At 51.3% G+C, this 72,089-nt stretch overlaps 1 protein-coding gene across 1 annotated transcript; it reads right to left on the reverse strand.

Moving 5' to 3' along the window:
- Positions 1-1,842: 1,842 nt before the first annotated feature.
- Positions 1,843-35,625, reverse strand: nipal3 (NIPA like domain containing 3; the record flags this gene model as incomplete). The annotated part of the gene is made up of 10 exons (XM_067978056.1): positions 35,530-35,625; positions 34,643-34,711; positions 28,547-28,718; positions 28,154-28,213; positions 27,825-27,970; positions 25,797-25,893; positions 14,282-14,417; positions 10,865-10,953; positions 9,502-9,565; positions 1,843-1,934 (listed from the first exon to the last, which is right to left on the reverse strand). Coding segments are annotated over exons 1-10 (973 nt in total), but the record flags the coding sequence as incomplete, so codon positions are not given.
- Between the last annotated feature and the right edge of the window lie 36,464 nt (positions 35,626-72,089).

A 72,089-nucleotide genomic window follows, 5' to 3' on the forward strand; every position in this document is an offset into this window, starting at 1 on the left:
TGGGGGGGGAGTCAGGGGCCGGGGGGGGGGAGTCAGGGGCCGGGGGGGGGGGGGGGGGGGGGGGGAAGAGGGGTGGAGTCAGGGGCCGGGGGGGGGGGGGAGGGGGGGGAGGGGTGGAGTCAGGGGCCGGGGGGGGGGGGAGGGGTGGAGTCAGGGGCTGGGTGAAAGAATTTGTGGCGGTGACCAAAGACAATGTATCACAGTAAATACAGCACAGGAGGAGGCCATTCGGCCCATCGTGCCTATGCCGGCTATTTGAAGGAGCTGTCCAATTAGTCCCACTCCCTGCTCTTGCCTCACAGACCTGCAAATTTTTTCCTTTCCCTTCAATTTATTTAATTCCCTTTTGAAAGTTATTATTGAATCTGCTTCCACCGCCCTTTCAGGCAGCGCATTCCAGATCAGAACAACTCAGTGTGTAAAAAAAAATGTTTCATCAGGCCCCCTCCCCCTCTCTCACATGGCCCCTCTCTCTCACTCCCTCCCTCACACGGTCGGCCCACCCCTCCTCTCTCTCCCTCTCATGCGGTCCCACCTCCCTCTCTCTCTCACGGCCCCCTCTCCCCCTCCCTCTCATGCAGTTCTCCCCCTCTCCCTCCCTCCCTCCCTCCAGCCATCCATCCCTCACCCACACGGCCGCCCCTTTCTCTCTCCCTCCTGCCCGCATGGCCATTTGTCTCTCTCTCTTGCGGCCCCCCCCGCACCCCTCGCCCTCCCTCGCACGTGGCCCCGACCCCCTCCATCCCTTGCTCGCGCCCCCCCCCCCTAACTCACGCGCGCCCCCTCCCCCCCACCCCCACTGCCTCGCGCGCTCCCCCCACCCCCACCGCCTCGCGCGCTCCCCCCCACCCCCACCGCCTCGCGCGCTCCCCCCACCCCCACCGCCTCGCGCGCGCCCCCCCACCCCCACCGCCTCGCGCGCTCCCCCCACCCCCACCGCCTCGCGCGCTCCCCCCACCCCCACCGCCTCGCGCGCTCCCCCCACCCCCACCGCCTCGCGCGCGCCCCCCACCCCCACCGCCTCGCGCGCGCAGCCGCTGCCGCCTCCCCCTTGCCTTGCGCGCGCACCCCCGGCTCCCTCGCTCGCTCGAACACACGCACCCCTTCCCTCCCTCGCACGCACGTGGCCCCCCCACCATGGCACCACCCCCCCCCGAACCTCCCCCCCTCTCCCCTTCCTGCGGCCCCCCCGTTCCCCCCACCTTTCCCCCTCCCGGGAGGGAGTGCAATGAAGGTTTACCAGACTGATCCCTGGGATGGCAGGACTGACGTATGAGGAGAGATTGGGTCGACTAGGCCTATATTCACGAGAGTTTAGAAGAATGAGAGGGGATCTCATTGAAACATATAAAATTCTAACAGGACTAGACAGACTGGATGCAGGGAGGATGTTCCCGATGGCTGGGGAGTCCAGAACCAGGGGTCACAGTCTCAGGATACGGGGTATGCCATTTAGAACCGAGATGAGGAGAAATTTCTTCACTCAGAGGGTGGTGAACCTGTGGAATTCTCTACCACAGAAGGCAGTGGAGGCCAAGTCATTAGATGTATTCAAGAAGGAGATCGATATATTTCTTAATGCTAAAGGGATCAAGGGATATGGGGAAAAAGTGGGAACAGGGTACTGAGTTAGACGATCAGCCATGATCATTTTGAATGGCGGAGCAGGCCCGAAGGGTCGAATGGCCTACTCTTGCTCCTATTTTCTATGTTTCCCCCGCGGCCCCCGCCTCCCGCGGCCCCCACAACTCTCACGCTTCTCTCTCTCGGCCCCCTCTTTCCCTCCTCCGACACGCACATACAACACGCTTCTCCCAGGCTCCACTCTGCCCAGTCACTGACCTGGAATCACATCCATCGCGACATACGGTTCAAAGACCTTCTTCCTCTTACTCTGTGTAATCAAGACTACGCCTAGGAAAGCGATACAGGAGCTGGGAAAACGAAGATTAAATGATAAGCACTGGGAACATGGGGACTGCTCTTACCACTAACTTATTCACAAACTATTAGCAGAGACCAGGGTAGGAATCAGCACCCCAGGCACAGAAATAAAACAAAGTATGGGCAGAAAGACTGGGGAACGGAGCAGGGCCAAGGCAATGAGGAGCAGAGATCAGAGGGCTGGAAGCTTATGAGACGCTATAAAGCAGCACAAGAGTGGGGCCTGAGAGAAACCATAAAGCGATGAGGGCTGCCTCTGCCGCTTCCCTCCCCAGCCCACCAAGCCAAGCCCTAAGGATCGCCCCTGCCCTAGCACTGAACTCACATCTTTCTCTCGTTTCTCTCCTATCTCCCCTCATGCTCTCTCCGAGCTCATCTTGACCATGAGACCCACCTCCTGCTCCCACCAAACTGCTGACCACTCAACTTCCCTTCCTGGCCCCCATGTTAGCTGATATTGTTAACAGTTCCCTCTCCTCAGGTACTGTCCCCTCCCCTTCAAATCTGTTGTCATCACCCCCTCCTCAAGAAACCCACCCTTGACCCCTCTGTCCTTGTAAACTCCCGCCCCATCTCCACCCTCCCTTTCCGCTCCAAAGTCCTTGAACGTTTTGTCATCTCCCAAATCTGTGCCCATCTTTCCCACAACTCCATGTTTGAATCCCTCCAATCAGGTTTCTGTTCCTGCCACAGTGCTGAAACGGCCCTTATCAAAGTCACAAATTACATCCTCTGCGACAGTGACCGTGGTAAACTATCCCTCCTCATCCTTCTCCACCTGTCTGCAGCCTTTGACACATTGACCACTCCATCCTCCTCCACCGCCTCTCCTCCATCGTCCAGCTGGGTGGGACTGCCCTCGCCTGGTTCCATTCTTATCTATCCAGTCGTTCTCTTCCCGCTCCCACACCGTTACCTCTGGAATCCCCCGAGGATCTATCCTTGGCCCCCCTATTTCTAATCTACATGGTGACATCATCCGAAAACACCACGTCAGGTTCCACATGTACACTGATGATACCCAGCTCTACCTCACAAACGCCTCCCTCGACCCCTCCACTGTCTCTCATTTGTCACATTGCTTGTCCGATGTCCAGTACCGGATGAGCAAAAATTTCCTCCAACTAAATATTGGGAAGCCAGAAGCCATTGTCTTCAGTCCCCGCCGCAAATTCTGTTCCCCACCCACCGACTCCATCCCTCTCCCCGGCCACTGTCTGAGGCTGAACCAGACTGTTCGCAACCTCGTCATCCTATTTGATCCTGGGATGAGCTTCTGACCCCATATCCGCTCCATCATCAAGACCGCCTACTTCCACCTCCATAACATCACCTGTCTCTGACCCTGCCTCAGCTCATCTGCTGCTGAAACCCTCATCCAGGCCTTTGTTACCTCCAGACTCAACTATTCCAATGCTCTCCTATCCGGCCTCCCATCTTCAACCTCCATAAACTTGAGCTCATCCAAAACTCTGCTGCCCGTATCCTAACTCGCACCAAGTCCCGTTCACCCATCACCCCTGTGATCGCTGACCTACATTGGCTCCCGGTCCGGGAATGCCTCGATTTTAAAATTCTCATTATTGTTTTCAAATCCCTCCATGGCCTCATCCCTCCCTATCTCTGTAACCTCCTCCAGCCCTACAACCCTCCATGATCTCTGCATTCCTCCAATTCTGGCCTCTTGTGCATCCACGATTTTCTTCACTCCACCATTGGCGGCCGTGCCTTCAGCTGCCTCGGCCCTAAGCTCTGGAATTCCCTCCCTAAACCTCTCCACCTCTCTCTCCTCTTTTAAGATGCTCCTTAAAACCTACCTCTTTGACTAAGTTTTATTCTCCTCTCCTAATATCTCCCTATGTGGCTCAGTGTGAAATTTTGTTTGATAATTGCTCCTGTGAAGCGCCTTGGAACGTTTTACTACGTTGAAAGCGCTAAATAAATGCAAGTTGTTGTTGTTGAAAGCGGGACGTGAGAGAGATCAGAAAGTGGTGACAGAGTGGGACGTGAGAGAGATCAGAAAGTGGTGACAGAGCGGGACGTGAGAGAGATCAGAAAGTGTTGACAGAGCGGGACCTGAGAGAGATCAGAAAGTGGTGACAGAGCGGGACCTGAGAGAGATCAGAAAGTGGTGACAGAGCGGGACCTGAGGGAGATCAGAAAGTGGTGACAGAGCGGGACGTGAGAGAGATCAGAAAGTGGTGACAGAGCGGGACGTGAGAGAGATCAGAAAGTGGTGACAGAGCGGGACGTGAGAGAGATCAGAAAGTGGTGACAGAGCGGGACGTGAGAGAGATCAGAAAGTGGTGACAGAGCGGGACGTGAGAGAGATCGGAAAGTGGTGACAGAGCGGGACGTGAGAGAGATCGGAAAGTGGTGACAGAGCGGGACGTGAGAGAGATCAGAAAGTGGTGACAGAGCGGGACGTGAGAGAGATCAGAAAGTGGTGACAGAGCGGGACGTGAGAGAGATCAGAAAGTGGTGACAGAGCGGGACGTGAGAGAGATCAGAAAGTGGTGACAGAGCGGGACGTGAGAGAGATCAGAAAGTGGTGACAGAGCGGGACGTGAGAGAGATCAGAAAGTGGTGACAGAGCGGGACCTGAGAGAGATCAGAAAGTGGTGACAGAGCGGGACCTGAGAGAGATCAGAAAGTGGTGACAGAGCGGGACCTGAGGGAGATCAGAAAGTGGTGACAGAGCGGGACGTGAGAGAGATCAGAAAGTGGTGACAGAGCGGGACGTGAGAGAGATCAGAAAGTGGTGACAGAGCAGGACGTGAGAGAGATCAGAAAGTGGTGACAGAGCGGGATGTGAGAGAGATCAGAAAGTGGTGACAGAGCGGGACCTGAGAGAGATCGGAAAGTGGTGACAGAGCGGGACGTGAGAGAGATCGGAAAGTGGTGACAGAGCGGGACGTGAGAGAGATCGGAAAGTGGTGACAGAGCGGGACCTGAGAGAGATCAGAAAGTGGTGACAGAGCGGGACCTGAGAGAGATCGGAAAGTGGTGACAGAGCGGGACCTGAGAGAGATCAGAAAGTGGTGACAGAGCGGGACGTGAGAGAGATCGGAAAGTGGTGACAGAGCGGGACGTGAGAGAGATCGGAAAGTGGTGACAGAGCGGGACGTGAGAGAGATCAGAAAGTGGTGACAGAGCGGGACCTGAGGGAGATCAGAAAGTGGTGACAGAGCGGGACGTGAGAGAGATCGGAAAGTGGTGACAGAGCGGGACGTGAGAGAGATCGGAAAGTGGTGACAGAGCGGGACGTGAGAGAGATCGGAAAGTGGTGACAGAGCGGGACCTGAGAGAGATCAGAAAGTGGTGACAGAGCGGGACGTGAGAGAGATCAGAAAGTGGTGACAGAGCGGGACGTGAGAGAGATCAGAAAGTGGTGACAGAGCGGGACGTGAGAGAGATCAGAAAGTGGTGACAGAGCGGGACCTGACAGCGCATAAAACAGAGCATGCGCGAGTCTGAAACAGACAGAAAAATTCAAAAAGTGACATCACGACACAAGCAGGAAGGGCAGGGTGAGTTACAGATAAGTATTTAGTTTATTGGTTAGTGTTTTTGGTGGTTAGTGTTGTTAGTGTAAGGGTATAGTTCATTGGTTAGTGTTTGTAGTAGCGGTATTTTTTAGTGGTTAGACTTTCAATGTTTTAGTGTTAGCCCTATAACTAAACAAACAATTAAGGAACAATCGAGGAGATATTACACTACTGGGTGTACACTACCGGGACACCAAATAGTGGGAAGGAGATAGAGGAGCAAATTTGCAGGCAAATTACAGAAAGATGCAAGAACTATGGAGTAGTGATAATGGGGAACTTCAATTATCCCAATATAGACTGGGATAGTAACAGTGTAAAGGGCAAAGAGGGGGAGGAATTCCTGAACTGTGTACAAGAGAACTTTCTTGATCTGTGTGATTCCAGCCCAATGAGGAAGAAAGCAGTGCTGGATCTGGTTGTGGGGAATGGTGTGGGGCAGGTGGAGCATGTTTCAGTGGGGGAGCATTTGGGGAACAGTGATCATAATATCATTAGGTTTAGAATAGTTATGGAAAAGGACAAGGAACAAGCAAATGTGAAAATACTTAACTGGAGGAGGGCTAATTTCAGTGAGTTAAAAAGGGATCTTGCCCAGGGTGACTGGAATCAAAAATTGGTGGGAAAACAGTAATTGAACAATGGGAGGCCTTCAAGGAGGAGATGGTTCGGGTACAGAGTAGACACATCCCTACAAGGGGGAAAGGAGGGGCATCCAAAGATAGAGCTCCCTGGATGACTAAAGATAGAAATTAAAACAGAAAAAGAAGGCTTATGACAAGTGTAAGGTTCATCATTCAGTAGAGAACCAGGCTGAATACAGAAAGTACAGAGGAGATCTGAAAAAGGGAATAAGAGGGGCAAAGAGAGAGTCTGAGAATAGATTAACAGCTAACGAAAAAGGGAACCCAGAAGTCTTATATAAACATATAAATAGTAAAAGGATAGTCAAAGGAAGGGTGGGACCGATTAGGGACAAAAAGTGAGATCTTCTTGTGGAGGCAGAGGGCCTGACTGAGATACTAAATGAATACTTCACATCAGTCTCCACTAGAGAAGAGGATGCTGCCATTGGAGCAGCAAAGGAGGAGCTAGGAGTGATATTGGAGAGGATAAAAATAGATAAAGAGGAGGTACTTAAAAGATTGGCAGCACTCAAAGTAGAAAAGTTACCCGGTCCGGATGGGATGCATCCTGGGTTACTGAGGGAAGTGAGGGGGGAAATTGCAGAGACTCTGTCCACAATCTTCCAATCCTCCTTAGATATGGGAGCGGTGCCAGAGGACTGGAGGATTGTAAATATTACATCCCTGTTCAAAAAAAGGGAGAGGGATAAACCCGGTAATTACAGGCCAGTCAGCCTAACGTCGGTGGTGGGGAAACTTCCAGAGACAATAATCCGGGACAAAATTAATTGGCACTTGGAAAAGTCTGGGCCAATAAATGAAGTCAGCACGGATTTGTTAAAGGAAAATTGTGTTTGACCAACTTGATGGAGTTCTTTGATGAAATAATGGAGAGGGTCGATGAGGGGAGTGCAGTTGATGTTGCATAAATGGACTTTGTTAACAAAATTAAAGGCCATGGGATTAAAGGGACAGTGGCAGCGTGGATACAAAATTGGCAAATGGTGAACGGTTGTTTTTCAGACTGGAGGGAAGTTTACAGTGGTGTCCCCCAGGGGTCAGTATTGGGACCACTGCTCTTTTTGATATATATTAATTACTTGGACTTGGGTATAGAGGGTATAATTTCAAAGTTTGCAGATGACACAAAACTCGGAAATGTAGTAAACAATGTGGAGGATAGTAACAGACTTCAGGAGGACAGAGACAGGCTGGTGAAATGGGCAGACACATGGCAGATGAAATTTAACGCAGAGAAGTGTGAAGTGATGCATTTTGGTCGGAAGAATGAGGAGAGGCAATATAAACTAAATGGTACAATTTTAAAGGGGGTGCAGATGCACAAATCTTTGTAAGTGTCGGGACAAGTTGAGAAGGCTGTTAAAAAAGCAAATGTTTTATTAATAGAGGCATAGAGTACAAAAGCAAGGAAGTTATGCTAAACCTTTATAAACACTGGTTAGGCCACAGCTGGGATATTGTGTTCAATTCTGGGCACCACACTTTAGGAAGGATGTCAAGGCCATAGGGAGGATGTAGAGGAGATTTACTAGAATGGTACCAGGGATGAGGGACTTCAGTTATGTGGATTGACTGGAGAAGCTGGGATTATTCTCCTCACAGCAGAGAAGGTTAAGGGGAGATTTAATAGAGGCATTCAAAATCACGAAGTGTTTTGACAGAGTAAATAAGGAGAAACTGTTTCCAGTGGCAGGAGGGTTGGTATTTAGAGGACACAGATTTAAGGTGATTGGCAAAAGAACCAGAGGTGACATGAGGAAATATTTTTTTTTATGCAGCAAGTTGTTATGAATGCGCTGCCTGAAAGGGCGGTGGAAGCAGATTCGATAATAACTTTCAAAAGAGAATTGGATAAATACTTGAAGAGAAAAAATTTACAGGGCAATGAGGAAAGAGCAAGGGAATTGGACTAATAGGACAGCTCTTTCAACAAGTCGGCAGAGGCACGATGGGCGAGAGAGAAGAGAGTCACAAACCAAGGTATTAAATTTAAGTGAAGCAAACTTCGAAGGGATGAGAAATAAAATGAGCACAGTAAACTGGGCTGAGCTGTTAACGGGTTACAGACAAACAGTGGGAAGTATTCAAAGAAGTTTTTGGTACAATACAAAACCAGTAAAAACCCCAGGTTACACTTCTCCACAGGTGCCTGCCGTGGCTCAGTGGGTGGCACTCCTGCCTCCGAGTCAGAAGGTCGTGGGTTCTAAGCCCCACTCCAGGGATTTGAGCACGTAATCCAGGCCGACTCTTCAGTGCAGTACCGAGAGAGCTCTGCATTGTTGGAAGTGCTGTCTTTCAGATGAGACGTTAAACCGAGGCCCAGTCTGCCCTTTCCTGTGGATGTAAAAGGTCCCACGGACACTATTCGAACAGCAGGGGAGTGCTCCCTAGTGTCCTGCCCAACAATTATCCCTCAATCAATATCCCTAAAACAGATGATCTGGTCATTTATCACATTGCTGTTTGTGGGATCTTGCTGTGTGCAAATTAGCTGCTGCATTTCCTACATTACAACAGTGACTACACTTCAAAAATACTTCATTAGCTGTAAAGCGCTCTGGGATTTCTGAGGTCATGGAAGGCGCTAATGAAATGCAAGTCTTGCTTTGTTTCTGAACAACCATCAACAAATGAGGAAAGAGAGAGTAACAAGCCAAAAAAAAAGGGCTCACTCAAATGGGAGGAAAAGTGGAAATCCAGCCAACTGGAAGAGCTGTAAAAAGCAACAAAATGATTCAAAGAAAGTAATAACTGGAGCAGAAAGGGAATATTAAAAAAAACTGGCAAGGAATATGAAAGCTAAGAGCAAAAGTTTTTATAAATATATTGAGAGTGATAAAGGGATAATGTGACCCATTAATGACAGATGCAGGTGAGACTAGAATGGACAATAAGAAAATGTCAGACTTGTTAAATGGGGTCTTTGTATCCGCTTCCACAGTAGAGGAAGAGGACAAATGCCTCGCTAGTACAGGACTGAGCTCATACTGGGTTATTTATAGGGGACAGGTAAAAGATGCCAGCGTGTCACATGGTACCAATGGTCAGAGGAAGTCCCTGACTCAATGTGAGCCCCATCATTGTGCGCAGGGGAACGGGTTCTACTTTCGGTTTGCCCAGGGGTGGCAGCATTAGGCTCGGGTCAGGTGCTGGCACAGACCCGGTGTTACTGACGGGTTGTGCTGGCACAGCACGTAACAAGTAGAGGGGTGAAGGTCAAGGTCAAAGGGCGAGTGTAACATACGGGCATCTGTCATTACTTTGTCAGAAATAAAACTGAAAATCAGCAAGTGTTTCTGGTCTCTGTTCCCAGGGTCAGGGGTTAATCGCACAGGTGGCCTGCACCTCAGCATCAAACCTACCCAAAGGTGAACAAGCAGATGTGAAGAGCATCGACACCACTGAACTCTAAATAAAACGTGGCCCCTAGAAAGTAAAAGAAATAAATCAGAACAGGTCAAACGGCCTTCACCTCACCACTCCCCGCTGACCCTTCACCTCGCCACTCCCCTCCGACCCTTCACCTCGCCACTCCCCGCCGACCCTTCACCTCGCCACTCCCCGCTGACCCTTCACCTCGCCACTCCCCTCCGACCCTTCACCTCGCCACTCCCCTCCGACCCTTCACCTCACCACTCCCCGCTGACCCTTCACCTCGCCACTCCTCGCCGACCCTTCACCTCGCCACCCCTCCGACCCTTCACCTCACCACTCCCCGCCGACCCTTCACCTCGCCACTCCCCGCCGACCCTTCACCTCGCCACTCCCCTCCGACCCTTCACCTCACCACTCCCCGCCGACCCTTCACCTCGCCACTCCCCGCCGACCCTTCACCTCACCACTCCCCGCCGACCCTTCACCTCGCCACTCCCCTCCGACCCTTCACCTCGCCACTCCTCGCCGACCCTTCACCTCGCCACCCCTCCGACCCTTCACCTCGCCACTCCCCTCCGACCCTTCACCTCGCCAATCCCCGCCAACCCTTCACCTCGCCACTCCCCTCCGACCCTTCACCTTGCCACTCCCCGCCGACCCTTCACCTCGCCACTCCCCTCCGACCCTTCACCTCGCCACTCCCCGCCGACCCTTCACCTCGCCACTCCCCTCCGACCCTTCACCTCGCCACTCCCCTCCGACCCTTCACCTCGCCACTCCCCTCCGACCCTTCACCTCGCCACTCCCTGCCGACCCTTCACCTCGCCGCTCCCCTCCGACCCTTCACCTCGCCACTCCCCGCCGACCCTTCACCTCGCCACTCCCCTCCGACCCTTCACCTCGCCACTCCCCTCCGACCCTTCACCGCGCCACTCCCCTCCGACCCTTCACCTCGCCACTCCCCCGACCCTTCACCTCGCCACCCCGACCCTTCACCTCGCCACTCCCCGCCGACCCTTCACCTCACCACCCCCGACCCTTCACCGCGCCACTCCCCCGACCCTTCACCTCGCCACCCCGACCCTTCACCTCGCCACTCCCCGCCGACCCTTCACCTCACCACTCCCCTCCGACCCTTCACCTCGCCACTCCCCTCCGACCCTTCACCTCACCACCCCCGACCCTTCACCTCGCCACCCCCCCGACCCTTCACCTCGCCTCACCACCCCCGACCCTTCACCTCGCCACCCCCCCCACTCCCGACCCGAGAGGCTGTTACCCCCCCTCGCAGGCTCCTCACTAACCCCAGGGGGTGTTACATCAAATGCTGATTGGACTGCTGATACTGACCGGCAATGATGGCGGTGGTTGTGGAGAGAATGTAACTGAGGCTGGCAATCTGAGAGGCATCGTACAACTCATAGACCTCACGCAAAAACCTTCAATAAAACAAAAACAGCTTCAGTCTGAGGCTCTGCAAATCCCTTCTCACAGCACAAACATGGTGTCCTGAGTTTAACACTCAGTGCCCCCCACCCCTTACTGCTGACTCACTGCCCCAGAGAGAGAGGGGACAGTGTCTGCCCCAGAGAGAGAGGGGACAGTGTCTGACCCAGAGAGAGAGGGGACAGTGTCTGACCCAGAGAGAGAGGGGACAGTGTCTGACCCAGAGAGAGAGGGGACAGTGTCTGACCCAGAGAGAGAGGGGACAGTGTCTGACCCGCTGCCCCAGAGAGAGAGGGGACAGTGTCTGACCCAGAGAGAGAGGGGACAGTGTCTGACCCGCTGCCCCAGAGAGAGAGGGGACAGTGTCTGACCCAGAGAGAGAGGGGACAGTGTCTGCCCCAGAGAGAGAGGGGACAGTGTCTGCCCCAGAGAGAGAGGGGACAGTGTCTGACCCAGAGAGAGAGGGGACAGTGTCTGACCCGCTGCCCCAGAGAGAGAGGGGACAGTGTCTGCCCCAGAGAGAGAGGGGACAGTGTCTGCCCCAGAGAGAGAGGGGACAGTGTCTGACCCGCTGCCCCAGAGAGAGAGGGGACAGTGTCTGCCCCAGAGAGAGAGGGGACAGTGTCTGACCCAGAGAGAGAGGGGACAGTGTCTGACCCAGAGAGAGAGGGGACAGTGTCTGACCCAGAGAGAGAGGGGACAGTGTCTGACCCAGAGAGAGAGGGGACAGTGTCTGACCCAGAGAGAGAGGGGACAGTGTCTGACCCAGAGAGAGAGGGGACAGTGTCTGACCCAGAGAGAGAGGGGACAGTGTCTGACCCAGAGAGAGAGGGGACAGTGTCTGACCCAGAGAGAGAGGGGACAGTGTCTGCCCCAGAGAGAGAGGGGACAGTGTCTGACCCGCTGCCCCAGAGAGAGAGGGGACAGTGTCTGACCCAGAGAGAGAGGGGACAGTGTCTGACCCAGAGAGAGAGGGGACAGTGTCTGACCCGCTGCCCCAGAGAGAGAGGGGACAGTGTCTGCCCCAGAGAGAGAGGGGACAGTGTCTGACCCAGAGAGAGGGGACAGTGTCTGACCCAGAGAGAGAGGGGACAGTGTCTGACCCAGAGAGAGAGGGGACAGTGTCTGACCCAGAGAGAGGGGACAGTGTCTGACCCAGAGAGAGGGGACAGTGTCTGACCCAGAGAGAGAGGGGACAGTGTCTGACCCAGAGAGAGAGGGGACAGTGTCTGACCCAGAGAGAGAGGGGACAGTGTCTGACCCGCTGCCCCAGAGAGAGAGGGGACAGTGTCTGCCCCAGAGAGAGAGGGGACAGTGTCTGACCCGCTGCCCCAGAGAGAGAGGGGACAGTGTCTGACCCAGAGAGAGAGGGGACAGTGTCTGACCCAGAGAGAGAGGGGACAGTGTCTGACCCAGAGAGAGAGGGGACAGTGTCTGCCCCAGAGAGAGAGGGGACAGTGTCTGACCCGCTGCCCCAGAGAGAGAGGGGACAGTGTCTGACCCAGAGAGAGAGGGGACAGTGTCTGACCCAGAGAGAGAGGGGACAGTGTCTGACCCGCTGCCCCAGAGAGAGAGGGGACAGTGTCTGACCCAGAGAGAGAGGGGACAGTGTCTGACCCAGAGAGAGAGGGGACAGTGTCTGACCCGCTGCCCCAGAGAGAGAGGGGACAGTGTCTGACCCAGAGAGAGAGGGGACAGTGTCTGCCCCAGAGAGAGAGGGGACAGTGTCTGACCCAGAGAGAGGGGACAGTGTCTGACCCAGAGAGAGAGGGGACAGTGTCTGACCCAGAGAGAGAGGGGACAGTGTCTGCCCCAGAGAGAGAGGGGACAGTGTCTGACCCAGAGAGAGGGGACAGTGTCTGACCCAGAGAGAGAGGGGACAGTGTCTGACCCAGAGAGAGAGGGGACAGTGTCTGACCCAGAGAGAGAGGGGACAGTGTCTGACCCAGAGAGAGGGGACAGTGTCTGACCCAGAGAGAGAGGGGACAGTGTCTGACCCAGAGAGAGAGGGGACAGTGTCTGACCCAGAGAGAGGGGACAGTGTCTGACCCAGAGAGAGAGGGGACAGTGTCTGACCCAGAGAGAGAGGGGACAGTGTCTGACCCGCTGCCCCACCCAGCTCATTCCTGTGTTGTCATCAGTGAAAGTTTTGTACAAAAGCGAGGAAAAAAGTTATTTAATAAAAGCAAATGTGATCCTGCGTTTTCTAAATGGGGGCACAGAGCAGAAAAGCAAAGGGGTAACACTAAGCCTGTACAATTCACTTAGAATAGTGTGTCTAGTTTGGGTACCCCCCTGTAGGAAAGAGAGGATGCTAAAGAGATTGACTAAGATGGTCCCAGGGATGAGAGGATTTAGTTATGAGGACAGACTAGAGAAACAGGGGCTCTTTTCATTGGAAGAGAAGATATCATCAGTTCAAAATTCTGAGGGATTTGATAAAGTAAATCATGAAAAACTATTTCCATTGGTCAATGAGTCGCTAACTAGAGGGAATACATTGAATATTAGCACTGAAAGGGACCAAGGGATCGGTTAGAATTATTACTACACAGAGGGTTTTTAGGATCTCGACTATCCGACCAGAAACCGGCGGGAGCAGAATCCAGAAAAGCTTTTAAGAGGGAAGTGGATAAATATCTGAAGTAGTTGTTTAAAAGGGAAGGGGAAAGCTCTTTGAGGCCAGCAGTGGCATGGTGGGATGAATGGCCTCCTTCTGTGCTGTAAAATTATATGGTTCTATCATTTTTAACTCTGCAGCTTCAAGCAGGCTTTAACAGTTTTGTGATTCAATGACTCATCTTTCTGCCCTGGATAAGCCTGGCTGTCGGCACACTACAGTCGGCCCTGGCTGTTGCTATAGCAACAGGCCACGGTGCAGCACTGAGGGAGTGAGATTGTGTCAGACAATCCACTGGGACTTTACAAGGAGCAAACTATAACATGGACCTTCACTGCACCACATGGTAATTTAAGTCCAACCAGTTTCCCAAGTTAGCAAATCTCAGCCAGAAGTGAAACCCCTTGGGAGGGGGAACAGGACCTTTCAACCCCAAAAATTGGTTATCTCCCCCTGCCCCCAAAAAATAAGAATGATAGGAATCACTTAGCACTGCTTCATTCGTCACTCCCGGTTATTGTCCGGGGGGGGGGCTCCTGTCCCAATCACAGGACTGGGCTCGGCTGTGATGTCCTCCATGGTGGAATAGCTTGGCAAGGCTCACACACTTAGGTGGGGTGCAGGGGAGTGTCCAGTACTCAAGGAACCGAACCCCAGTGACAAATCAACATCCGATTAAAGCCAAGGAGTCACTGACTCACGCTGCTTGATAAACTGCGGTTGCGACCATACACACAAACATCACGTAGAATATGGGATAGGCCAGCTGTAGGTTCCCCTGGATCGAAAGAGCCATCATTCCCGACACACCCTTTGCTGCAACAACACTCACTGATCCTGGAGGAGCAAATAACACAATATCAGTGAGAGTAATAATTCCGCATAGTTACACAGCCAGTACACAGGAACAGGAGTAGGCCATTCAGCCCCTCATGCCTGCTCCGCATTTGATAAGATCATGGCTGATCTGTGATCTAACTCCATATACCTGCCTTTGGCCCATATCCCTTAATACCTTTGGTTGCCAAAAAGCTATCTATCTCAGATTTAAATTTAGCAATTGAGCTAGTATCAATTGCCGTTTGCGGAAGAGAGTTCCAAACTTCTACCACCCTTTGTGTGTAGAAATGTTTTCTAATCTCACTCCTGAAAGGTCTGGCTCTAATTTTTAGACTGTGCCCCCAACTCCTAGAATCCCCAACCAGCGGAAATAGTTTCTCTCTATCCACCCTATCCGTTCCCCTTAATATCTTATAAACTTTGATCAGATCACCCCTTAACCTTCGAAACTCTAGAGAATACAACCCCAATTTGTGTAATCTCTCCTCGTAACTTAACCCTTGAAGTCCGGGTATCATTCTAGTAAACCTACGCTGCACTCCCTCCAAGGCCAATATGTCCTTCCGAAGGTGCGGTGCCCAGAACTGCTCACAGTACTCCAGGTGCGGTCTAACCAGGGTTTTGTATAGCTGCAGCATAACTTCTGCCCCCTTGTACTCCAGTCCTCCAGATATAAAGGCCAGCATTCCATTAGCCTTATTGATTATTTTCTGCAACTGTTCATGACACTTCAATGATCGATGTACCTGAACCCCTAAGTCCCTTTGGACATCCACTGTTTTTAACTTTTTACCATTTAGAAAGTACCCTGTTCTATCCTTTTTTGATCCAAAGTGGGTGACCTCACATTTGTCTACATTGAATTCCATTTGCCACAGTTTTGCCCATTCACCTAATCTATCAATATCGCTTTGTAATTTTATGTTTTCATCTACACTGCTTACAATGCCACCAATCTTTGTGTCATCGGCAAACTTAGATATGAGACTTTCGATGCCTTCATCTAAGTCGTTAATAAATATTGTGAATAATTGAGGCCCCAAGACAGATCCCTGCGGGACTCCACTAGTCACATCCTGCCAATGTGAGCACCTACCCATTATCCCTACTCTCTGTCGCCTTTCGCTCAGCCAACTTCCTAACCAAGTCCGTACTTTTCCCTCGATTCCATGGGCTTCTATCTTAGCTAACAGTCTCTTATGTGGGACCTTATCAAATGCCTTCTGGAAGTCCATATAAATAATATCCATTGACATTCCCCTGTCCACTACTTTAGTCACCTCTTCAAAAAATTCAATCAGGTTTGTCAGGCACGACCTACCTTTCACAAATCCATGCTGGCTCTCTCTGATTAACTGAAAATTCTCGAGGTGTTCAGTCACCCTATCCTTAATTATAGACTCCAGCATTTTCCCCACAACAGATGTTAGGCTAACTGGTCTATAATTCCCTGTTTTCCCTCTCCCTCCTTTCTTAAAAAGCGGAGTGACGTGTGCAATTTTCCAATCTAGAGGGACAGTTCTGAATCTAGAGAACTTTGAAAGATTATAGTTAGTAATCCTTAATCTGCACAATTAACACTGACTCCACACAGGTATCATCAACACCATGGTTACATGAGCAGGTCAGAGGCTAGGTAACTGCGATGAGTGACTCTACCTCAACGCACAAAACCTCTTCACCATCTACAAGGTTAAGAACATAAGAAATAGGAGCAGGCCATACGGACCCTCAAGCCTGCTCCGCCATTCAATCAGATCATGGCTGATCTTCTACCTCAATGCCATTTTCCCGCCCTATCCCCATTTCCCTTGATTCCCTTAGTGTCCAAATATTCATGAATATATTCAATGACTGAGCATCCATAGCGCTCTGGGGTAGAGAATTCCAAAGATTCACAGCCCTGAGTGAAGAAATTCCTCCTCATCTCAGTCCTAAATCGCCCACCCCTTATCCTAAGACTATGACCCTTAGTTCTAAACTCTCCAGCCAGGGGAAACAGCCTCTCGGCATCTACCCTGTCAAGCCCTCTAGAATTTTATACATTTCAATGAGATCACCTCTCATTCTTCTAAACTCCAGAGAATACAGGCCCATTCTACTCAATCTCTCCTCAAAGGACAACCCTCTCATCCCAGGAATCAATCTAGTGAACCTTTGTTGCACCCCCTCTAAGGCAAGTATACACTTCCTTATATAAGACCAAAACTGTACACAGTATTCCAGGTGTCGTCTCATCAGACACCCATATAATTGCAGCAAGACCTCCTTTCTCTTGTACTCCAACCCCCTTGCAATAAAGACCAACATACCAACATGGGTGAAACTAGAACTAGGGGGCATAATCTTAGAATAAGGGGCTGCTCTTTCAAAACTGAGATGAGGAGAAACTTCTTCACTCAGAGGGTGGTAGGTCTGTGGAATTTGCTGCCCCAGGAAGCTGTGGAAGCTACATCATTAGATAAATTTAAAACAGAAATAGACAGTTTCCTAGAAGTAAAGGGAATTAGGGGTTATGGGGAGCGGGCAGGAAATTGGACATGAAGCTGAGTTCGGATCGGTCAATGCCCTGTGGGTGGCGGAGAGGGCCCAGGGGCTATGTGGCCGGGTCCTGCTCCGACTTCTTGTGTTCTTTAGATTTGTGGTTGGGATCAGATCAGCCATGATCTTATTGAATGGCGGAGCAGGCTCGAGGGGCCGATTGGCCTACTCCTGCTCCAATTTCTTATGTTCTTATGTTCTTATACCATTTGCCTTCCTAATTGCTTGCTTTACGTTAACTTTCTGTGATTCACGTACAAGGACACCCAAATCCCTCTGAATACAAACATTTCTTCGTCTCTCATCTTTTAAAAAATATTCTGCTTTTTAATTCTTCCTTTCAAAGTAAATAACCTCATTTCTCCACATTATATTCCATCTGCCACCTCCTCGCCCACTCACTTAACCTGTCTCTATCCCTTTGTAGCCTGTGTCCTCCTCACAGCTTACTTTCCCACCTAGCTTTGTATCATCAGCAAACTTGGATACATTACACTCGGTCCCCTCATCTAAGTCATTAATATAGATTGTGAACAGCTGAGGCCCAAGCACCGATCCTTGTGGCACCCCACTAGTTACAGCCTGCCAACCTGAAAATGGCCCATTTATCCGTACTCTCTGTTTTCTGTCCGTTAACCAATCCTCTCTCCATGCTAATATATTACCCGCAATCCCATGAGCCCTAATCTTGTGTAACAACCTTTTGTGTGTCACCTTATCGAATGCCTTTTGAAAATCCAAATATACTACATCCACTGGTTCCCCTTTATCTAGCCTGCTCGTTACATCCTCAAAAAATTCTAATTTCCCTTTCATAAAACCGTGTTGACTCTGTCTAATCATATTATGATTTTCTAAATGTTTGTTACCACTTCCTTTATGATGGATTCCAGCATTTTCCCTACTACTGATGTCAGGCTAACTGGCCCGTAGTTCCCTGTTTTCTCTCTCCCTCGTTTCTTGAATAGCAGTGTTACATTTGCTACCTTCCAATCCACTGGGACCGTTCTAGAATCTAGGGAATTCTGGAAGATTAAAACCAATGCATCCACCTCTTTTAAAAACTCTCCCTGTAGGCCATCAGGTCCAGGGAAACTGTCGGCTTTAATCAAATGAATTTCTCCAGTACTTTTTCTTTTCCTAATCTTAATTACTTTAAGTTCCTCCTTCTCAATAGACCCTTGGTTCCCCACTATTTCTGGTATGTTTTTGTGTCTTCTACCGTGAAGACAGAAACAAAATATTTGTTTAACGTCTCTGCCATTTCCTTATTCCCCATTATAATTTCTCCTGTCTCAGCCTCGAAGGGACCAACGTTTACTTTCGCTAAACTCTTCCCTTTTACATCACCAAGGAAGAGGTAAGTGATTGGTTGGTGAGTATTTTCCTGCTGAATTTGTCTAAGGTTAGAGTTTGTGGATTCTCGGGTCTCTGTTGTGTAGTGGGGGACTGCTGTTCAGCAAGGGCCCTTGAGTATACCTTTTAATTGAAGTGAAATTGGTGGGATTCATTTAATTTGAATTAATTAGTTAAAGGGTAAGTCATGTCAGGACAGCCCAGCCCCGTGTTATGCTCTTCCTGCTCTATGTGGGAAATCAGGGACCCTTCCGGTGTCCCTGACGACCATGTGTGCGGGAAATGTACCCAGCTGCAGCTACTGACAAACCGCATTGCGGCGCTGGAGCTGCGGATGGATTCATTATGGAGCATTCGCGATGCTGAAAACGTCGTGGACAGCACGTTTAGTGAGATGGTCACACTGCAGGTAAAGGTTGTACAGGCAGGAAGTAAGTGGGTGACCTCCAGGCAGAGTAAGAGGAGCAGGCAGGCAGTGCAGGGGTCCTCTGTGGCCGTCCCCCTCTCAAACAAATATACCGCTTTGGATATTGTTGAGGGGGATGACTTATCAGGGGAAGGCAGCAGCAGCCAACTTCCTGGCACCAGGGGTAGCTCTGCTGCACAGGCTGGGAGGAAAAAGAGTGGAAGAGCTATAGTGGTAGGGGATTCTATCGTAAGGGGAACAGACAGGCGTTTCTGTGGCCGTAAACGTGACTACAGGATGGTTTGTTGCCTCCCTGGTGCCAGGGTCATGGATGTCACTGAGCGGCTTCAGGGCATTCTCAAGGGGGAGGGTGAGCAGGCAGAGGTCGTGGTCCACATTGGGACCAACGACATAGGTAGGAAGGGAGATGAGGTCCTGCATCAAGAATTTAGGGAGCTAGGTAGCAGATTAAAGAGCAGGACCTCAAAGGTTGTAATCTCTGGATTACTCCCAGTGCCACGGGCTAGTGAGTATAGAAATAGGAGGATAGAACAGATGAATGCGTGGCTAAAGAGTTGGTGCAGGAGGGAGGGTTTCAGTTTCCTGGATCACTGGGCCTGCTTCTGGGGAAGGTGGGACTTGTACAAGTCGGATGGGTTGCATCTGAACCAGAGCGGGACAAATATCCTTGCGGGGAGGTTTGCTAGCACTGTTGGGGGGGGTTTAAACTAACTTGGCAGGGGGATGGGATACAGAGTGGAGCTACAATAGGGGGTGATGTGCAGCCAAATATTGAGAAAAAAACAAGTCAGCTTGGAAGACAGGGCAAATATGTAAGAGCAAGGCTGGATGGCATCTATTTTAATGCAAGGAGTCTTGCAAATAAGGTGGATGAACTGAAGGTGTTGATAAACACATGGGAGTATGATATTGTTGCTGTCACAGAGACATGGTTGAGGGAGGGGCAAGACTGGCAGCTCAATATTCCGGGGTACAGAATCTTCAGGCGAGACAGAGGGGGAGGTATAAGAGGAGGGGGGGTCGCAATATTAATTAAAGAATCAATTACTGCCATAAGGAGGGATGATATATTAGCAGGTTCCTCAAATGAGGCCATATGGGTGGAGCTTAAAAACAAAAAGGGGGCAAGCACTTTGATGGGAGTGTACTATAGACCCCCAAACAGTCAGGGGGAGATAGAGGAACAGATATGTAGGCAAATCTCAGAAAATTGTGCAAATAATAGGGTAATAATAGTGGGGGATTTCAACTTCCCCAATATTAACTGGGATACTCAGAGTGTAAAAGGCTTAGAGGGTACAAAATTCTTAACGTGCATCCAGGAGAGCTTTTTGAGCCAGCATGTAGAAAGTCCTACAAGAGAGGGGGCGGTACTGGACCTAATTCTAGGGAATGTGGCCGGCCAAGTGGAAGAAGTGCTAGTAGGTGAGCACTTTGGTGACAGTGACCATAATTCAGTGAGATTTAAGGTTGTCATGGAAAAGGACAGGGAGGGGCCGGAAATAAAGGTTCTAAATTGGGGGAAGGCCGATTTTAATAGGATAAGGCAGGATCTGGCCAAAATGGACTGGGATCAGCTGCTTGTAGGAAAATCCGCATCGGAGCAATGGGAGTCTTTCAGAAGGGAGATTGAGACCATACAATGGCAACATGTTCCCGTAAAGGTCAAGGGTGGTTCCAAGAACTCCAGGGAACCTTGGATGTCAGGGGATATACGAGAATGGATTAGGAAAAAAAGGAGGGCTTTTGGCAGATACAAAAGGCTAAGGACGGAGGAAGCCCTAGAGGAGTACAAAAAGTGCAGGGGGATACTTAAAAAGGAAATTAGGAAATCAAGGAGGGGCCATGAAAAAACTCTGGCGAGCAAAATAAAGGAAAATCCTAAGATGTTTTATAAGTATATTAAGGGTAAGAGGATAACTAGGGAAAAAATAGGGCCCATTAGGGACAAAAATGGCAATCTGTGTGTGGAGCCGGCAGATGTAGGAGGGGTTCTAAATGAATTTTTTGCATCTGTTTTCACTGTGGAGAAGGACGACGTAGACAGAGAAATACGACAGGGGGACTGTGATATACTCGAACATATTAACATCGAGCGGGAGGAGGTGTTGGCGGTTTTAGTAGGCCCAAAAATGGATAAATCCCCAGGCCCGGACGAAATGTATCCCAGGCTACTGTGTGAGGCAAAGGAGGAGATTGCGGGGGCTCTAACACATATATTCAGAACCTCTCTGGCCACAGGGGATGTGCCAGAGGACTGGAGAACCGCTAATGTAGTACCATTATTCAAGAAGGGGAGTAGGGAAAAACCGGGGAACTACAGGCCAGTGAGCCTAACATCAGTGGTAGGAAAATTATTGGAAAAAATTGTGAAGGACAAAATTAGTCTCCACTTGGAGAAGCAAGGATTAATCAGGGATAGTCAACATGGCTTTGTCAAGGGAAGATCATGTCTGACTAATTTGATTGAATTTTTTGAGGGGGTGACTAGGCGTGTGGATGAGGGTAACGCAGTAGATGTGGTATACATGGATTTCAGTAAGGCCTTCGATAAAGTCCCCCACAGGAGACTGGTCAAGAAGGTACGAGCCCATGGAATCCAGGGTGCCTTGGCACTTTGGATACAAAACTGGCTTAGTGGCAGAAGGCAGAGGGTGATGGTCGAAGGTTGTTTTTGTGACTGGAAGCCTGTGGCCAGTGGGGTACCACAGGGATCTGTGCTGGGGCCCTTGCTGTTTGTGGTCTACATTAATGACTTGGATATGAATGTAAAAGGTATGATCAGTAAGTTCGCTGATGATACAAAAATTGGTAGGGTGGTAAATAGCGAGGAGGATAGCCTCAGTCTGCAGGACGATATAGATGGGTTGGTCAGATGGGCGGAACAGTGGCAAATGGAATTTAACCCGGAAAAGTGCGAGGTGATGCACTTTGGAGGGACTAACAAGGCAAGGGACTACACAATGAATGGGAGGACCCTAGGCAAGACAGAGGGTCAGAGGGATCTTGGTGTGCAAGTTCACAGATCCCTGAAGGCGGCGGAACAGGTAGATAAGGTGGTAAAGAAGGTATATGGGATACTTGCCTTTATTAGCCGAGGCATAGAATATAAGAGCAAGGAGGTTATGATGGAGCTGTATAAAACACTGGTTAGGCCACAGCTGGAGTACTGTGTGCAGTTCTGGTCGCCGCACTACAGGAAGGATGTGATCGCTTTGGAGAGGGTGCAGAGGAGATTCACCAGGATGTTACCAGGGCTGGAGCGCTTCAGCTATGAAGAGAGACTGGGAAGATTGGGTTTGTTTTCCTTGGAGCAGAGGAGGCTGAGGGGGGACATGTTTGAGGTGTACAAAATTATGAGGGGCATAGATAGGATGGATACTAAGGAGCTTTTTCCCTTCGTTGAGGGTTCTATAACAAGGGGGCATAGATTCAAGGTAAAAGGCGGGAGGTTTAGAGGGGATTTGAGAAAGAACTTTTTCACCCAGAGGGTGGTTGGAGTCTGGAACTCACTGCCTGAGAGGGTTGTGGAGGCAGGAACCCTCACAACATTCAAGAAGCATTTGGATGAGCACTTGAAATGCCATAGCATACAAGGCTACGGACCAAATGCTGGAATATGGGATTAGATTAGACTGGGCTTGATGGCCGGCGTGGACACGATGGGCCGAAGGGCCTCTATCCGTGCTGTATAACTCTATGACTCTACATACTTGTAGAAGTTCTTACAATCTGTTTTTATATTTCTTGCCAGTTTGCTCTCGTTCAATTTTCTCCCTCTATCAATTTTTTGGTCATCCTTTGTTGGTTTCTAAAACTCTCCCAATCCTCACGTTTACTACTCTCTTTGACAACACTGTAAGCCTCTTCTTTTAATCTAATACTATCCTTAACTTCTCTAGTTAGCCACAGTTAGATTTTTTTTCCCATGGAGTTTTGTATTCCTCAAGGGAATGTATGTTTGTTGGGAATTATGAATTATTTATTTAAATGTTTTGCCATTGCTTATCTACCATCATAACTTTTAATCTAATTTCCCAATCTACCTTCGCCAACTCGCCCCTCATACCTACAAAATTGTCATTGTTTAAATTTAAGACCCTAGTTTTGGACTTAACTACATCACTCTCAAACTCAAGATGAAATTCTATCATATTATGATCACTCTTTCCCAGAGGATCCTTTACTGTGCGATTACTAATTAACCCTGTCTCATTACACAATACTAGATCTAAAATAGCCTGTTCTCTGGTTGGTTCCTTGATATACTGCTCTAGAAAACTGTCTCAAATGCATTCCATCAACTCCAAACTACTTTTGCCAATTTGGTTTGCCCAGTTTATGTGAAGATTAAATCCCCCATGATTATTGTATTACCCTTGTTACAAGCTCCTCTAATTTCCTGATTTATACTCTGTCCAACACTATAACTACTATTAGGGGGCCTATAAACTACTTCCAACAGTGTTTTCTGCCTCTTGGTATTTCTTAGCTCCACCCATACTGATTCTAAACCTTGATTTTCTGAGCTAAGATCCTTTCTCAAGTCAGGAGCGCGATGAATACTCATTCATCTGGATTGTGCAGCCGCAACAGCACTCAAGAAGCGCAACACCATCCAGGACAGAGTTGTTTGCTTTCTTGACCCCTGTGCTACTGGACTCAGTATCCATCCCTTCAGGCACTGTGACGGCGGCCTGGGGGCGGCCTGCGCAAGCAACTACAAAATTAAATTATCAAGAAACATAAAAAGAAATACAGACACAAATAACAAAAGAAAAATCAGGATAGGGAGAGGGCCACTAAGAGATGCACAAGATAAACTCACAGGTAAAGACAGCGAAATTGCAGAAATATTGAATAATTACTTTTCCTCCGTATTTACCAGGGAGACTAACAGGGTGGACAGGACATTAGAAGAGGAGATCAAAAAGAGATTAAAACCCCTGCCCAAGCCCTGAGCCCACATTACTCTCTTGACCCCTCCACTGTCTGTTATCAGAATGCTCGTCCGACTTCCAGTCTTGGATGAGCCGCAATCTCCTCCATTGGGAAGAATGAAGCCATTGTCTTCAGCCCCTGCCGAAAACATCATCCCACAAGTGCAAGTTGTTGTTGTTGACTCTGTACAATTATCTTACAATTCCTCGTTAGTTAATTCTGTGTCTGGTGTTTAATGGCAATTAAATCAGGGGTGACGCATTCCTGTCTTCAAGGTAAATACTTTAAATTCAAGTACTCTGATGTGTCGCTGCCGTTTCAGATTTGTTGCCGGTCCATGAGGCTGTGACAGACACGGAGGGGCTGACTAACAGTCACCCTGAGGAGGCTGTGACCAGGGACCCGCCATTGATTACTACTCAGACTGTAGTAACTCTCTCTGTGGTTACACTTCTGCCGTTTCCTTCAGGGTAGTTCCCTTGTGCCCAACTGAGACAGGAAGTTGCTCAGTAACTGACGTTAATGCACAGTCACCAAGCTTTCCTCACACCCGTAACAGGAAGTTATAACAAGGCGTGTCCTAGCGACAGCTTTGAACAAAAGCACCACAGGTCCTCCTGAATGGGCCAGTGCCTCGATCCCTGCTGACCATCTCCATCAGGCCAGTGACTGTTAGGATCACAATTAGGGGGTTACCAAGGGATGGACCATCAATGAAAGACTTCCAGTGGCAGTGTAAGTTATGGGCAGGGCTACTGCACTGCTGGGTTTGCTCAGAGCTGTCACTCTCAGGTTCCAAACAGGGTCTTGTTTAAGGGCAATTTGCAGCAAGGGAGGGGTGGAGAAAGCCTGGTCGGTAGGGAGCGGGGGGCGGGGAGGGGGAGAAAGGGGAGAAAGCAGCCTATAAAAGGAACTAGACATACTACAACTTGCATTTATATAGCGCCTTTAACGTAGTAAAATATCCCAAGGGGCTTCACAGGAGCGATTATCAAACATAATTTGACACCGAGCCACATAAGGAGATATAGGACAGGTGACCAAAAGCTTGGTCAAAGAGGTTTTGAGAAGCGTCTTAGGGGAGAGAGGTAGAGATGTGCAGAGGTTTAGGGAGGGAATTCCAGTGCTCAGGGCCTCGGCAGCTGAAGACACGGCCTGAGTGAAGGAAATCAGGGATGTGCAAAAGGCCTGAATTGGAGGAGCGCAGGGATCTCGGAGGGTTGTAGGGCTGGAGGAGGTTACAGAGATAGGGAGGGGCGAGGCCATGGAGGGATTCGAAAACAAGGATGAGAATTTTATAATCGAGGTGTTCCCGGACTGGGAGCCAATGCAAGTCAGTGAGCACAGGGGTGATGGGTGAACGGGACTTGGTGCAAGTTAGGATATGGGCAGCAGAGTTTTGGATGAGCTCAAGTTACAGTGGGTGGAAGATGGGAGGCCAGTCAGGAGAGCATTGGAATAGGAAAGTCTGGAGGTAACAAAGGCATGGATGAGGGTTTCAGCAGCAGATGAGCTGAGGCAGGGGCGGAGACGGGCGATGTTACGGAGGTGGAAGTAGGCGGTCTTGGTGATGGAGCGGATATGGGGTCAGAAGCTCATCTCAGGGTGACGAGGTTGCAAACGGTCTGGTTCAGCCTCAGACAGTGGCCAGGAAGAGGGATGGAGTTTGTGGCGAGGTAACGGAGTTTGAGTCGGGGACCAAAGACAATGGCTTCTGTCTTCCCAATATTTAACTGAATATTTAACAGGGAGCAGCAAGTGCACAGATGCTGGGAGGTGAGCCACGGTCGCTCCTGGGCTGGATGCTGAGTAGCACTGCTCCAAGGCAGTAGCTCATGTGTTGTCTCTCGTAGCGAGTGCCTGACCTCAGCTGGAGACATGCTGGTGAAGCAAGGCAGCGTTCCCTGTGCGTGCCCGCTACCGTCCAACTGAGAGACCATCCAGGTTACCTGGGGGAGGAAGTACAGCATTGAGCAGCTGGAGAACCTCTGGAACTGAGAGGAAATGAAGAAATAATTTGTGAAGACTGAAGACAAGAAGGAACCCGAGAACTGCACCTAATACCCAGTCAGCTTGCACTCTGATCGCAGGCCCGGGAACTCAGCACTTACCCAGCAGGGCCACCAGCAGCAGGATAATGACAAGATAGGACATCCTCCGTCTTTTATAGAAATACAGGAGAAGGCAGAAGATGATGATCACCACAAGCTGGTATACAGAAAGGAACGGGTCAGTGCAATTAAATTGGAGCATTTAAACAAAAACCATTCCTGAAACTCTGTCGAATCAGACCACTGATAACAGCATCACGCACACACACAGGGACACATGCACACCTCATCCTTACCCCATGCCTAGTTCTTGCCCCATGCTCACCACTAACCCCAGGTCCCTGCCCCTTTCCCACCGGTCCCTGCCCCCACCCCCTCGCTCTCCGCCCCCGACCGGTCCCTGCCCCCCTCTCGCTCTCCACCCCCGACCGGTCCCTGCACCCCCCCTCGCTCTCCACCCCCGACCGGTCCCTGCCCCCCTCTCGCTCTCCTCCCCCGACCGGTCCCTGCCCCCCCCCCCTCGCTCTCCACCCCCGACCGGTCCCTGCCCCCCCCCTCGCTCTCCACCCCCGACCGGTCCCTGCCCCCCTCTCGCTCTCCACCCCCCGACCGGTCCCTGCACCCCCTCTCGCTCTTCGCCCGACCGGTCCCTGCCCCCCTCTCGCTCTTCGCCCAACCGGTCCCTGACCCCCTCTCGCTCTCCACCCCCGACCGGTCCCTGCCCCCCTCTCGCTCTCCACCCCCCGACCGGTCCCTGCCCCCCTCTCGCTCTCCTCCCCCGACCGGTCCCTGCCCCCCCCTCGCTCTTCGCCCGACCGGTCCCTGCCCCCCTCTCGCTCTCCTCCCCCGACCGGTCCCTGCCCCCCCCCTCGCTCTCCACCCCCTGACCGGTCCCTGCCCCCCTCTCGCTCTCCACCCGACCGGTCCCTGCCCCCCCCTCGCTCTCCTCCCCCGACCGGTCCCTGCCCCCCTCTCGCTCTCCTCCCCCGACCGGTCCCTGCCCCCCCCTCGCTCTCCTCCCCCGACCGGTCCCTGCCCCCCTCTCGCTCTCCACCCCTGACCGGTCCCTGCCCCCCTCTCGCTCTCCACCCCCGACCGGTCCCTGCCCCCCCCCCTCGCTCTCCTCCCCCGACCGGTCCCTGCCCCCCTCTCGCTCTCCACCCCCGACCGGTCCCTGCCCCCCCCCTCTCGCTCTCCACCCCCGACCGGTCCCTGCACCCCCCTCGCTCTCCACCCCTGACCGGTCCCTGCCCCCCTCTCGCTCTCCACCCCCGACCGGTCCCTGCCCCCCCCCCTCGCTCTCCACCCCCGACCGGTCCCTGCCCCCCTCTCGCTCTCCACCCCCGACCGGTCCCTGCACCCCCCTCGCTCTCCTCCCCTGACCGGTCCCTGCACCCCCCCTCGCTCTCCACCCCTGACCGGTCCCTGCCCCCCTCTCGCTCTCCACCCCCGACCGGTCCCTCCCCCCCCCCTCTCGCTCTCCTCCCCCGACCGGTCCCTGCCCCCCTCTCGCTCTCCACCCCCGACCGGTCCCTGCCCCCCCCTCTCGCTCTCCTCCCCCGACCGGTCCCTGCACCCCCCTCGCTCTCCTCCCCCGACCGGTCCCTGCCCCCCTCTCGCTCTCCACCCCCGACCGGTCCCTGCACCCCCCTCGCTCTCCTCCCCCGACCGGTCCCTGCCCCCCTCTCGCTCTCCACCCCCGACCGGTCCCTGCACCCCCCTCGCTCTCCGCCCGACCGGTCCCTGCCCCCCTCTCGCTCTCCACCCCCGACCGGTCCCTGCACCCCCCTCGCTCTCCGCCCGACCGGTCCCTGCCCCCCTCTCGCTCTCCACCCCTGACCGGTCCCTGCCCCCCCCTCGCTCTCCTCCCCCGACCGGTCCCTGCCCCCCTCTCGCTCTCCTCCCCCGACCGGTCCCTGCCCCCCTCTCGCTCTCCGCCCGACCGGTCCCTGCCCCCTTCTCGCTCTCCTCCCCCGACCGGTCCCTGCCCCCCCCTCGCTCTCCTCCCCCGACCGGTCCCTGCCCCCTTCTCGCTCTCCGCCCGACCGGTCCCTGCCCCCCCCTCGCTCTCCACCCCCTGGTCCTTACCAGGTACAGGAGGAACGGCCAGGCCAGGAGGTGCTGGATCAGGTTCCTCCCAGTGAGTTTCTCGTGAGCATTTGGTCCGAACGTGACCAGCAGATAGATTCCGATCACCGTCAAACCGCAGCCGAGGAACGAGAGCACGTAGCGCCCTGCAGGTAGGACAGAGGGCGGAGCAGGAGAAGCCAGTCAGTCAGCTGCTCAGACACAGTACACGGGTCTTATTAAACAGGCACTACAGTGTGACGGGAAACCACCACAACGACATTTACCGAACAGGAGGAAGGCTCAGCTTCTGAACTATGGAGACATTGTCTCGCTTTATATAAACTTACGTAGAAATTCTTTGGGTTTCCATTTGTCCCTCAGGAATATGATTCCTATGATTGAACTGGCTGTCGAGATAAAAGATACAGATATAAATGTATAATGATCAGCTTCCGTCAACTCACACTGCGCCCCCCCACAAATCCCGGAATCCAGCCCCGCCTCTCCTCCTCCCTGCCCCGGAATCTAGCCCTGCCCCCCCCGGGACCAACCCTACCCCTCCCCTCCCCGGAATCCAGCCACGCCCTGGGACCAACCCTCCTACCCCTCCACCCTCATCTGCGGACCAACCCTCACCCCACCTCCCCGGAACCTCCGTGGGTCTGAGCTGGTGTGGAATGGTTGCTGCGTTTGCCCAGGTACCAAAGACCCAAAGCACGGTCAGAAGGACAGTATCTTACCGACTATGGAGACAGCACTGAGTGGTGTGACGAGCGATAATGGGGCGTAGGCATACGAGGCGAAGACTCCCAGCTCCCCCAGTAACATCAGCACCAAACCCAGCCACCAGGTCTTTGTCCTAAAGTATGATCGAGGGTCTTTGGTGCCTGTTAATCTCACATGGCTGTACTTCTGCAGCAGAAGGTGGAAGAAAGTTACAAGGATGGTATGGTGAAATACGAGGATATATAGGGGCAGAGAGCGAGGGAGAGAGAGAGAGAGGCAGGCGCAGAGAGAAAGGCAGGCGCCGAGAGAGAGAGAGAGAGAGAGAGGCAGGCATAGAGAGAGAGAGAGAGAGACAGGTGCAGGGAGAGAGAGAGAGAGAGAGAGCGAGCGAGGCAGGCACAGAGAGAGAGAGAGAGAGGCAGGCAGGGGCAGAGAGAGAGAGAGAGGCAGGCAGGGGCAGAGAGAGAGAAAGAGAGAAAGAAAGAAAAAAAAAGAGGCAGGCAGGCGCAGAGAGCGTGACAGACGAAGATTGCAGTACAGGTGTGTGGTGCAGCCATGGACACAGTTTAACATTCAGAGATCTGCACTGTCAGTATTCTGGGTTGTTTGTGCAGGCCAGCTCTTGTAGGTAAAGCTCTTTGTACATAGTCCGAGCGGACAGACACCTGCTGGTGAGTTTCTCCCGCACCCCCCTTAACCTCACTAACACTGTTAACAGTCCCTCGAACGTCGAACTGCACAACCACCAGCAACACCAATAGACAGATAGGCACGAAACTACACACCACCTCACAGTAATGGTGTTGGAAAAAGAAGCAAGTAAGGTATTAAATGCTAAGGAGCTCCACACTAATGAGTGAAAACATAAATAGGAGCAGGAGTAGGCCATACGGCCCCTCGAGCCTGCTCCAAGAGTCAACAAGATCATGGCTGATCTTTGACCTCAACTCCACTTTCCCGCCTGATCCATATCCCTTGATTCCCTTAGAGTCCAAAAATCTATCCATCTCAGTCCTGAATATATTCAATGACTGAGCCTCCACAGCCCTCTGGGGTAGAGAATTCCAAAGATTCACCACCCCAAGTGTAGAATACCAGGCACTGCCGAACATTGCAGAAGGAAACATAGTCCCAGAGGATATGTTTACACGATGGGCCGAAGGGCCTCTATCCGTGCTGTATAACTCTATGACTGAGGATAAGGCAGAACGCCAGAGTGTGCAGGCTGGAGCCAGGTTCAGATTGCAGGGGGATTGCAGCTGTGGGTGATTCTTTGCTGAGTAAAGTGTATAGGACAAAACTCACAGGCGGGTGAGCTGCCTCCCTGCAGGTAGAGAAATATATAGTGAGGGATATTGAAGGCTCCCTGTGTTAAGGGTAAAAACAGAAAATGCTGGAAATACTCAGCAAGTCAGGCTGCATCTGAAGGGAAAGAAACAGAGTTAACATTTCAGGTCAAAGACCTTTCGTCAAAAAAGGAAGATTAAAGGTTTAACTGTTTTTGAGCAAGTACAGAGCCAGGGAAAGGTGGGGGGGAGGAGAGGGGAGGGGAGGGGAGGGGAGGGGAGAACAAAAGGGAAGGACTGTGATAGGGTGGAGGGCAGGGGTGATTAAATGATAAAAGGGATGGTGGTGCAAGGTGAGGAGGGTGGGAATGGGACAGGTTAAGAAACAAAAGATGGGTCTAGAGTAGCTGTAAATGGCAACAGCAGAACCATTACCAGCACCTGCTGTCCAAAAAAATGGGAGCAATGATTCTGATCTGAAATTATTGAAATCAACGTCGAGTCCGGAAGGTTGTAAAGTGCCTAAACTTCATTAAGACCATTGAGACGGGCTACACTTAAACCAGGGAGGGTGAGAAAGACCAGTGAGGTGCATTGGTACAGGGGGGGGGCACACATCAGGATCCCAGACAAGACAGACTGTAGGGGAGAAGGCAGCGAACAGGTGGGCACAGACGCAGAAAGTCAGAGAGAGAGAATGAACCAGAGACAGGAACAGGCATACACGGGAGATGTGAGAGGAGGTAAATCTATAAGATGTATAAACATGAAACATAGAAAATAGGAGCAGGAGTAGGCCATTCGGCCCTTCGAGCTGCTCCGCCATTCAATGTGATCATGGCTGATCCTCTATCTCAATACCATATTCCCGCTCTCTCCCCATACCCCTTGATGCCTTTTGTGTCTAGAAATCTATCCAGCTCCTTCTTAGATATATTCAGTGACTTGACCTCCACAGCCTTCTGTGGTAGAGAATTCCACAGGTTCACCACCCTCTGAGTGAAGAAATTTCTCCTCATCTCAGTCCTAAATGTCCTATCCCTTATCCTGAGACTGTGACCCCTCGTTCTGGACCCCCAGCCAGGGGAAACATCCTCCCTGCATCCAGTCTGTCTCGTCCTGTCAGAATTTTATATGTTTCAATGAGAACCCCTCTCATTCTTCTAAACTCGAGTGAATACAGGCCGAGTCGACCCAATCTCTCCTCATACGACAGTCCTGCCATCCCAGGGATCAGTCTGGTGAACCTTCACTGCACTCCCTCTATGGCAAGTATATCCTTTCTTAGGTAAGGAGACCAAATCTGGACACAATACTCCAGGTATGGTCTCACCAAAGCCCTATAATAACTGTAAACAATTTTACAACACCAAGTTATAGTCCAACGATTTTTATTTGAAATCTACAAGCTTTCGGAGGCTTCCTCCTTCCTCAGGTAAATGTAGGAGGAAGCCTCCGAAAGCTTGTAGATTTCAAATAAAAATCGTTGGACTATAACTTGGTGTTGTAAAATTGTTTACAATTGTCAACCCCAGTCCATCACCGGCATCTCCACATCATCACTATAATAACTGCAGTAAGACATCCTTGCTCCTATACTCAAATCCTCTTGCAATGAAAACCAATATACCATTTGCCTTCCTTTCAGTGACTGGTGTACAAAGACACCCAGGTCCCTTTGTACATCAACATTTCCCAATCTATTACCATTTAAATAATACTCTGCCTTTCTGTTTTTCCTTCCAAAGTAGATAACTTCACATTTATCCACATTATACTGCATCTGCCATGTATTTGCCCACTCACTCAACTTGTCTAAATCACCTTGAAGTCTCTTTGCATCCTCCTCACAACTCACAATCCCACCTAGTTTCATGTCGTCAGCAATCTTGGAAATATTACATTTGGTTCCCTCATCCAAATCATTGATATATATTGTGAATAGCTGGGGCCCAAGTACTGATCTCTGTGGTACCCCACTAGTCTCTGCCTGCCACCCTGAAAAAGACCCATTTATTCCTACTCTCTGTTTCCTGTCTGTTAACCAATTTTCAATCCATGTCAGTATATTACCCCCAATCCCATGTGCTTTAATTTTGCACACTAACCTTTTATGTGGGACTTTATCAAAGGCCTTCTGAAAATCCAAATAAACCACATCCACTGGTTCTCCCTTATCTATTCTACCAGTTCCATCCTCAAAAAACTCCAGTAGATTTGTCAAACACGATTTCACTTTCATAGATCCTTGTTGACTTTGTCTAATCCCATTGATATTTTCTAAGTGTCCTGTTATCACATCCTTTATAATAGACTTGAGCATTTTTCCTACTATTGATGTTAGGCTAACCGGTCTGTCGTTCCCTGTTTTCTCTCTCCCTCCTTTTTTAAATAGTGGGGTTACACTAGAAGCTTTAGAAATAAAATGAAGCCCTGGAAAGGGTGCAGAGGAGTTTTACCAGGATGATACCAGGGATGAGGGACTTCAGTTATGTAGAGAGACTGGAGAAGCTGGGGTTGTTCTCCTTAGAGCAGAGAAGGTTAAGGAGAGATTTGATAGAGGTGTTCAAAATCATGAAGACCTTTGATAAAGTAAATATGAAGAAACTCCTTTCTAGTGGCAGAAGGATTGGTAATCAGAGGACACAGATTTAAGGTGATTGGCAAGAGAAGCAGAGGGGAAATGAGGAGAATTTTTTTTTACACAGCGAATTGCCTGAAAGGGCGGTGGAAGCAAATTCAATAGTAACTTTCAAAAGGGAATTGAATAAATACTTAAAAAGTAAAAATTTGCAGACTATGGGGAAAGAGCAGGGAGTGGGACTAATTGGATAGCTCCTTCAAATAGCCGGCATAGGCACGATGGGCCGAATGGCTCCTTCTGTGCTGCATAATTCTAAGATGCCAGAACCAGAGACTGTTGTAGGAGTCGCGAACTACAATGTGATGGGAATATCAGAAACATGGTTAAACCCAGAGGGTGGAAATTTATAGAATGTTCAGGGGTACAGAGTGTTTAGAAAAGACAGAATGGACAGAAGAGGAGGTGGTATCGCCCTGTCTGTCAGGGATACCTGGGGGTTAAAGATCCTGTGGGAGGTAGAAAACTACAGAATGAACCTCTCTGGATCGGAATCTCTAATGCTAACACTGGGGTCTGCAATAGACCACCACGTCAGAGTAAGGAGGACAATTTGCTCCATGGAGAGATAGGGAGAGGATGTGAGAGCAGGGTCAGTGCTTGGGCCTCAGCTATTTACAATCTATATTAATAATTGTGGTAGCCAATCCTCTATCCATGCTAATATATTACCCCCAACCCTATGAGCCCTTATCTTGTGTAACAATCTTTTGTGTGGCACCTTATCGAATGCCTTTTGAAAATCCAAATATACGACATCCACTGATTCCCCCTTATCTATCCTGCTAGTTACATCCTCTAAAAACTCTTAATAGATTTGTGAAACACGATTTCATAGAATGGTTACAGCACAGAAGGAGGTCATTCGGTCCATCGAGCCCGTGCCGGCTCTCTGCAAGAGCAAATCAACTAGTCCCACTCCTCCGCCCTTTCCCCGTAGCCCTGCAAATTGTTTCCCTTCAAGTATTTATCCAATTCCTTTTTGATAAAAGGAATTCCCTCAGGCAGTGCATTCCAGATCATGACCACTCACTGAGTAAAAAATTTTTTTTCTCATGTCACCTTTGGTTCTTTTACCAATCACCTTAAATCTGTGCCCTCTGGTTCTCGACCCTTCCACCAATGGGAACAGTTTCTCTCTATCTACTCTGTCTAGACCCTTCATGATTTGGAATACCTCGATCAAATCTCCTCTTACCTGCTTTGCTCTAAGGAGAACCCCAGCTTCTCCAGTCTATCCATGTAACTAAAGTCCCTCATCCCTGGAACCATTCTGGTAAATCTTTTCTGCATCCTCTCTAAGGCCTTCACATCCTTCCTAAAGTGTGGTGCCCAGAATTGGACACATTACTCTAGTTGTGGCCGAACCAGTGTTTTATAAAGGTTCATCATAACTTGCTTGCTTTTGTACTCTATTCATAAAGTCCAGGATCCCATATGCTTTTTTAACTGCTTTCTCAACCTGCCCTGCCACCTTCAGTGATTTGTGCATAGATACTCTGTTCCTGCACCCCTATAGAATTGTACCCTTTAGTTTATATTGCCTCTCCTCATTCTTCCTACCAAAATGTAACACTTCACACTTCTCTGCATTAAATTCCATCTGCCATGTGTCTGCCCATTTCACCAACCTGTCTATGTTCTCTTCACTGTTCATTGCACTTCCAAGTTTTGTGTCATCTGCAAATTTTGAAATTGTGCCCTGTACAACCAAGTCCAAGTCATTAATATATATCAAGAAAAGCAGTGGTCCCAGCACCGACCCCTGGGGAACACCACTGTACACCTCCCTCCAGTCTGAAAAACAACTGTTCACCTCTACTCCCTTTCCCTTTCATAAAACTATGTTGACTCTGCCTAACCATATTATGATTTTTTTAATTGTCCTGTTACCACTTGCTTAATAATGGATTCCAGCACTTTCCCTACTACTGATGTCAGGCTAACTGACCTGTAGTTCCCTGTTTTCTCTCTCCCTCCTTTCTTGAATAGCGGGGTTACATTTGCTACCTTCCAATCCATGGGGACCGTTCTAGAATCTTGGGAATTTGGACGATTACAACCAATGCATCCACTATCTCTGTGGCGATCAGAGAAGCTTCAAGCTGCTCCTCGCCCCTCAGAACCAGACCCTCGGTCCAGCCCGAGCTGGAACCCCCTCCTCCCGCCAGTTGGAAGCTCACCTGCACATTGAGAGAGATACTGATGACAAGATTCCCAAAGATTGCCAGCAGAGTTCCAATCAGATTCTCCTGTGAGTGAGAAAAAACACAGTCAACAGAACACAAGGGGAAAGCAGACCCAGACCAGATCAGGACCCAGACCCAGACCAGATCAGGACCCAGACCCAGACCAGATCAGGACCCAGACCCAATCAGGACCCAGACCCAGACCAGATCAGGACCCAGACCCAGACCAGATCAGGACCCAGACCCAGACCAGATCAGGACCCAGACCCAGACCAGATCAGGACCCAGACCCAATCAGGACCCAGACCAGATCAGGACCCAGACCCAGACCAGATCAGGACCCAGACCCAGATCAGGACCCAGACCAGATCAGGACCCAGACCCAGATCAGGACCCAGACCCAGATCAGGACCCAGACCCAGATCAGGACCCAGACCAGATCAGGACCCAGATCCAGACCAGATCAGGACCCAGACCCAGACCCAGACCAGGACCCAGACCAGAACCCGGATCAGGTCAGGACCCAGACCACCCCCCACCCCAGTTTCTCCCCGACGGGTGGCGAAGAGCCGGACGGTGTTCAGGGCATCGCCGATTCCCGTGGGCGGTGTCGGTCCGGGTGCCCGATCCTCCTGTCTCCGGGCCCACCCTGTGCCCGATCCCCGGTCCCGGGCCCACCCTGTGCCCGATCCCCGATCCTCCTGTCTCCGGGCCCACCCTGTGCCCGATCCCCGATCCCCGGTCCCGGGCCCACCCTGTGCCCGATCCCCGGTCCCGGGCCCACCCTGTGCCCGATCCCCGGTCCCGGGCCCACCCTGTGCCCGATCCCCGGTCCCGGGCCCACCCTGTGCCCGATCCCCGATCCCCGGTCCCGGGCCCACCCTGTACGAGGTCTCGGCCCTCGGTCCGGGGCCGCTCTCCCGCTCCATGGTCCCGGGCCCGGGGCTCCGCCAATCAGCGCCCGTGTGGAAGGCGATCTGAGTGACAGGGGAACGGACCAATCGACGGGCGCCTGGAACCGCCAATCACAGCGTGCGGGGGCGGGGAATCAGCAGCACCGTATCTCCCTGGTGACCCAGTGGGGGGCGTATCCCCCTCACCCCACCCCCCCCACCGTATCCCCCTCACCCCATCCCCCCACCGTATCCCCCTCACCCCACCCCCCCCCACCGTATCCCCCTCACCCCATCCCCCCCACCGTATCCCCCTCACCCCATCCCCCCACCGTATCCCCCTCACCCCATCCCCCCCACCGTATCCCCCTCACCCCATCCCCCCCCACCGTATCCCCCTCACCCCATCCCCCCCACCGTATCCCCCTCACCCCATCCCCCCCCCACCGTATCCCCCTCACCCCATCCCCCCCACCGTATCCCCCTCACCCCATCCCCCCCACCGTATCCCCCTCACCCCATCCCCCCCCCACCGTATCCCCCTCACCCCATCCCCCCCCCACCGTATCCCCCTCACCCCATCCCCCCCACCGTATCCCCCTCACCCCATCCCCCCCACCGTATCCCCCTCACCCCATCCCCCCCACCGTATCCCCCTCACCCCATCCCCCCCCCACCGTATCCCCCCTCACCCCATCCCCCCCCCACCGTATCCCCCTCACCCCATCCCCCCCCCACCGTATCCCCCCTCACCCCATCCCCCCCCACCCCATCCCCCTCACCCCATCCCCCCCCACCCCATCCCCCTCACCGTATCCCCCCTCACCCCATCCCCCCCACCCCATCCCCCCTCACCCCATCCCCCCCACCCCATCCCCCTCACCCCATCCCCCCCACCCCATCCCCCCTCACCCCATCCCCCCCCACCGTATCCCCCTCACCGTATCCCCCCCCACCGTATCCCCCCTCACCCCATCCCCCCCCACCGTATCCCCCCTCACCCCATCCCCCCCCACCGTATCCCCCCTCACCCCATCCCCCCCCACCGTATCCCCCTCACCCCATCCCCCCCTCACCGTATCCCCCTCACCCCATCCCCCCCCACCGTATCCCCCCTCACCCCATCCCCCCCCACCGTATCCCCCCTCACCCCATCCCCCCCCCACCGTATCCCCCTCACCCCATCCCCCCCCCACCGTATCCCCCTCACCCCATCCCCCCCCACCCCATCCCCCTCACCCCATCCCCCCCCACCCCATCCCCCTCACCGTATCCCCCCTCACCCCATCCCCCCCACCCCATCCCCCTCACCCCATCCCCCCCACCCCATCCCCCCTCACCCCATCCCCCCCCACCGTATCCCCCTCACCGTATCCCCCCCCACCGTATCCCCCCTCACCCCATCCCCCCCCCACCGTATCCCCCTCACCCCATACCCCCCACCGTATCCCCCCCCACCGTATCCCCCCTCACCCCATCCCCCCCCACCGTATCCCCCCTCACCCCATCCCCCCCCACCGTATCCCCCCTCACCCCATCCCCCCCACCGTATCCCCCTCACCCCATCCCCCCCCACTGTATCCCCCCTCACCCCATCCCCCCCCACCGTATCCCCCCCACCCCATCCCCCTCACCCCATCCCCCCCCACCCCATCCCCCTCACCGTATCCCCCCTCACCCCATCCCCCCCACCCCCATCCCCCTCACCCCATCCCCCCCCACCCCATCCCCCCTCACCCCATCCCCCCCCACCGTATCCCCCTCACCGTATCCCCCCCCACCGTATCCCCCCTCACCCCATCCCCCCCCCACCGTATCCCCCTCACCCCATACCCCCCACCGTATCCCCCCCCACCGTATCCCCCCTCACCCCATCCCCCCCCACCGTATCCCCCCTCACCCCATCCCCCCCCACCGTATCCCCCCTCACCCCATCCCCCCCACCGTATCCCCCTCACCCCATCCCCCCCCACTGTATCCCCCCTCACCCCATCCCCCCCCACCGTATCACCCCTCACCCCATCCCCCCCACCGTATCCCCCTCACCCCATCCCCCTCACCCCATCCCCCCCCACCGTATCCCCCTCACCCCATCCCCCTCACCCCATCCCCCCCCACCGTATCCCCCTCACCGTATCCCCCTCACCCCACCCCCCCCACCGTATCCCCCTCACCGTATCCCCCCTCACCCCACCCCCCCCCACCGTATCCCCCTCACCACATCCCCCCCCACCGTATCCCCCTCACCCCATCCCCCTCACCACATCCCCCCCCACCGTATCCCCCTCACCGTATCCCCCTCACCCCATCCCCCCTCACCCCATCCCCCCCCACCGTATCCCCCCTCACCCCATCCCCCCCACCGTATCCCCCTCACCCCATCCCCCTCACCGTATCCCCCTCACCCCATCCCCCTCACCGTATCCCCCTCACCCCATCCCCCCCACCGTATCCCCCCCTCACCCCATCCCCCTCACCGTATCCCCCCTTACCGTATCCCCCTCACCCCATCCCCCCCACCGTATCCCCCTCACCCCATCCCCCCACCGTATCCCCCTCACCCCATCCCCCCCACCGTATCCCCCTCACCCCATCCCCCCCCACCGTATCCCCCTCACCCCATCCCCCCCACCGTATCCCCCTCACCCCATCCCCCCCCCACCGTATCCCCCTCACCCCATCCCCCCCACCGTATCCCCCTCACCCCATCCCCCCCACCGTATCCCCCTCACCCCATCCCCCCCCCACCGTATCCCCCTCACCCCATCCCCCCCCCACCGTATCCCCCTCACCCCATCCCCCCCACCGTATCCCCCTCACCCCATCCCCCCCACCGTATCCCCCTCACCCCATCCCCCCCACCGTATCCCCCTCACCCCATCCCCCCCCCACCGTATCCCCCTCACCCCATCCCCCCCCCACCGTATCCCCCCTCACCCCATCCCCCCCCACCCCATCCCCCTCACCCCATCCCCCCCCACCCCATCCCCCTCACCGTATCCCCCCTCACCCCATCCCCCCCACCCCATCCCCCCTCACCCCATCCCCCCCACCCCATCCCCCTCACCCCATCCCCCCCACCCCATCCCCCCTCACCCCATCCCCCCCCACCGTATCCCCCTCACCGTATCCCCCCCCACCGTATCCCCCCTCACCCCATCCCCCCCCACCGTATCCCCCCTCACCCCATCCCCCCCCACCGTATCCCCCCTCACCCCATCCCCCCCCACCGTATCCCCCTCACCCCATCCCCCCCTCACCGTATCCCCCTCACCCCATCCCCCCCCACCGTATCCCCCCTCACCCCATCCCCCCCCACCGTATCCCCCCTCACCCCATCCCCCCCCCACCGTATCCCCCTCACCCCATCCCCCCCCCACCGTATCCCCCTCACCCCATCCCCCCCCACCCCATCCCCCTCACCCCATCCCCCCCCACCCCATCCCCCTCACCGTATCCCCCCTCACCCCATCCCCCCCACCCCATCCCCCTCACCCCATCCCCCCCACCCCATCCCCCCTCACCCCATCCCCCCCCACCGTATCCCCCTCACCGTATCCCCCCCCACCGTATCCCCCCTCACCCCATCCCCCCCCCACCGTATCCCCCTCACCCCATCCCCCCACCGTATCCCCCCCCACCGTATCCCCCCTCACCCCATCCCCCCCCACCGTATCCCCCCTCACCCCATCCCCCCCCACCGTATCCCCCCTCACCCCATCCCCCCCACCGTATCCCCCTCACCCCATCCCCCCCCACTGTATCCCCCCTCACCCCATCCCCCCCCACCGTATCCCCCCCACCCCATCCCCCTCACCCCATCCCCCCCCACCCCATCCCCCTCACCGTATCCCCCCTCACCCCATCCCCCCCACCCCATCCCCCTCACCCCATCCCCCCCACCCCATCCCCCCTCACCCCATCCCCCCCCACCGTATCCCCCTCACCGTATCCCCCCCCACCGTATCCCCCCTCACCCCATCCCCCCCCCACCGTATCCCCCTCACCCCATACCCCCCACCGTATCCCCCCCCACCGTATCCCCCCTCACCCCATCCCCCCCCACCGTATCCCCCCTCACCCCATCCCCCCCCACCGTATCCCCCCTCACCCCATCCCCCCCACCGTATCCCCCTCACCCCATCCCCCCCCACTGTATCCCCCCTCACCCCATCCCCCCCCACCGTATCACCCCTCACCCCATCCCCCCCACCGTATCCCCCTCACCCCATCCCCCTCACCCCATCCCCCCCCACCGTATCCCCCTCACCCCATCCCCCTCACCCCATCCCCCCCCACCGTATCCCCCTCACCGTATCCCCCTCACCCCACCCCCCCCCACCGTATCCCCCTCACCGTATCCCCCCTCACCCCACCCCCCCCCACCGTATCCCCCTCACCACATCCCCCCCCACCGTATCCCCCTCACCCCATCCCCCTCACCACATCCCCCCCCACCGTATCCCCCTCACCGTATCCCCCTCACCCCATCCCCCCTCACCCCATCCCCCCCCACCGTATCCCCCCTCACCCCATCCCCCCCACCGTATCCCCCTCACCCCATCCCCCTCACCGTATCCCCCTCACCCCATCCCCCTCACCGTATCCCCCTCACCCCATCCCCCCCACCGTATCCCCCCCTCACCCCATCCCCCTCACCGTATCCCCCCTTACCGTATCCCCCCTCACCCCATCCCCCCCCCACCGTATACCCCCACCCATCCCCCACTGTATCCCCCCGTATCCTCCCCTGCACCCCCCATATCCCCCAGTAACCCTTCCACCCGTATCACCCCCTATACTCCAATACCACCCCCCCGTATCCCCCGGTACACACCCCTGTACCCCCTTCCTGTAGCACCCTAACTGATTCCTGCCCCACCTGTCCACCCCCGTATCCCCCCCCACCCGTATCTCCCCAGTAACTCTTCCACCCGTATCACCCCCTATTCCCAATACCCCCCCATATCCCCCAGTACGCACCACTATACCCCCCCTTCCTGTAGCACCCTAACTGATTCCTGCCCCACCTGTCTCCACCGCACCCCCCACCCCGACATGCCTACAGTTTCTATAACCTCATACGGTCCCTACAATTCAGCCAACAATTGTATGTCCTGTTGAAGGAAGTGGAACCAACTCTCAATCACCCACATTGAGGAGTCGAAGTCAGGCACATAACAAGATAAGAAATAGGAGCAGGAGTCGGCCAGACGGCCCCTCGAGCCTGCTCCACCATTCAATCAGATCATGGCTGATCTTCAACCTCAACTCCACTTTCCTGCCCAATTCCCATATCCCTTGATTCCCTTAGAGACCAAAAATCTATCGATCTCAGCCTTGAATATACTCAACGACTGAGCATCCACAGCCCTGTGGGGGAGAGAATTCCAAAGATTCACAAACCTCTGAGCGAAGAAATTCCTCCTCATTTCAGTCTTAAATGGTCGACCCCTTATCCTGAGACTATGCCCCCTAGTTCCAGACTCTCCAGCCAGGGAAACAACCTATCTGCACCAACCTTGTCAAGTCCCCTCAGAATCATACATGTTTCAATTAGATCACCTCTCATTCTTCTAAACTCCAGAGAGTATGGGCCCATTCTACTCAATCTCTCCTCATAGGACAACCCTCTCATCCCAGGAATCAATCTAGTGAACCTTCGTTGCACCGCCTCTAAGGCAAGTATATCCTTCCATAGGTAAGGAGACCAAAACTGTACACAGTATTCCAGGTACACAGGGTACGGTAGCATAGTGGTTATGTAACTGGACTAATGATCCAGAAGCCTGGACTAATAATCCGGAGTAATAAACTCAAATCCCGGCACGGCAGCTGGGGAATTTAAATTCAATTAATTAAATAAAATCTGGAATAAAAAAAAACTAGTGGAAACTACCAGATTGTCGTAAAAACCCAACTGGTTCACGAATTCCATTGAGGGAAGGAAACCTGCCGTCCTCACTCGGTTTGGCCAAGACTCTCAGAAATGGCTTAGCAAGCCACTCAATTGTACAATCTCGCTACAGAAAGTCACAATCAGAATAAAACCGGACGGACCACCCGGCATCGGACCACTAGGCACCGGACACGACAAAGGCAAATCAAGCCCAGTGGATCCTGCAAGGTCCTCCTCACTAACATCTGGGGACTTGTGCCAAAATTGGGAGAGCTGTCCCACAGACTAGTCAAGCAACAGCCTGACATAGCCATACTCACAGAAACATACCTTTCAGCCAACGTCCCAGACTCTTCCATCACCATCCCTGGGTAGGACAGAGGTGGCGGTACAGTGGTATACAGTCAGGAGGGAGTGGCCCTGGAAGTCCTCAACATTGACTCCGGACACCATGAAATCTCATTGCATCAGGTCAAACATGGGCAAAGAAACCTCCAGCTGATTACCACCCACCACACTCCCTCAGCTGATGAATCAGTCCTCCTCCATGTTGAGCACCACTTGAAGGAAGCACTGAGGGTAGCAAGGGCATCGAATGTACTCTGGGTGGGAGACTTCAATGTCCATCACCAAGAGTCACTCGATAGCACCACTACTGACTGAGCTGGCTGAGTCCTGAGCACATAGCTGCTAGACAAGGCCTGCGGCAGGTGGTGAGCGAACCAACACGAGGGGAAAAACCTACTTGACCTCGTCCTCACCAATCTACCTGTTGCAGATGCATCTGTCCATGACAGTATTGGTAGGAGTGACCACCGCACAGTCCCGTCTTCACGCTAAGGACACCATCTGAGTGTTGTGTGGCACTACCACCGTGCTAAATGGGATAGATTCAGAACAGATCTAGCAGCTCAAAATTGGACATCCATGAGGTGCTGTGGGCCATCAGCAGCAGCAGAATTGTATTCCAGCACAATCTGTAACCTCATGGCCCGGCATATTCCTCACTCTACCATTACCAACAAGCCAGGGGATCAACCCTGGATCAATGAGGAGTGTAGAAGAGCATGCCAGGAGCAGCACCAGGCGTACCTAAAAATGAGGTGCCAACCTGGTGAAGCTACAACTCAGGACTACATGCATGCTAAACAGCAGAAGCAACATGCTATAGACAGAGCTAAGCGATTCCACAACCAACGGATCAGGTCAAAGCTCTGCAGTCCTTCCACATCCAGTCGTGAATGGTGGTGGACAATTAAACAACTAACGGGAGGAGGAGGCTCTGCAAACATCCCCATCCTCAATGATGGCAGAGTCCAGACGTGAGTGCAAAAGACAAGGCTGAAGCGTTTGCAACCATCTTCAGCCAGAAGTGCCGAGTGAATGATCCATCTCGGCCTCCTCCCGATATCCCCACCATCACAGAAGCCAATCTTCGGCCAATTCGATTCACTCCACGTGATATCAAGAAACGGCTGAGTGCAAAGGCTATGGCCCTGACAACATTCCGGTTGTAGTGCTGAGGACTTGTGCTCCAGAACTAGCTGCGCCTCTAGCCAAGCTGTTCCAGTACAGCTACAACACTGGCATCTACCCGACAATGTGGAAAATTGCCCAGGTATGTCCTATCCACAAAAAGCAGGACAAATCCAATCCGGCCAATTACCGTCCCTTCAGTCTACTCTCAATCATCAGCAAAGTGATGGAAGGTGTCGTCGACAGTGCTATCAAGCGGCACTAACTCACCAAAAACCTGTTCACCGATGCTCAGTTTGGGTTCTGCCAGGACCACTCGGCTCCAGACCTCATTACAGCCTTGGTCCAAACATGGACAAAAGAGCTGAATTCCAGAGATGAGGTGAGAGTGACTGCCCTTGACATCAAGGCAGCATTTGACCGAGTGTGGCACGAAGGAGCCCTGGTAAAATTGAAGTCAATGGGAATCAGGGGGAAAACTCTCCAGTGGCTGGAGTCATACCTAGCACAAAGGAAGATGGTAGTGGTTATCATAGAATCATAGAATCATAGAAGTTTACAACATGGAAACAGGCCCTTCGGCCCAACATGTCCATGTCGCCCAGTTTATACCACTAAGCTAGTCCCAATTGCCTGCACTTGGCCCATATCCCTCTATACCCATCTTACCCATGTAACTGTCCAAATGCTTTTTAAAAGACAAAATTGTACCCGCCTCTACTACTGCCTCTGGCAGCTCGTTCCAGACACTCACCACCCTTTGAGTGAAAAAATTGCCCCTCTGGACCCTTTTGTATCTCTCCCCTCTCACCTTAAATCTATGCCCCCTCGTTATAGACTCCCCTACCTTTGGGAAAAGATTTTGACTATCTACCTTATCTATGCCCCTCATTATTTTATAGACTTCTATAAGATCACCCCTTAACCTCCTACTCTCCAGGGAAAAAAGTCCCAGTCTGTCTAACCTCTCCCTGTAAGTCAAACCATCAAGTCCCGGTAGCATCCTAGTAAATCTTTTCTGCACTCTTTCTAGTTTAATAATATCCTTTCTATAATAGGGTGACCAGAACTGTACACAGTACTCCAAGTGTGGCCTCACCAATGCCCTGTACAACTTCAACAAGACATCCCAACTCCTGCATTCAATGTTCTGACCAATGAAACCAAGCATGCCGAATGCCTTCTTCACCACCCTATCCACCTGTGACTCCACTTTCAAGGAGCTATGAATCTGTACTCCCAGATCTCTTTGTTCTATAACTCTCCCCAACGCCCTACCATTAACGGAGTAGGTCCTGGCCCGATTCGATCTACCAAAATGCATCACCTCACATTTATCTAAATTAAACTCCATCTGCCATTCATCGGCCCACTGGCCCAATTGATCAAGATCCCGTTGCAATCCTAGATAACCTTCTTCACTGTCCACAATGCCACCAATCTTGGTGTCATCTGCAAACTTACTAACCATGCCTCCTAAATTCTCATCCAAATCATTAATATAAATAACAAATAACAGCGGACCCAGCACCGATCCCTGAGGCACACCGCTGGTCACAGGCATCCAGTTTGAAAAACAACCCTCTACAACCACCCTCTGTCTTCTGTCGTCAAGCCAATTTTGTATCCAATTGGCTACCTCACCTTGGATCCCATGAGATTTAACCTGATGTAACAACCTACCATGCGGTACCTTGTCAAATGCTTTGCTGAAGTCCATGTAGACCACGTCTACTGCACAGCCCTCATCTATCTTCTTGGTTACCCCTTCAAAAAACTCAATCAAATTCGTGAGACATGATTTTCCTCTCACAAAACCATGCTGACTGTTCCTAATTAGTCCCTGCCTCTCCAAATGCCTGTAGATCCTGTCCCTCAGAATACCCTCTAACAACTTACCCACTACAGATGTCAGGCTCACTGGTCTGTAGTTCCCAGGCTTTTCCCTGCCGCCCTTCTTAAACAAAGGCACAACATTTGCTACCCTCCAATCTTCAGGCACCTCACCTGTAGCGGTGGATGATTCAAATATCTCTGCTAGGGGACCCGCAATTTCCTCCCTAACCTCCCATAACGTCCTGGGATACATTTCATCAGGTCCCGGAGATTTATCTACCTTGATGCGCGTTAAGACTTCCAGCACCTCCCTCTCTGTAATATGTACACTCCTCAAGACATCACTATTTATTTCCCCAAATTCCCTAACATCCATGCCTTTCTCAACCGTAAATACCGATGTGAAATATTCATTCAGGATCTCACCCATCTCTTGTGGTTCCGCACTTAGATGACCTTGTTGATCCTTAAGAGGCCCTACTCTCTCCCTAGTTACTCTTTTGCCCTTTATGTATTTGTAGAAGCTCTTTGGATTCACCTTTGCCTTATCTGCCAAAGCAATCTCATATCCCCTTTTTGCCCTCCTGATTTCTCTCTTAACTCTACTCCGGCAATCTCTATACTCTTCAAGGGATCCACTTGATCCCAGCTGCCTATGCATGTCATATGCCTCCTTCTTCTTTTTGACTAGGGCCTCAATCTCCCGAGTCATCCAAGGTTCCCTACTTCTACCAGCCTTGCCCTTCACTTTATAAGGAATGTGCTTACCCTGAACCCTGGTTAACACACTTTTGAAAGCCTCCCACTTACCAGACGTCCCTTTGCCTGCCAACAGACTCTCCCAATCAACTTCTGAAAGTTCCTGTCTAATACCATCAAAATTGGCCTTTCCCCAATTTAGAATTTTAACTTTTGGGCCAGACCTATCCTTCTCCATAGCTATCTTAAAACTAATGGAATTATGATCACTTGTCCCAAAGTGATCCCTCACTAACACTTCTGTCACCTGCCCTTCCTTATTTCCCAAGAGGAGGTCAAGTTTTGCCCCCTCTCTAGTCGGGCCATCCACATACTGAATGAGAAATTCCTCCTGAATACACTCAACAAATTTCTCTCCATCCAAGCCCCTAATGCTATGGCTGTCCCAGACAATGTTGGGAAAGTTAAAGTCCCCTACTATTACCACCCTATTTTTCTTGCAGCTGTCTGTAATCTCCTTACATATTTGCTCCTCAATTTCCCGTTGACTATTTGGGGGTCTGTAGTACAATCCTATCAAAGTGATCTCTCCCTTCTTATTTTTCAGTTCTACCCATATAGACTCAGTGGGCGAACCCTCGGATATATCCCCTCTCACTACTGCCGTGATGTTCTCCCTAATCAAGAACGCAACTCCCCCTCCTCTCTTACCTCCTGCTCTATCTTTCCTATAGCATCTGTACCCTGGAACATTGAGCTGCCAGTCCTGCCACTCCCTTATCCATGTTTCAGTAATAGCTGTAACATCCCAGTCCCATGTACCCATCCATGCCCTGAGTTCATCTGCCTTGCCCATCAGACTTCTTGCATTGAAATAAATGCAGTTTAATCTAGACTTCCCTTGGTCTTTGCCCTGCTTTCTCAGACCATCTGTCCGGTCATGTTCTGTACACTCTCCCTTACTGCCTTTTGTTTCTGTCACCATTTTATTTCCCACTGACTTCCTGCATCGGTTCCCATCCCCCTGCCACATTAGTTTAAACCCTCCCCAACAGCACTGGCAAACACTCCCCCTTGGACATTGGTTCCAGTCCTGCCCAGATGCAGACCGTCCAATTTGTACTGGTCCCACCTCCCCCAGAACCGGTTCCAATGGCCCAGGAATTTGAATCCCTCCCTCTTGCACCATCTCTCAAGCCACGTATTCATCTTAGCTATCCTGTCATTCCTACTCTGACTAGCCCGTGGCACTGGTAGCAATCCTGAGATTACTACCTTTGAGGTCCTACTCTTTAGTTTAACTCCTAACTCCCTAAATTCAGCTTGTAGGACCTCATCCTGTTTTTTACCTATATCGTTGGTGCCTATATGCACCACGACAACTGGCTGTTCACCCTCCCCCTCCAGAATGTCCTGCAGCCGCTCCGAGACATCCTTGACCCTTGCACCAGGGAGGCAACATACCATCCTGGAGTCTCGGTTGCGTCCGCAGAAACGCCTGTCTATTCCCCTTACAATCGAGTCCCCTATCACTATAGCTCTGCCACTCTTTTTCCTGCCCTCCTGTGCAGCAGAGCCAGCCACGGTGCCATGAACCTGGCCACTGCCACCTTCCCCTGGTGAGCCATCTCCGCCAACAGTATCCAAAACGGTATACCTGTTTTGGAGGGAGATGACCGCAGGGGACCCCTGCACTGCCTTCCTACTCTTCCTCTGTCTGTTGGTCACCCATTCACTATCTCCCTCAGTAATTTTTATCTGCGGTGTGACCAACTCACTGAACGTGCTATCCACGACTTTCTCAGCATCGCGGATGCTCCAAAGTGAGTCCATCCGCAGCTCCAGAGCCGTCAAGCGGTCAAACAATAGCTGCAGCTGGACACACTTCCCGCAGGTGAAGGAATCAGGGATACAGGAAGGAGCCCTGAATTCCCACATCTCACAAGAGGAACATGACACGGCTCTGGGATCTCCTGCCATGACTTAACCCTTAAGTTAGCTTAACAACAACTGCAATGTCAAGAGAAAAAAAAGGAAAGAAAAACTACTTACCACTCTCTTTAAGGAATTTACTCCTTTAAATTGTTCTCAATTTAGAGAATGTTAACTACACTAGGGACCTTGATTCACTAAAAAATAAACGCTACTTCCTATAAGACCTACAGGGCTGATGGCCGGCGCGGACACGATGGGCCGAAGGGCCTCTATCCGTGCTGTATGACTCTACGACTCTATGACTCTATGACCTGCAGACCTTCCCTTTCCTTTTAGTTCAGTTACTGTCGATAAGTAGAAATACTCACCTGAACCGACTCCCCAATCAGGTGCCTCCCCTGTGTCGCGTCCCGATCTGATTCCTGACGTCACTTCGAACTCGGTCGCAGCTCCGCTCGGCTCGGCTCCTCTCGGCTCCTCTCAGCGCTCTGAAATCCCGCCTTTTATCGGACGCTCCCTCCGCTCGGCTCGGCTCCTCTCAGCGCTCTGAAATCCCGCCTTTTATCGGACGCTCCCTCCGCTCGGCTCGGCTCCTCTCAGCTGTTCTCAGCGCTCTGAAATCCCGCCTTTTATCGGACGCTCCCTCCGCTCGGCTCGGCTCCTCTCAGCTGTTCTCAGCGCTCTGAAATCCCGCCATTTATCGGACCCTCCCTCCGCTCGGCTCCTCTCAGCTGTTCTCAGCGCTCTGAAATCCCGCCATTTATCGGACCCTCCCTCCGCTCGGCTCCTCTCAGCTGTTCTCAGCGCTCTGAAATCCCGCCTTTTACCGGACGCTCCCTCCGCTCGGCTCGGCTCCTCTCAGCGCTCTGGAGGCCAATCATTTCAGCCCCAGGACATTACTGCAGGAGCTCCTCAGGGCAGTGTCCTAGGCCCAACCATCTTCAGCTGCTTCATCAATGACCTTCCCTCTATCATAAGGTCAGAAATGGGGATGTTTGCTGATGATTGTACAGTGTTCAGTTCCATTCGCAACCCCTCAGATAATGGAGCAGTCTGTGCCTGCATGCAGCAAGACCTGGACAACATCCCGGCTTGGGCTGATAAGTGGCAAGTAACATTTGTGTCGGACAAGTGCCAGACAATGACCATCTCCAACAAGAGAGAGTCTAACCACCTCCCCTTGACATTCAACGGCATTAACATCGCTGAATCCCCCACCATCAACATCCTGGGGGTCTCCATTGACCAGAAACTTAACTGGACCAGCCATATAAATACTGTGGCTACAAGAGCAGGTCAGAGGCTGGGTATTCTGTGGCGAGTGACTCACCTCCTGACTCCCCAAAGCCTTTCCACCATCAACAAGGCACAAGTCAGGAGTGTGATGGAATACTCTCCAATTGCCTGGATGAGTGCAGCTCCAACAACACTCAAGAAGCTCAACACCATCCAGGACAAACCAGCCCGCTTGATTGGCACCCCATCCACCACCCTAAACATTCACTCCCTCCACCACCAGCGCACAGTGGCTGCAGTGTGTACCATCCACAGGATGCACTGCAGCAACTCGCCAAGGCTTCTTCGACAGCACCTCCCAAACCCACGACCTCTACCACCGATAAGGAAAAGGCCAGCAAGCACATGGGAACAACACCACCTGCACGTTCCCCTCTAAGTCACACACCATCCCGAAATATATCGCCGTTCCTTCATCATCACTGGGTCAAAACCCTGGAACTCCCTACCTAACAGGACTGTGGGAGAACCTTCACCACACGGACTGGTTCAAGGGCGTTGCTGGCAAGGCCAGCATTTATTGCCCATCCCTAATTGCCCTTGAGAAGGTGGTGGTGAGCCGCCTTCTTGAACCGCTGCAGTCCGTGTGGTGAAGGTTCTCCCACGGTTGCTGTTCGGAAGGGAGTACCAGGATTTTGACCCAGTGACGATGAAAGAACGGTGATATATTTCCAAGTCGGGATGGTGTGTGACTTGAAGGGGGAACATGCAGGTGGTGGTGTTCCCCATGTGCCTGCTGCCCTTGTCCTTCTCGGTGGTAGAGGTCGCGGGTTTGGGAGGTGCTGTCGAAGAAGCCATGGCGAGTTGCTGCAGTGCATCCTGTGGATGGTACACACTGCAGCCACTGTGCGCTGGTGGTGGAGGGAGTGAATGTTTAGGGTGGTGGATGGGGTGCCAATCAAGCGGGCTGCTTTGTCCTGGATGGTGTCGAGCTTCTTGAGTGTTGTTGGAGCTGCACTCATCCAGGCAAGTGGAGAGTATTCCATCACAATCCTGACCTGTGCCTTGTAGATGGTGGAAAGGCTTTGGGGAGTCAGGAGGTGAGTCACTCACCACAGAATACCCAGCCTCTGACCTGCTCTCGTAGCCACAGTATTTATGTGGCTGGTCCAGTTAAGTTTCTGGTCAATGGTGACCCCCAGGATGTTGATGGTGGGGGATTCGGTGACGGTAATGCTGTTGAATGTCAAGGGGAGGTGGTTAGACTCTCTTGTTGGAGATGGTCATTGCCTGGCACTTGTCTGGTGTGAATGTTACTTGCCACTTATGAGCCCAAGCTTGGATGTTGTCGCGGTCTTGCTGCATGCAGGCTCGGACTGCTTCATTATCTGTCAGGCTAACTGGCCTGTAGTTCGCTGTTTTCTCACTCCCTCCCTTTCTTAAATAGCGGGGTTACTTTTGCTATCTTCCAATCCATGGGGACCATTCTAAAATCTAGGGAATTCTGGAAGATCACAGCCAATGCATCCACTATCTCTGCAGTTATCACTTTTAGAACCCTCAGATGTAGGCCGTCAGGTCCAGTGGATTTGTCGGCTTTTAATCATAGAACCATCGAAAGTTACGGCACAGAAGGAGGCCATTGGGCCCATTGTGTCCCTGCCGGCCGAAAAAGAGCTATCCAGCTTAATCCCACTTTCCAGCACTCGGTCCGTAGCCCTGTAGGTTACAGCTCTTCAAGCTCCCCTCGAATCCTTCGACCAATCACTTTAAATCCATGCCCCCTGGTTATTGACCTCTCTGCTAAGGGAAATAGGTCCTTTTATCCACTCTATCAAGTCCTGTTATAATTTTATATACCTCAATTAAATCTCCCCTCAGCCTCTTTTATTCAAAAGGAAACAACCCCAGTCTATCCAATCTTTTCTCATAACGAAAATTCTCCAGCCCTGGCAACATCCTCGTAAATCTCCTCTGCACCCTCTCGAGTGCAATCACATCTTTCCTGCAATGTGGTGACCAGAACTGTACACAGTACTCAAGCTGTGGCCTAACCAATGTTTTATACAGTTCCAGCATAACCTCCCTGCTCTTATATTCTATGCCTTGGCTAATAAAGGAAAGTATCCCGTATGCCTTTTTAATGACCTTATCTACCTGTCCTGCTACCCTCAGGGACCTGTGGACATGCACTCCAAGGTCCCTCACTTCCTCTACACCTCTCAGTATCCTCCCATTTATTGTGTATTTCCTTGCCTTGTTTGCCCTCCACAAATGCATTACCTCACACTTCTCTGGATTGAATTCCATTTGCCACTTTTCTGCCCACCTGACCAGTCCATTGATATCTTCCTGCAGTCTACAGCTTTCCTCCTCACTATCAACCACACGGCCAATTTTTGTATCATCTGCAAACTTCTTGATCAAGCCCCTCACATTCCAATCCAAATCATTAATATATATCACAAAAAGCAAGGGATCTTGTCCCGAGTCCTGTGGAACCCCATGGAAACAGCCTTCCAGTCACAAAAACACCCATCGACTTATACCCTTTGCTTCCTGCCACTGAGCAAATTTTGGATCCAGTTGGCCAGTCTCCCTTGGATCCCATGGGCTTTTACTTTTTTTGACCAGTCTGCCATGTTTTTTTTTATTCGTTCACGGGATGTGGGCGTCGCTGGCAAGGCCAGCATTTATTGCCCATCCCTAATTGCCCTTGAGAAGGTGGTGGTGAGCCGCCTTCTTGAACCGCTGCAGTCCGTGTGGTGATGGTTCTCCCACAGTGCTGTTAGGAAGGGAGTTCCAGGATTTTGACCCAGTGACGATGAAAGAACGGTGATATATTTCCAAGTCGGGATCGTGTGTGACTTGAAGGGGGAACATGCAGGTGGTGGTGTTCCCCATGTGCCTGCTGCCCTTGTCCTTCTAGGTGGTAGAGGTCGCGGGTTTGGGAGGTGCCGTCGAAGAAGCCTTGGCGAGTTGCTGCAGTACATCCTGTGGATGGTACACACTGCAGCCACTGTGCGCTGGTGGTGGAGGGAGTGAATGTTTAGGGTGGTGGATGGGGTGCAATCAAGCGGGCTGCTTTGTCCTGGATGGTGTCGAGCTTCTTGAGTGTTGTTGGAGCTGCACTCATCCAGGCAAGTGGAGAGTATTCCATCACAATCCTGACCTGTGCCTTGTAGATGGTGGAAAGGCTTTGGGGAGTCAGGAGGTGAGTCACTCACCACAGAATACCCAGCCTCTGACCTGCTCTCGTAGCCACAGTATTTATGTGGCTGGTCCAGTTAAGTTTCTGGTCAATGGTGACCCCCAGGATGTTGATGGTGGGGGATTCGGCGATGGTAATGCTGTTGAATGTCAAGGGGAGGTGGTTAGACTCTCTCTTGTTGGAGATGGTCATTGCCTGGCACTTATCTGGCGCGAATGTTACTTGCCACTTATCAGCCCAAGCCTGGATGTTGTCCAGGTCTTGCTGCATGCGGGCTCGGACTGCTTCATTATCTGAGGGGTTGCGAATGGAACTGAACACTGTGCAGTCATCAGCGAACATCCCCATTTCTGACCTTATGATGGAGGGAAGGTCATTGATGAAGCAGCTGAAGATGGTTGGGCCTAGGACAATGCCCTGAGGAACTCCTGCAGCAATGCCCTGGGGCTGAGATGCTTGGCCTCCAACAACCACTACCATCTTCCTTTGTGCTAGGTATGACTCCAGCCACTGGAGAGTTTTCCCCCTGATTCCCATTGACTTCAATTTTACTAGGGCTCCTTGGTGCCACACTCGGTCAAATGCTGCCTTGATGTCAAGGGCAGTAACTCTCACCTCACCTCTGGAATTCAGCTCTTTTGTCCATGTTTGGACCAAGGCTGTAATGAGGTCTGGAGCCGAGTGGTCCTGGCGGAACCCAAACTGAGCATCGGTGAGCAGGTTATTGGTGAGTAAGTGCCGCTTGATAGCACTGTCGACGACACCTTCCATCACTTTGCTGATGATTGAGAGTAGACTGATAGGGCGGTAATTGGCCGGATTGGATTTGTCCTGCTTTTTGTGGACAGGACATACCTGGGCAATTTTCCACATTGTCGGGTGGATGCCAGTGTTGTAGCTGTACTGGAACAGCTTGGCTAGAGGCGCAGCTAGTTCTGGAGCACAAGTCTTCAGCACTACAGCTGGGATGTTGTCGGGGCCCATAGCCTTTGCTGTATCCAGTGCACTCAGCCGTTTCTTGATATCACGTGGAGTGAATCGAATTGGCCGAAGACTGGCTTCCGTGATGGTGGGGATATCGGGAGGAGGCTGAGATGGATTATCCACTCGGCACTTCTGGCTGAAGATGGTTGCAAACGCTTCAGCCTTGTCTTTTGCACTCACTTGCTGGACTCCGCCATCATTGAGAATGGGGATGTTTGCAGAGCCTCCTCCTCCGGTTAGTTGTTTAATTGTCCACCACCATTCACGACTGGATGTGGCAGGACTGCAGAGCTTTGATCTGATCCGTTGGTTGTGGAAGCGCTTAGCTCTGTCTATAGCATGTTGCTTCCGCTGTTTAGCATGCATGTAGTCCTGAGTTGTAGCTTCACCAGGTTGGCACCTCATTTTTAGGTACACCTGGTGCTGCTCCTGGCATGCTCTTCTACACTCCTCATTGAACCAGGGTTGATCCCCTGGCTTGTTGGTAATGGTAGAGTGAGGAATATGCCGGGCCATGAGGTTACAGATTGTGGGACCTTGTCAAAAGCCTTGCTAAAATCCACGTAGACTACATCAAACGTGTTACCCTCATCGACCCCCCTTCTTGCCTCCTCAAAAAATTCAATCAAGTTGGCCAGACCCGAACTTCCCTTAACAAATCCGTGCTGACTGTCCTTGACCGTGCTTTTCTAAATGACGATTTATCCTGTCCCTCAGAATTGATTCCAATAATTTGCCCACCACCGAGGTTAGATTGACTGGTCTGTAATTACTCGGTCTGTCCCTTTCTCCCTTTTTAAACAATGGTACAATGTTAGCAGTCCTCCAATCCTCTGGCACCTCGCCTGTATCCAGTGAGGATTGGAAAATGATGGTCAGAGCCTCCGCTATTTCCTCCCTTGCTTCTCTTAACAGCCTGGGATACATTTCATCCGGGCCTGGCGATTTATCTACTTTCAAAGATGCTAATCCCCTTAATACTTCCTCTCTCACTGAGTTTATCCCATCCAATATTTCACACTCCTCCTCCTTAACTACAATCTCTGCATCGTCCCTCTCTTTTGTGAAGACAGACGCAAAGTATTCATTAAGAACCAGACCCACATCTTCCACCTCCACACATAGGTTACCTTTTTGGTCTATAAAAGGCCCTGCTCTTTCCTTAGTTATCCTCTTGCTCTTAATGTATTTATAAAACATCTTTGGGTTTTCCTTGATTTTACTTGCCAGTACTTTTTCATGCCCTCTCTGCTTTTTAATTTCCTTTTTAATTTCACCCCTGCACTTTCTATACTCCTCTGGGCTTTCTGCAGTATTGAGCTCTCTGTGTCTGACATAAGCTTCCCTTTTTTGCCTTATCTCACCCTGTGTGCTCCTTGTCATCCAGGGGGCTCTAGATTTGGGAGTCCCACCCTTTTTCTTTGTGGGAACATGTTTACTCTGAACCCCTTGAATCTCCCCCTTGAATGCCTCCCACTGCTCTGACACTGATTTACCTTCAAGTAGCTGTTTCCAGTCCACTTTTGCTAAATCACTTCTCAGCTTAGTAAAATTGGCCTTTCCCCAATTGAGAACTTTTACTCCTGTTCTATCTTTGTCCTTTTCCATAACTATGCTAAATCTAACTGAATTATAATCACTACCACCAAAATGCTCTCCCACTGATACTCCTTCCACCTGCCCAGCTTCATTCCCTAAAACTAAATCCAGAACTGTCCCCTCTCTTGTTGGGCTTGCTATGTCATGGCTAAAAATGTTCTCCTGAATGCATTTTACAAGAATTCTGCGCCCTCTGTACCTTTCCCACTGATTCTATCCCAGTTAATATTCGGGTAGTTGAAATCCCCTACTATTACTGCACTATTGTTTTTGCACTTCTCAGAAATTTGCCTCCATATTTGCTCTTCTATCTCCCTCTGACTGTTTGGGGGTCTATAGTACACTCCCAGCAGTGTGACTGCCCCTTTTTTTGTTCTTTAGCTCAACCCATTTGGCCTCATTTGATGATCCTTCTAACAGCTGTAATTGTTTCTTTAACCATCCCCCCTCCTTTTTATCCCTCTCTATCTCATCTGAAAAGTCCCATTAATTTCTCCAGTACTTTTTCTTTACTAATTTTAATTACTTTAAGTTCCTCTCTCTCACTTGCCCCTTGGTCCCCCACTATTTCTGGTATGTTTTTTGTGTCTTCCACTGTGAAGACTGATACAAAATATTTATTTAACGTCTCTGCCATTTCCTTATTCCTCATTATAATTTCTCCTGTCTCTGCCTCAAAGGGACCCATGTTTACGTTTGCTACTCTCTTCCTTTTTACATACTTGTAGAAGCTCTTACAATTTGTTTTTATATTTCATGTTAGTTTACTCTCATATTCTATTTTCTCCCTCTTTATCAATTTTTTGGTCATCCTATGCTGGTTTCTAAAACTCTCCCAATCCTCAGGCTTACTACTCTTCTTGGCAACATTATAAGCCTCTTCTTTAAATCTAATACTATCCTTAACTTCTCTAGTTAGCCACGGATGGATCACTTTTCATAGAAAGGTAGAAAATATGAGCAAGAGTAGGCCATTCGACCCTTCGGGCCTGCTCCGCCATTCAAAATGATCATGGCCGATTGTCTAACTCAGTATCCTGTTCCCGCTTTTTCCCCATATCCCTTGATCCCTTTAGCATTAAGAAATATATCGATCTCCTTCTTGAATGCATCTAATGACTTGGCCTCCACTGCCTTCTGTGGTAGAGAATTCCACAGGTTCACCACCCTCTGAGTGAAGAATTTCTCCTCATCTTGGTTCGAAATGGCATACCCCGTATCCTGAGACTCTGACCCCAGGTTCTGGACTCCCCAGCCATCGGGAACATCCTCCCTGCATCTAGTCTGTCTAGTCCTGTTAGAATTTTATATGTTTTTATGAGATCACTTCTCATTCTTCTAAACTCTAGTGAATATAGGCCTAGTCGACCCAATCTCTCCTCATACGTCAGTCCTGCCATCCCAGGAATCAGTCTGGTAAACCTTTGTTGCACTCCCTCCATGGCAAGGACATCCTTCCTCAGATAAGGAGACCAAAACTGCACACAATAGTCCAGATGTGGTCTCACCAAGGCCCTGTATAACTGCAGTAAGACATCCCTGCTCTTGTACTCAAATCCTTTTGCAATGAAGGCCAACATACCATTCGCCTTCCTAACTGCTTGCTGCACCTGAATGCTCGCTTTCAGTGACTGGTGTACAAGGACACCCAGGTCTCGTTGCACCTCCCCTTTTCCCAATCTATCACCATTCAGATAATAATCTGCCTTTCTGTTTTTACAACCAAAGTGGATAACCTCACATTTATCCACGTTATACTGCATCTGCCATGTTCTTGCCCACTAACCCGACTTGTCTAAATCACATTGGAGCCTCTTTGCATCCTCCTCACAGCTCACATTCCACCCCAGCTTTGTGTCGTCTGCAAACTTGGAAATGTTACATTTAGTTCCCTCATCCAAATCATTGATATATATTGTGAATAGCTGGGGCCCAAGCACTGATCCCTGCGGTACCCCACTAGTCACTGCCTGCCACCCGGAAAAAGACCCGTTTATTCCTACTCTCTGTTTCCTGTCTGTCAACCAATTCTCAATCCATGCCAGTATATTCCCCCCAATCCCATGTGCTTTAATTTTGCACACTAACCTCTTGTGTGGGACCTTATCAAAAGCCTTCTGAAAATCCAAATACACCACATCCACTGGTTCTCCCCTATCTATTCTACTAGTTACATCCTCAAAAAACTCCAGTAGATTTGTTAAGCATGATTTCCCTTTCATAAACCCATGCTGACTTTGTCCAATCCCGTTAATGCCCTCCAAGTGTTCTGTTATCACATCTTTTATAATAGACTCTAGCATTTTCCCCACTACTAATGTTAAGCTAATTGGTGTGTAATTCCCTGTATTTTCTCTCCCTCTTTTTAAATAGTGGGGTTACATTTGCCACTCTCGAATCTGTAGGAACTATTCCAGAATCTATAGAATTTTGGAAGATGATCACCAATGCATCCATTATTTCCAGGGCCAGTTCCTTTAGTACTCTGGGATGTAGATTATCAGGCCCTGGGGATTTGTCAGCCTTTAGCCCCATTAATTTCCCTCGCACTATTTTTTTTACTAATACTGGTTTCCTTCAGTTCTTCCCTCTCACTAGACCCTTGGTTCCCTAACATTTCTGGGCAGTTATTTGTGTCTTCCTTTGTGAAGACAGAACCAAAGTATGTGTTTAATTGTTCTGCCATTTCTTTGTTCCCCATTATAATTTCCCTTATTTCTGACTGTAAGGGACCTACATTTGTCTTCACTAATCTTTTTCTCTTGACATATTTATAGAAGCTTTTACAGTCAGTTTTTATGTTCCCTGCTAGTTTACTCTCATACTCTATTTTTCCCCTCTTAATCAATCTCTTTGTCCTTTGCTGAATTCTGAACTGCTCCCAATCCTCATGCCGGCCGCTTTTTCTGGCAATTTTATATGTCTCCTCTTTGGATCTAATACTATCCCTAATTTCTTTTGTAATCCACAGTTGAGCCACCTTTCCAGTTTTATTTTTGCTCCAGACAGGAATGAATAATTGTTGTAATTCCTGCACACGTTCTTTAAATATTAGCCATTGCCTATCCACCATCATCCCTTTTAGTAAAGTTACCCGATCTATCATAGCCAACTCACACCTCATACTTTCATAATTTCCTTTATTTAGATTCAGGACCCTAGTTTCGGATTCAACTACTTCACTCTCCATCTTAATGAGGAATTCTATCATGTTATGGTCGCTCTTCCCTCAGGGACCCTCACAACAAGATTGTTAATTAATCCTTTCTCATTGCACAATCCCCAGTCTAGGATCGCCTGTTCTCTTGTTGGTTCCTCAACGTATTGGTCTAGAAAACCATCGTGTACACACTCCAGGAATTCCTCCCCCACAGTATTATTGCTAATTTGGTTTGACCAATCTGTATCTTGATTAAACTCACCCATGATTATAGTTGTACCCTTCTTGCATGCGTCTCTAATTTCACGTTTAATGCCCTCCCCTACATCTCCACTACTGTTTGGGGACCTATAGACAACCCCCACCAATGTTTTCTGCCCCTTGGTGTTTCTTAGCTCCACCCATACAGATTCCACATCGTGATTTTCTGAGTCAATATCCTTCCTCACTATTGCATTGATTTCCTCCTTTGCTAGTAACACTACCCCACCTCCTTTCCCTTTTTGCCTGTCCTTCCTAAATATTGAATACCCCTGGATGTTCATTTCCCATCCTTGGTCACCCTGCAGCCATGTCTCCGTAATCACAACTATATCATAACCATTAATATCTATCTGCGCTGTTAATTCATCTCCCTTATTGCGAATGCTCCACACATTTAGACACAATGCCTTTAGACTTGTCTTTTTAAGATTGCTAGTAATCTTAGTTTTATTTTGCACTATGGCCCTATTTGTTTCTCGCCCTTGTTTTCTCTGCCTTCCACGATTGCTTCTTCCCTTTCTGCCTTTTGTTTCAATCCTTGTTTTCCCCTCCTCTGTCTCCCTGCTCAGGTTCCCATCCCCCTGCCATTCTAGTTTAAACCTTCCCGAACAGCACTAGCAAACACCCCCGCGAGGACATCGGTCCCGGTCCTGCTCGGGTGTAGCCTGTCCCGCTTGTACAGGTCCCACCTTCCCCAGAACTGGTCCCAATGTCCCAGGAATCTAAATCCCTCCCTCCTACACCATCCCTGCAGCCATGCATTCATCCTGTCTATTCTCCTGTTCCTATACTCACTAGCACGTGGCACTGGTAGTAATCCTGAGATCACTACCTTTGAGGTCCTGCTTTTTAATTTATCTCCTAACTCCTTAAATTCACCTTGCAGGACCTCATCCCTTTTTTTACCTATGTCGTTGGTACCGATATGGACCACGACTACTGGCTGTTCACCCTACCCCTCCAGAATGCCCTACAGCCGCTCCGAGACATCCTTGACCCTAGCACCAGGGAGGCAACATACCATCCTGGAGTCACGTTTGTGGCCACAGAAACGCCTATCTGTTCCCCTTACAATGGAATCCCCTATCACTGTAGCCCTGCCACTCTTCATCCTCCCCTCCTGTGCAGCAGAGTCACCTGTGGTGCTACGAACTTGGCTCTTGCTGCTTTCCCCTGATAAGCCATCTCCCCCAACAGTATCCAAAGCAGAATATCTGTTTGAGAGGGAGATGGCCTCAGGGGACTCCTGCTCTACCTGCCTAGTCCTTTTACTCTGCCTGGCGGTCACCCATTTCCTTTCTGCCTGCATAATCTTTACCTGCGGTGTGACCACCTCACTGAACGTGCTATCCACGATAATCTCAGCATCGCGGATGCTCCACAGTGAATCCACCCGCAGCTCCAGCTCCGAAATGCGGTTAGCCAGTAACTGCAGCTGGACACACTTCCTGCACACATGGTCGCCAGGGACACTGGTAGTGTCCATGACTTCCCCCATAGTGCAGGAGGAGCATATCACGGGTGCGAGCTCTGCTGCCATGACTTGCCTTAGATTTACACTGCGCTCACCTCTCGGACTCTCCTTTTACACTGCGCTCACCTCTCGGACTCTCCTTTTACACCGCGCTCACCTCTCGGACTCTCCTTTTACACTGCACTCACCTCTCGGACTCTCCTTTTACACTGCACTCACCTCTCGGACTCTCCTCTCGCTCTCGGACTCTCCTTTTACACTGCACTCACCTCTCGGACTCTCCTTTTACACTGCACTCACCTCTCGGACTCTCCTTTTACACTGCACTCACCTCTCGGAGTCTCCTCTCGCTCTCGGACTCTCGTCTCACTCTCGGACTCTCCTTTTACACTGCGCTCATCTCTCGGACTCTCCTCCCGCTCTCGGACTCTCCTTTTACACAGCGCTCACCTCTCGGACTCTCCCTTTATACTGTGCTCACCTCTCGGAGCCTCCTCTCGCTCTCGGACTCTCCTTTTGCACTGCGCTCACCTCTCGGACTCTCCTCCCGCTCTCGGACTCTCCTTTTGCACTGCGCTCACCTCTCGGACTCTCCTCCCGCTCTCGGACTCTCCTTTTGCACTGCGCTCACCTCTCGGACTCTCCTCCCGCTCTCGGACTCTCCCTTTACACTGTGCTCACCTCTCGGACTCTCCTTTTACAATGCGCTCACCTCTCGGACTCTCCTTTTACACTGCGCTCACCTCTCGGACTCTCCTTTTACACCGTGCTCACCTCTCGGACTCTCCTTTTACACCGCGCTCACCTCTCGGACTCTCCTTTTACACCACGCTCACCTCTCTGACTCTCCTTTTACACCGCGCTCACCCCGCGGACTCTCCTTTTACACCGCGCTCACCTCTCGGACTCTCCTTTTACACCGCGCTCACCTCTCGGACTCTCCTTTTACACCGCACTCACCTCTCGGACTCTCCTTTTACACTGCGCTCACCTCTCGGACTCTCCTTTTACACAGCGCTCACCCCGCGGACTCTCCTTTTACACCGCGCTCACCTCTCGGACTCTCCTTTTACACTGCGCTCACCTCTCGGACTCTCCTTTTACACCGCGCTCACCCCGCGGACTCTCCTTTTACACCGCGCTCACCTCTCGGACTCTCCTTTTACACCGCGCTCACCTCTCGGACTCTCCTTTTACACCGCGCTCACCTCTCGGACTCTCCTTTTACACCGCGCTCACCTCTCGGACTCTCCTTTTACACTGCACTCACCTCTCGGACTCTCCTTTTACACTGCGCTCACCTCTCGGACTCTCCTTTTACACTGAGCTCACCTCTCGGACTCTCCTTTTACACTGCGCTCACCTCTCGGACTCTCGTCTCACTCTCGGACTCTCCTTTTACACTGCACTCACCTCTCGGACTCTCCTCCCGCTCTCGGACTCTCCTTTTACACCGCGCTCACCTCTCGGACTCTCCTTTTACACCGCGCTCACCTCTCGGACTCTCCTTTTACACCGCACTCACCTCTCGGACTCTCCTTTTACACTGCGCTCACCTCTCGGACTCTCCTTTTACACTGCGCTCACCTCTCGGACTCTCGTCTCACTCTCGGACTCTCCTTTTACACTGCACTCACCTCTCGGACTCTCCTCCCGCTCTCGGACTCTCCTTTTACACTGCACTCACCTCTCGGACTCTCCTTTTACACCGCGCTCACCTCTCGGACTCTCCTTTTACTCTGCGCTCACCTCTCGGACTCTCCTTTTACTCTGCGCTCACCTCTCGGACTCTCCTTTTACTCTGAGCTCACCTCTCGGACTCTCGTCTCACTCTTGGACTCTCCTTTTACACTGCACTCACCTCTCGGACTCTCCTCCCGCTCTCGGACCCTGTGGAGTTTTTATTTCTCAATGGAATGTATATTCGTTTAGAATTATGAAATATTTCTTTAAATGTTTGCCATTGCTTATCTACCATCACAGCTTTTAATCTAATCAGAGATATTTGAATCATCGACAGCTACAGGTGAGGTGCCTGAAGATTGGAGGGTAGCAAATGTTGTGCCTTTGTTTAAGAAGGGTGGCAGGGAAAAGCCTGGGAACTACAGACCAGTGAGCCTGACATCTGTAGTGGGTAAGTTGTTAGAGGGTATTCTGAGGGACAGGATCTACAGGCATTTGGAGAGGCAGGGACTAATTAGGAACAGTCAGCATGGTTTTGTGAGAGGAAAATCATGTCTCACGAATTTGATTGAGTTTTTTGAAGGGGTAACCAAGAAGATAGATGAGGGCTGTGCAGTAGACGTGGTCTACATGGACTTTAGCAAAGCCTTTGACAAGGTACCGCATGGTAGGTTGTTACATAAGGTTAAATCTCACGGGATCCAAGGTGAGGTAGCCAATTGGATACAAAATTGGATTGACGACAGAAGACAGAGGGTGGTTGTAGAGGGTTGTTTTTCAAACTGGAGGCCTGTGTCCAGCGGTGTGCCTCAGGGATCGGTGCTGGGTTCGCTGTTATTTGTTATTTATATTAATGATTTGGATGAGAATTTAGGAGGCATGGTCAGTAAGTTTGCAGATGACACCAAGATTGGTGGCATTGTGGACAGTGAAGAAGGTTATCTAGGATTGCAACGGGATCTTGATAAATTGGGCCAGTGGGCCGATGAATGGCAGATGGAGTTTAATTTAGATAAATGTGAGGTGATGCATTTTGGGAGATCGAATCGGGCCAGGACCTACTCCGTTAATGGTAGGGCGTTGGGGAGAGTTATAGAACAAAGCGATCTAGGAGTACAAGTTCATAGCTCCTTGAAAGCGGAGTCACAGGTGGATAGGGTGGTGAAGAAGGCATTCAGCATGCTTGGTTTCATTGGTCAGAAAATTGAATACAGGAGTTGGGATGTCTTGTTGAAGTTGTACAAGACATTAGTAAGGCCACACTTGGAATACTGTGTATACTATGTACAGTTCTGGTCACCCTATTATAGAAAGGATATTATTAAACTAGAAAGAGTGCAGAAAAGATTTACTAGGATGCTACCGGGACTTGATGGTTTGACTTATAGGGAGAGGTTAGATAGACTGAGACTTTTTTCCCTGGAGAGTAGGAGGTTTAGGGGTGATCTTATAGAAGTCTATAAAATAATGAGGGGCATAGATAAGGTAGATAGTCAAAATCTTTTCCCAAAGGTAGGGGAGTCTATAACGAGGGGGCATAGATTTAAGGTGAGGGGAGAGAGATACAAAAGGGTCCAGAGGGGCAATTTTTTCACTCAAAGGGTGGTGAGTGTCTGGAACGAGCTGCCAGAGGCAGTAGTAGAGGCGGGTACAATTTTGTCTTTTAAAAAGCATTTGGACAGTTACATGGGTAAGATGGGTATAGAGGAATATGGGCCAAGTGCAGGCAATTGGGACTAGCTTAGTGGTATAAACTGGGCGACATGGACATGTTGGGCCGAAGGGCCTGTTTCCATGTTGTAAACTTCTATGATTCTATGATTCTAATTTCCCAATCTACCTTAGCCAATTCACCCCTCATACCTATGTAATTGGCTTTGTTTACGTTTAAGACTCGCGTTTCAGACTTAAATACGCCACTCTCGAACTCAATGTGAAATTCATATTCTATCATATTATGATCACTCTTCCCCAGAGGATCCCTTACAATGAGATTACTAATTAAACCTGTCTCATTACACAAGACAAGATCTAAAATAGCCTGTTCCCTGGTTGGTTCCTCGACGTATTGTTCCAGGAAACTGTCTCGAATGCATTCCATGAACTCGTCCTCCAGAAAGCTTTTGCCAATTTGATTTGCCCGGTCTATATGAAGATTAAAGTTCCCCACGATTATTGCATTACCTTTGTTACAAGCTCCTCTTATCTCTTGATTAATACTCTGTCCAACAATATGGCTACTGTTAGGGGGCCTATAAACTACTCCCACCAGTGTTTTCTGCCCCTTGTTATTTCTTATTTCCACCCAGACTGATTCTATTTCCTGGTCTTCTGAGCCGAGATCCTTTCTCACCACTGACCTTATCTCATCCTTTATTATTATGGTTACCCTCCCCCCTCCTTTTCCATTCTGCCTGGCTTTTCGAAACGTCAAGTACCCTGGAATATTTAGTTCCCAACCTTGGTCACCTGGCAACCACATCTCAGTAATGGCGATTAGATCAAACCCACTTATCTCTATTTGTGCCATTAATTGGCACCCTGGTTATGATGCTGTTGTTGGTTTAGTAGTGCTTGTGTTATATTTTCTTTCACCATGTGAGCCAATCTCTCCATTTGTTCATTCTCAAAACATAATCCACAATGGTTATTCCCCTCAAGGTCTGCTCCTCCCAGGTTACTTTGGCCATGCCCAAGATACCATGAGGCTGGCTCCCGTACAGAACCGAATGGCCTCAGGGTATCTGGCTGCATAATCCAACATCAGCAATGTACATTGGTGACCTCAAGCTGACCCTCAAATCCATAGCCGCTCTTTCAAAAGTCACCTTGATCAGGGGCATGGGTACGAGATGGCTTTAAAGTTGGGGCGAGGGGCTATTAGCTGACAGTCAGGACAGTTGCCACAGTAATTCTCAATATCCTTATAAACACCTGGCCCATAAAATCTTCGCCCACCACATAATGCAATTTCCTGGCACCTATTTAAAGGGCCAGTGTGGGAATCAAATGGAGGAGGAGGTTTGGAGCATTTGACTGACCAGGAAGTGAGAGATGGCTGCAGGAAGAGGAAAGGCTCCTCTCAATTCACAGATGTGTCTCTGGATGTTCTGTTGGGGCGGGGCAGGGAGGGGCAGGCAGGTAGAGGGGGCGTGACCCAAGGGGTAGAGGGGGCGTGACCCAAGGGGTAGAGGGGGCGTGACCCAAGGGGTAGAGGGGGCGTGACCCAAGGGGTAGAGGGGGCGTGACCCAAGGGGTAGAGGGGGCGTGACCCAAGGGGTAGAGGGGGCGTGACCCAAGGGGTAGAGGGGGCGTGACCCCGAGGGGCAGAGGGGGCGTGACCCCGAGGGGCAGAGGGGGCGTGACCCCAAGGGGCAGAGGGGGTGAGCAGCAGGAGTGTGACCCCAAGGTCCTGGGTTCAATGACCGGACAGTTATATTCACCCAGATCCTGCACCCCCTGTCACTGCTGTGTCAGTCTTACTCCATTCACACCACTCCTCACTGTAACATCACTCTCATCACGACCAATTGGACTGACTCGATACACCTCCTCTCACCCTCACTCCCTCCGCATGCTCAACTCCCGCTTCCTCCCTCCAACACTGCCAGTGACTGCAATCCTCATCTCATCCCATACGATTCCAGTCACCTCCACCCACTCTCATCCACATTCTGAGATGGCATCGTGACCACCACCCTCAAAGGACATGTTACTCACACACTTCCTGCATGTGTCTGATTCTCACCTCCACCGTATGCATTGCTTCCATCTCATGCACACCTTCCTCAGAGCCACTCAGAGCCAGGGAGAGGGCCAGGACCCGTGGCTGGAGGATGGCCACAGGAGATCGTAGAGGGTTTCCCGGTGAAGGAGGAGGCTCTGAAGATAAGCGGCATCTCAAGCTCCCTCAGCGTTGGCGATGGCGAGGCTGGAGGTGACAGCATTAATCTCTCAGACCCGCTCTTGCCCACAAAGCAACTTCACCCTCAGTGTACCTCAGAACATTGACAACTCTGTTCAAGTGCTTCATGTGCAGATCAGCATTCTCAAAGTGCCATCACTAAATATTATCCCTGCTCTCCTCCAGGGCCATCCCATAAAGACCATGAGCCCGGCCCAGAGAGGACGAGGACTCCTCAGAGGAGCTCATTCCTGCTGAGGGCTCACTGTTATAAGACACATGTGTTGCAGGCACTAGCGCAGATAATAGCACTTCGGTGGGGCCTCAGCAGCAACTGTGCGAGGTACTGGCAGTCCTGCCGGGCACACTCTCCACAGTGGCACAGAGGATGGAGGAGTCCAGCTCGAACATTTGTGGAGTGATGTCGCAGGTGTCTCCCACCATGCAATCTTCCACTGAGCGTCTGGCCGTCTCTATGGAAGTTGTATCAGGCACACAAATGAATCCCTGCAGGCCCAGACTGCGGCCTTGCAAACGGGCCACCAATATTTCTACCGGCTTCCACATTCTGGCAGATAGATTAGACGTGGTCTTTGAGGGCATCACTGATCTCCTCCAAGCTGCTCTCCCAAAGAGACTGGAGGTTGGAGGGTGGAATCACACACAAGGGGTGTCCACCTGTGTGGGCCCAGGGTATGGACCACTGAGCATTGAGGACCATAGTTTAAACACACACTCCCATTACATTTCAAATCACTGATACTCACAGATCTCGGATTCTGATTTAGGATTTATCCACCAATGAGGCAACAGGTTTAAGAGCCCTTTCTGAATCCCCCAGACCCACAAAATTCAAACAGGACAAACCAAATAGAACTGAATTCAACTTAGTAATCTGGGTCTTAAGGGCCAGTTATCTGGGTCTTAAGGGCCAGTTATCTGGGTCTTAAGGGCCAGTTATCTGGGTTTTAAGGGCCAGTTGCAGCCTTGGGGGCAGTGAGTGGCCACACTTTGGACTCCGCTGCTGTGGACCGTGGGGGGAGGGGAGGCTGAGGGAGGTGAGGTGAGATCCAGGGTGGAAATGAGTTTGAACAGGGGACAATGCGATGAATGTTGATTTTAACATTGTGACGATGTAGGGGGAAGGGAGAGTGTGTAGTGAAGTGGGGCTTTGAAAAAATGTTTTATCTGGTGTCCCTCAGGACATCCAGAGAATGATTTCTGAACTGGAGAGTGTTGTTACAAGTGTAAACTGGCAGATGGAGCCATGGCTCATTTGAAAAATGGGATCTCTGACAAAGCAGCAGTCCCACAAATCTTGCAGTGGGGGCTCAAACTCATAACTTTCTGACTCAGGAGTGGGGATGGTACTCACAGAGCAAAACTGGGGGCAAGTTACGAGGTGTTGTGTCCAACATCTTGTGGAACAAATCAGGATAAAGCTAAAAGTTGTGATAAAGAGAGAAGGTGAAGGGTGGAGTTTGCAATTTGGATGCTGAAGCTGAGCAAATGATTGCTTGTATCCTGAACAGTTTAAATGCTGGCTCATCTGGACCTTGCCTGGACAAGTACCAACCCACTGGGCACAGTACCAACCCCTCTGGACACAGTACCAATCCACTGGACAAAGTACCGACCCCTCTGGACACAGTACCAACCCCTTTGGACACAGTACCGACCCCTCTGGACACAGTACCAACCCGCTGGACACTGTACCAACCCTCTGGACAAAGCACCGACCCCTCTGGACACAGTACCGACCCCTTTGGACACAGTACCGACCCCTTTGGACACTGTACCAACCCACTGGACACTGTACCACCCCTCTGGACACTGTACCAACCCTCTGGGCACAGTACCACCCCTCTGGACACTGTACCAACCCTCTGGGCACAGTACCGACCCCTCTGGACACTGTACCAATCCACTGGATACAGTACCAATCCCCCTGGACACAGGACCAACCCACTGGACCCTTTCCATTGCTCAGTTTCTGTACTGTACTATCTCTCCTGCAGTTGATGGTTGGTTGGGAGCTGGAAGGGGAGAGGTCAGTGTCTCTGGTGGGGCCGGAAGGGCAGAGGTCAGTGTGTCCGGTGGGGCCGGAAGGGCAGAGGTCAGTGTGTCCGATGGGGCCGGAAGGGCAGAGGTCAGTGCGTCCGGTGGGGCCGGAAGGGCAGAGGTCAGTGTGTCCAGTGAGGCCGGAAGGGCAGAGGTCAGTGTGTCCGGTGGGGCCGGAAGGGCAGAGGTCAGTGCGTCCGGTGGGGCCGGAAGGGCAGAGGTCAGTGTGTCCGGTGGGGCCGGAAGGGCAGAGGTCAGTGTGTCCGGTGGGGCCGGAAGGGCAGAGGTCAGTGCGTCCGGTGGGGCCGGAAGCTGGTGGTGCTGATTGTAATTGCAGTAATTGGAGACGGTGGTGAGAGGTGCCTCGCTCTCAGTGTCTGAGTCAGTCCATTAAAGGATCTGATTGCAGGAGAGCAGCACTCTGTCAACTCAGAGGAGTCACCCTCCCATTGTGGCCGGCTGTGTTCACAACCAATGCTGGAGGATGTTCCCCACAGCACAGCACGGGCTGGGAACCCAAAGCTTCCCTTGGTATTTGACTCCGCACACTCTCAATGCAGGTAAGGGTCTCGGGATCCTTGGGTCCATCCATGACAGTGGGTGGTCTCTCTCTCTGTGCCTCTGTCTCTCTGTGCCTCTGTCTCTATCTCTCTCTGTCTGTCTGTCTCTCTCCATTCCCAATGCACCCCCACCCCTCTTTCTCTTGGTCTGTCTGACTCTCTCTCTCTCTCTCTCTCTCGGTCTGTCTGTTTTTCTCCCTCTCTCTCTCTTTATATATATATATATAAATTAACGTAAATATTATGGTGTTAAAATCCTTGTGAGCATATCATCCATTCATCCGAGCCTGTCTTATTTTGATAATGAGACTCTTCCCCAACTACACAACATCAGCTATTTGCTTTTATTTTGCACCTTCTAAGGTACTAAAGATGCTTCATGGAGAAGAAGTAGATGCTGAGAAATAGTGAGAGAAGAGTTAGAGGAGAACGCTGAAGGTAGAGTTGAAGATGAAGTTTCTGAGGAGGTTTTTGAAGGCGGGGAGAGATAGTGAGAAGAGGGTTCCAGAGGGTGAGGTCAAGACAACTGAAAGAGCAGCGAAGGGAAGGGGCAGAGTGAGAAGAGTGGAGAGTTCCTGTAAAACATTGCAGGAGATGTGCTGGTTACGTTGGGACAGGTAGGAGTAATGCCGGATGAGGGCAGATCCAGGTGTGGGCAGTGCCAGATGAGGGCAGATCCAGGTGTGGGCAATGCCAGGTGGGGACAGATCCAGGTGTGGGCAATGCCAGGTGGGGACAGATCCAGGTGTGGGCAGTGCCAGGTGGGGAAAGATCCAGGTGAGGGCAGATTCAGGTGAGGCAATATTCAGGTGAGGGCAGTGCCAGGTGTGGGCAGTGCCAGGTGTGGGCAGTGCCAGGCATGGACAGATTCAGGTGAGGGCAGTGCCAGGTGAGGAAATATTCAGGTGAGGGCAGTGCAAGATATGGGCAGTGCCAGGTGTGGGCAGTGCCAGGCGTGGGCAGATTCAGGTGAGGGCAGTGCCAGGTGAGGGCAGTGCCAGGTGATGCGAGATGGTGGAGTGACTGACTGTTGAATTCTGCAGAAAGACCAAGGGAGGGGATACACCATTAGGCCGTAAGAGCAGGGTGGGGAAAGATACCGAGACAGGAATTCTGTAGGAACATAGGATCAGGAGGAGGCCATTCAGCCCCTCGAGCCTGTTCCACCATTCAATGAGATCATGATTGATCTGTGACCTAACACCATATACCCACCTTAGCCCCATATCCCTTAATTCCTTTGGTTAACAAAAATTTATCAATCTCAGAATTAAAATTAACAATTGAGCAAGCATCAACTGCCATTTGCGGAAGAGAGTTTCAAACTTCTACCATCCTTTGTGTGTAGAAATGTTTCCTGATTTCACTCCTGAAAGTCCTGGCTCTCATTTTTAGGCTATGTCCCCTCGTCGTCGACTCCCCAACCAGCAGAAATAGTTTCTCTCCATCTACCCTATCAATTCCTCTTAATATCTTGAAAATGTCGATCAAATCACCCCTTGATCGTCTAAATTCCAGGGAATACGACCCTAGTTTGTGTAATCTCTCCTCGTAATTTAACCCTTTAGACCCGGTATCATTCTAGTAAATCTACGCTGCACTCCCTCCAAGGCCAATATGTCCTTCCGAAGGTGCGGTGCCCAGAACTGCTCACAGTACTCCAGGTGCGGTCTAACCAGGGTTTTGTATAGCTGCAGCATAACTTCTGCCCCCTTGTACTCTAGTCCTCTGGATATAAAGGCCAGCATTCCATTAGCCTTTTTGATTATTTTCTGTACCTGTCCATGACACTTCAATGATCGATGTACATGGACCCCTAAGTCTCTTTGGACATCCACTGTTCCGAGCTTTTCACCATTTAAAAAGTACTCTGATCTTTTAGGTCCAAAATGGATGACCTCACACTTGCCTAACATTGAAATCCATTTGCCACAGTTTATCCAATTCATTTAATCTATTAATAGCTCTGTAATTTTATGCTTCCATCTACACTGTTTACAATGCTGCCTATCTTTTTGCCATCTGCAAACTTGGATAAGTGGCTCTCTATCCCGTCATCTAAGTCATAGAATCATAGAATGGTTACAGCGCAGAAGGAGGCTATTTGGCCCATCGAGCTCATGCCAGCTTTTTGTAAGAGCAATCCAGCTAGTCCCATTCCCCCGCTCTTTCCCCAGACAAGAAGGCCAACGGAATGTTGGCTTTTATTGCTAGGGGGATAGAATATAAAAACAGGGAGGTATTGCTGCAGTTATATAAGGTATTGGTGAGACCGCACCTGGAATACTGCATACAGTTTTGGTGTCCATACTTAAGAAAAGACATACTTGCTCTCGAGGCAGTACAAAGAAGGTTCACTCGGTTAATCCCGGGGATGAGGGGGTGGACATATGAGGAGAGGTTGAGTAGATTGGGACTCTACTCATTGGAGTTCAGAGAATGAGAGGCGATCTTATTGAAACATATAAGATTGTGAAGGGGCTTGATCGGGTGGATGCGGTAAGGATGTTCCCAAGGATGGGTGAAACTAGAACTAGGGGGCATAATCTTAGAATAAGGGGCTGCTCTTTCAAAACTGAGATGAGGAGAAACTTCTTCACTCAGAGGGTAGTCGGTCTGTGGAATTTGCTGCCCCAGGAAGCTGTGGAAGCTACATCATTAAATAAATTTAAAACAGAAATAGACAGTTTCCTAGAAGTAAAGGGAATTAGGGGTTACGGGGAGCGGGCAGGAAATTGGACATGAATTTAGATTTGAGGTTAGGATCAGATCAGCCATGATCTTATTGAATGGCGGAGCAGGCTCGAGGGACCGATTGGCCTACTCCTGCTCCTATTTCCTATGTTCTTATGTTCTTATGTATCCCTGCAAATTTTTTCCCTTCAAGTACTTATCCAATTCTTTTTTAAAGCCATGATTGAATCTGCCTCCACCTCCCTTTCAGGCAGCGCATTCCAGATCATAACCACTCGCTGTGTAAAAAAGTTTTTCCTCATGTCACCTTTGGTTCTTTTGCCAATCACCTTAAATCTGTGTCCTCTGGTTCCTGACCCTTCAGCCAATGAGAACAATTTCTCTTTATTTACTTTACCTAAACCCTTCATGATTTTGAATACCTCCATCAAATCTCCTCTCAACCTTCTCTGTTCCAAGGAGAACAACCCCAGCTTCTCCAGTCTATCCACGTAATTGAAGTCCCTCATCCCTGGAACCATTCTGGTAAATCTCTTCTGCACCCTCTCTAAGGCCTTCACATCCTTCCTAAAGTGCGGTGCCCAGAATTGAACACAATGCTCCAGTTGTGGCCGAACCAGTGTTTTATAAAGGTTCATCATAACTTCCTTGCTTTTGTACTATGTGCCTCTATTTATAAAGCCCAGGATCCCGTATGCTTTTTTGACTGCTTTCTCAACCTGCCCTGCCACCTTCAAAGATTTGTGCAAAGATATACCCCCAGATCTCTCTGTTCCTGTACCTCTTTTAGAATTGTGCCTTTTAGTTTATATTGCCTCTCCTCATTCTTCCTGCCAAAATGTATCACTTCGCACTTCTCTGCATTAAATTTCACCTGCCACGTGTCCACACATTCCACCTGCCTGTCTATGTCCTCTTGAAGTCAATCACTATCCTCCTCACTTAATGTATATCCAAAAAAGCAGTGGTCCTCGTACCGACCCCTGGGGAACGCCACTGTATACCTTCCTCCAGTCTGAAAAATAACTGTTCACCACTAAGCTCTGTTTCCTCTCAGTTAGCTGTTAATAAATACAGTGAATAGTTGAGGCCCAACACAGATCCCTGTGGGACTCCACTAGTCACATCCTGCCAATTTGAGCACAAATCATTGAAGGTGACAGGGCAGGTTGAGAAAGTGGTTAAAAAAGCATATGGGATCCTGGACTTTATAAATAGAGGCATAGAGTACAAAAGTAAGGAAGTCATGATGAACCTTTATAAAACACTGGTTCAGCCACAACTGGAGTATTGTGTCCAATTCTGGGCACCGCACTTTAGGAAAGATGTAAAGGCCTTATAGAGGATGCAGAGGAGATTTACTAGAATGATTCCAGGGATGAGGAACATTAGTTACGTGGATAGACTGGAGACGCTGGGATTGTTCTCCTTGGAACAGAGACGGTTGAGAGGAGATTTGATCGAGGTGTTCAAAATCATGAAGGGTCTAGACAGAGTAGATAGAGAGAAACTGCTCCCATTGGCAGAAGGGTCAAGAACCAGAGGACATAGATTTAAGATGATTGGCAAAAGAACCAAAGGCGACATGAGGAAAAACATTTTTCCACAGTGAGTGGTTAGGATCTGGAATGCACTGCCCGAGGGGGTGGTGGAGGCAGATTCTATCATGGCCTTCAAGAGGGAACTGGATAAGTAGTTGAAGGGAAAAAATTTGCAGGGCTACGGGGAAAGGGCGGGGGAGTGGGACTAGCTGGATTGCTCTTGCAGAGAGACGGCGCAGACTTGATGGGCTGAATGGCCTCCTTCCATGCTGTAACCCTTTTGTGATTCTCTGTAGTGGCCATTACAGAGACCCAGCTACAGGCTGGGCATG

The sequence above is a fragment of the Heptranchias perlo genome, unplaced genomic scaffold (genome assembly GCF_035084215.1).
Source record: "Heptranchias perlo isolate sHepPer1 unplaced genomic scaffold, sHepPer1.hap1 HAP1_SCAFFOLD_216, whole genome shotgun sequence".
In the NCBI taxonomy this organism is placed as follows: domain Eukaryota; kingdom Metazoa; phylum Chordata; class Chondrichthyes; order Hexanchiformes; family Hexanchidae; genus Heptranchias; species Heptranchias perlo.